General features: G+C 43.9%; 1 protein-coding gene across 6 annotated transcripts; it reads right to left on the bottom strand.

Moving 5' to 3' along the window:
* Positions 1-7441: 7441 nt before the first annotated feature.
* Positions 7442-57626, bottom strand: TMEM87B (transmembrane protein 87B). 6 transcript variants are annotated; one of them, XR_011255806.1, is made up of 20 exons: positions 57329-57616; positions 49444-49504; positions 48010-48153; positions 46454-46545; positions 44172-44306; positions 42992-43045; positions 41152-41242; positions 39797-39858; positions 39241-39424; positions 34792-34891; positions 32570-32663; positions 30907-30977; positions 25956-26065; positions 25805-25863; positions 24490-24593; positions 24134-24207; positions 16811-16884; positions 13915-14513; positions 12032-12062; positions 7442-10717 (listed from the first exon to the last, which is right to left on the bottom strand). XR_011255806.1 is itself a non-coding variant. In XM_069583997.1 (20 exons), the coding sequence occupies exons 1-20, from the start codon at positions 57485-57487 to the stop codon at positions 10658-10660; spliced, it is 1812 nt and encodes a 603-aa protein (XP_069440098.1). In that variant the 5' UTR covers positions 57488-57616; the 3' UTR covers positions 7442-10657. The 6 variants fall into 6 exon arrangements, 5 of the variants coding, with proteins under 5 accessions (XP_069440098.1, XP_069440099.1, XP_069440100.1 ...); XM_069583997.1 differs by having other exon boundaries at positions 14461-14513; positions 25956-26064; positions 30906-30977; XM_069583998.1 differs by lacking the exon at positions 30907-30977 and adding an exon at positions 28756-28827 and having other exon boundaries at positions 14461-14513; positions 25956-26064.
* Between the last annotated feature and the right edge of the window lie 996 nt (positions 57627-58622).

Raw genomic sequence — 58622 nt, 5'->3', positions numbered from 1 at the left:
ATTATTATTTCCATTTTGCAGATTGGGAAACTGAGGCTTAGCATGCTTAGTTGCCCAAGATCAAACATCAGGTTAGTAATCGGGAGAAACAGGATTTACGCTTGACTGTGTCTGGTCCCAAGGAGCACGCTTTCTGCTGCAGTTGAAACTAAACATAGGAATTTGCTCATTATTCTTGTTGGCCAGTGTTTGATATTTTCAAAGCCAAGTATATAAAAATTAGCTTTAGGGGTAATTTTTCAGGGATACATTTTCACTGCGAAGATTACACCTATACAAGTTAGGCCTATTTACAATAACCTCCAAGGAATTGTTGACATTAATCACTGGGCCTATTCGTACCTCATATTGTTCAAAACAGGACAGTTCTGCCAGATGACACTCAGTTTGCCCCTCTGGATGCATTCTGCCCTGGAGGGCAACCTGAAGGGATGGCATCAACACCCCTGCGTGCTCTCTGTCCTCCGTGTTTGGAGGCTGGGAATGCGCAGTGGGAGATCAGATGGAGTAGGGTGAGGCCCTGAGCCTGAGTCAAGCTGGCTGTGTCCCTTGACAGAAAATCACTGCTCTTTGCAAGGCAATCTCTTCTCCATCCCTCACTTCCCTTGGGATTCCCACAGCCCCTCCCCCTGTCCCGGGCCAAAGGATACCAACAGTGCCTTCATTAGTGGCCCTGGGATAGGGCAGTCCTCTGGTTGGCCTTTGTACATCCTGTCCATATCCTGTAAATAAATCGTCCACAAATTATCCTCATTTGAGCAAGCCATTTCTTGGCTTTTGGCTTATAGAGTGACCATTGTCAATAAGTTGAAAATATTTTTTCCCTCCAGATTGTAGCTCTAACAGGAAATGAGGTGAACAGACACACAATGAAGCTTGCGCACACACACACTCGGGGCGAGGCACCAAGAGGACACTCTTATCTTTCCCCTTGCTAATCAATGCTGTCTTGGTCTAGGGCTGTGATATACCCAGGTAAAAATACCCCCAACACCACCTCTTTAGACTCCCTTGGCTGTGTGACCCAGTTTTGACTAATGAGATGTAAGTAAAGCCGAGCAGATGAGGCTCCCAGGAAAGCCACTTTCTTGACAAACAGAAACAGTCTTAAAGATGTGTGTCCTTCTTCCTCTTGCTTGGAGCACGGACCCAGTGCTTGGAATTGCAGCAGCAACTCCATGACCATGGGATTACAGTCAAGTGCTTAGGATGGAGGTTTAGAAAGAGAGAAGGCATATGTTCACAGCAGCACTAGTCACAACTCGCAAGTCAGGGAAACAACCTATATGTCATTGACAGATGAATGGACCCACTCCAGTGTTCTTGCCTGGAGAATCCCAGGGACGGCAGAGCCTGGTGGGCTGCCATCTATGGGGTCGCACAGAGTTGGACACGACTGAAGCGACTTAGCAGCAGCAGCAGCAGATGAATGGAAAAAGATGTGGTGCATATATGCAATGGAATACTACTCAGTCGTGATAAAGAATGAAGCAATGCAGCAACAAGGACGGACCTAGAGATTATCACACTAAGCGAAGTCAGAAAGCAAAAGACAAATGCCATGTGATATCACTTAGATACGGAGTCTAAAATATGATGCAAATGAATTTGTCTACAAAACAGACTCACAGACACAGAGAACAGACTTGTGGTTGCCAAGGGGGGAGGGGGGCGGGGGAGGGATGGATTGAAAGTTTGGAATTAGCCGATGCAAGTGTTACATAGAGAATGGATAAATGACAATGTCCTACTGTATAGCAGAGAGCACTATATTCAATATCCTGTGATAATGGAAAAGAATACGAAAAAGAATGCATATACACATTTGTATATATGTGTGTATGTATAGGGCTTCCCTGGTGGTGCAGAGGTTAAAGCGTCTGCCTGCAATGTGGGAGAGCTGGGTTCGATCCTTGGGTCAGGAAGATCCCCTGGAGAAGGAAATGGCAACCCACTCCAGTATTCTTGCCTGGAGAATCCCATGGATGGAGGAGCTTGGTGGGCTACAGTCCATGGGTCGCAAAGAGTCGGACACGACTAAGCGACTTCACTTCAGTATGTATGTTTAACTGAGTCACATTGTTATACAGCAGAAATTAAACACAACATTATAAATCAACTATACTTCAATAATCTTTAAAAAAAAAAAGCAGAGGGAGCTTGCTTCCTTAATGATTTCTCTGAGACATGACAGTACTGGGCCTCTTATGGATGTCTTGTTATCTAAGAAACATTAAACCCCTGTTGGGTTAAGTCACTGGTACTTGGGTTTCTGTTTCATGAAGTGGAACCAAATCTATGAGTCCATGGGGATCTAAATACATAGCTGAATAAAAATAAAGGGAGGAGAAACAACTCTTCTTTATAAAAAAATTACAATCAGTAAATATAGGAAAAAAGTGTGAAAAATAGAAAAGGCACCATTCAAGCACTACAGTAATAATTGTTGCAGGCATGATCCACCAATGAATGCTGAAATCAGTAAGTAAGCAGAAACAGGAATTTTGCATAGTCTCAAAGTATCTTCCCCCAAGTATCTATATATATTAGAAAGGGAAAAATTTAAATTTACAGTAGATCAATGAGGCAATATCCTGTACTCTCTGATCTGAGGCACAAACATGTGTGGCTTCTGTGACATTCTTTTGCCAAAAATGTGTAACTTCAATCTAATCATGAGAAAAAAAATTAGATAAATCCAGATGGAGATACACACTACAATACAAAATTGGCAGAATTTCATTCTTCTTTATGGCTGAGTGATACCCCATTGTATACACGTACCACATCTCTGTCCATTCACCTGTTGGTAGACACTGAGGTTGCTTCCACATCTTGGCTATTCTAAATAATGCTGCTATGAACACTGGAGTGTATCTTTAAAAATTGTTTTCATTTTCTTCCCATATATACCCAGGAGTGGAATAGCTGGATCATATGACAAATTGAAGGCAGGAGGAGAAGGGAACGATGGAAGATGAGATGGTTGGATGGCATCACCAACTCGATGGACATGAGTTTGAGCAAGCTCCGGGAGTTGGTGGTGGACAGGGAGGCCTGGCGTGCTGCAGTCCATGAGGTCACAAGGAGTTGGACACGACCGAGTGACTGAACTGACTGACTGATGACAGGTCTATTTGTAGCTTTTTGAGGAACCTCCATACCATTTTCTGTAGTGGTTGTACCCATTTACATCCCTGCCAACAGTGTGCTAATGCTCGCCAATATTTATTTGTGGTATGCTTGATGATAACCATTCTGACAAGTGTAGGTGACATCTCATTGTGGTTTTGATTTGTATTTCTCTGATGATCATCGATCCTGAGCATCGTTCGTGTGCCTCTTGGCCATCTGTGCTTTAGCGTTAGAGCCTGTACCATACACAGAGTTCAGGGCGAGCTAGTGATTTGGGAAGTTTATGCACAGAATGTGGGCTTCCCTGGTGGCTCAGTTCGTAAAGAATCTGCCTGCAATGCAGGAGACCTGGGTTTGATCCCTGGGTTGCAAAGATCCCCTGGAGAAGGAAATGGCAACTCGTTCCAATATATTGCCTGGAGAATCCCCGTGGACAGAGGAGCCTGACAGGCTGCAGTCCCTGAGGTCGCAAAGAATCAGACCCGACTGAGTGACAGCACAGCACAACACACCCAGAATGTGGTGCTTACTTTCTTTGGTTCTCTCTTTCAGTAATCCTTTCCCTTTCTAGCTATTGTGATTCTTCTAATTCCTATCTTTGAATTCAACAAGTAAAATTCAGGTTTTATAACTGGGTTTAATCGTCACGTGAGACACACTGTGGCCTGCTCTGAGTGTAAACGCCGTAAAAACGGTAAACGCGCCCAGTGCAACTCCCTGTACCGAACAGTATTTCCAGTATGTCCCTGTTTCTCTCTCTCTAGTATCTTCAGCGCAGTTATTTTAATTGTATCTAGAGTTGTTGTCTGGGCAGTCAAAAGAAGGTACTTCCCCATTATCAGAACTTGAAATCTACACATACATTTTATAATCATAAATGCATTATTTAAAAAGCAATTTCTTAGTGAAAAGTCCAGCTTCTTCACGCTCCACTTTTCTTTTTTAAAAAAAGCAAACAAAAACTTAAGAACTGAATATTTTATCAGTATGTTCAGTAGTGTTAAAAATAAAATATCCAATTAAAAATAAATTTAAATTTAAAAAACCTAAACAAAATAAAATAGACACTGTCTTTTCTGGACTCTACTATGCCTCCACTTATCAAATTTAGAAGCAGAGAATCAGAATTATGACTGTTTATGTTGAGATAAGAATTTGGAAGCTAGAGTCAAAGGTAATACAGTAATATAAAATGAGGAAGCAAGGGATAAACAAATCATAGAAAGTATATTTTGAGTTTCGATGTGCAGTTCAACCCTCCTGTAGCATTTATCTCCCTCTGACCCTGAGGATCCAGAGGTAAGAAAAAGCAAAATCTGGCCAGAGGGACCTGGAGTCAATTGTACCTCATTTTCTCATCTGTAAAATGCTCATAGGCCCCTTCCAAGCTTTCAAGTTCTAATTCTGAAAGAGACTAGAAACGTACCAAAATGAGAAGGGGTTTTTAGTGTTTTAGGGGAAGGTTTGCTTGCTTGTTCCTTGGCTCCCTTTTTTTTGCCGCGATGGTGGTACTCAGTGTATATTTTTTAAAACTAAAATTTTGCCTCTTAGTTGGCATTTGGTAAGTAAAAGTGAATTTACAAATTTTTTAAAGGCAAGAATTAGAGACCAAAAATGTTGAGGTTAGACCTCTTCAGAGACATAGTTTGGCACCATCTGCTGGGTAGGGTTAAAAGTGTTCGTGTACAGAAGCTTGCATTGCAGTTTCTTATTTTGTTGTTTAGTTGCTGAGTCATGTCCAGCTCTTTGCAACCCCATGGACTGCAGCACGCCAGGCTTCTCTGGCAGCTTATTGCTTTCCCAAAATGATTTAAAGGAAATGTTGTCAAAATTATTTACATCTGAATTCAGTAGCATACCAGGTTATGTTAGTAGGAATTTAGCTGTCAATCCACTATCATTGAAGGAGCATGGGACGTGCCTTGGGTAATGTCATTTAACTTTTAAAGTCTTTGACTGTGCTGGGTCTCCCTTGCTGTGCCGGCTTCTCTCTGACAGCGGCAGGCGGGGGGCTACTCTCTCTCTGGCTGCAGCGCGCGGGCTTCTCACGGCCTCTCTAGTTGTGACGCGCAGGCTCTCAGTGCGCGGGCTTCAGCAGTTGCAGCTCCCGGGCTTGGTGGTTGTGGCCCGTGGGCTCTGGAGCACAGGTTCAGTAGTGGTGGCACAGGGGCTTAGCTGTTCCACAGCATGTCGGGTCTTCCTGTACGAGGGATTGAACCCAGGTCTGCCGCACTGGCAGGTGGATTCTTTACCAACGAGCCATCAGAGAAGCCCAGGGTAACTTCATTTCAACACACGTAAATAAACCTTAGCACGTGTTTGAATTTTGTATGGAGGAGTCTGTCTGAGCTCTGTAACGTGTACAACAATCACCGTTAACACTAACCTTAGCTGTCTTGGGAAGGCCTGGGCACTAGGCACTTTCTTTCCTCCCTCTCCCTTCCTTCATTTTGGGTCACAAAAGGTGGAATGTTTATTTACATTTTGATACATATATGTGATGATCCAGGGCTTCCCAGGTGGCTCAGTAAAAAAAAAATCCACCTGCCAATGGAAGAGACACAGGTTTCATTCTTGATCCGGGAAGATCCCACACGCCTCGAAGCAACTAAACCCGTGAGCCACAGCTATGAAGTCTGTGCCCTGGAGCTTGTGCCCCACGAGAGAAGCCGCCACAGTGAGAAAGCCGAGCGCTGCGGCTGGAGAGCAGCCCCCACTCACTGCAACTAGAGAAGAGGCCGCACAGCAACAGGGACCCATCACAGACAAAACATGTCAATCATTAAAAAGAAAAGATAGCAGGCAGGCATTCTGCCCATGCCACTTCCCAGTCCACCTGGCGGTTTGGTGTGGCTCTGTGACTTGAGTTTTGCTAATGAAATGTGCTAAGTGATGGGCACCACTTTCAGGTTTTGCCCTACAAAACGCCCCGTCTGGAGCAACCCTCCCCTCCTGCTGGCTGAATGCAGATGGCAGGCCCACAGTATGAAGATACACCTTGGGCCCCCGAGGGATCGTGTGGAGCAGGGTTGCCCTGCTCACCTCTGCAGCTATCCTACGAGTTAGGAGAAACAGACTTTCTGTCTTAGCCTCTTGAAATGTAATTGAATAATTATTTACAGCCTAGGAGAAGGCGATGGCACCCCATTCCAGTACTCTTGCCTGGAAAATCCCATGGGCGGAGGAGCCTGGTAGGCTGCAGTCCATGGGGTTGCGAAGACACTACTGAGCAACTTCACTTTCACTTTTCACTTTCATGCATTGGAGAAGACAATGGCAACCCACTCCAGTGTCCTTGCCTGGAGAATCCCAGGGACGGGGGAGCCTGGTGGGCTGCCGTCTATGGGGTCACACTGAAGCAACTTAGCAGCAGCAGCAGCAGCTGAACCTAAATACTCTAAGTGCCCCTGTGATTTGTTGCCACTGTCTTTACTTGGTGTTTACATGAGTTCACATGTAACTTTATATCGTATTTGTAAAATTTTGTGGCTGTGCCGGGTCTCCGTTGCAGCGCGCGGGCTTTCTCCAGCTGTGGTGAGCAAGGACCACTCTCCAGCTGTGGTGCCTGGGTTCCTCACAGCGCTGGCTTCTCTTATCGCGGCTCCCGGGCTCAGTAGTTGCAGAGCATGGGCTTAGCTGCTCCGTGGCATGTGGGGTCTTCCTGGACCAGGGGTCAAACTCATGTCCCTTGTATTGGCAGGCGGATTCTTAACCACTGCCATAAGGGAGGTGCCATCTCTTTTGTGAGTACATTTCTATGTTGTTACAGTCTTCATAATGTAATGGTTGCAGAGTAGCTGGTTAAACTATAATTCCTTAACCATTCTACTGCGATGTTTAGTTTGCTTATTTTTTCCTCTACTTTAAATAATGCTATACTAAATACTTTTATGCAGAAGCCAGGCTTCCCTGGTGGCTCAGCCCATAAAGAATCTGCCTGCAGTGCAGGAGACGGGAGACATGGGTTTGATCCCTGGGTCAGGAAGATCTTTTGGAGAAGGGGATGACTACCCATGCCAGTATTCTTGCCTGGGAAATCCCATGAACAGAGAAGCCTGGCACTATTGATGTGCTCATTTCCTTAGACACTGAAAGCAAAACAATTGTTACAAATACTTCGATTTGAGCTTTTAAAAGTTTCTCCTTTCATTTCACGTTTGTCACTACTGAGGTTGAACATTGTCCATGTTTACTGTCCTCCTCTTTCAAGAAGTTAATGTCCTACTATCTATCAGAGTCTACATTTCCTGTAGATTTTAATAATTTTAGTACTCATAGATATTACCAAGAATCAACCATCCAGAAGTCTCAAGAAAGCATTTTATTAAGTCAGAACAAATATTAAGGCACAAAAATACATCAGTTTTTTTCAAATAAAAATCTTTGAAATAGTTTTGTGCTACATTCAAAGCAACGTCTTCCAAATTATACAATAATTTAACTTCTTAAATAAAAAATATACAACTTTAGCCCCTAAATTTTCTTCCCAAATACATGTTTTCCTAGTTATAAAGAAGTTTCTTCTTGAGCTCCTGTTATAATATCCATGTCCTTAAATCTCCTTTTGTCACTTAAATACATTCTTTAGTACTTTAACCAATACATTAAACTTCTTTCTTTAAGGCGTGGTGTTTTGCATTGCTTATCGCATGTTGTTGGTCGATACCAAGACACAAGTTCCAACACAAGGGGCTTATAAAGCTAGTATAACACGTCTCATAAACCAGTTATGTATAGTTTAGTGCAACAGACTCAAACCCTTTAAAAAAGATATAAAAATCAATCACATGTACATCTTTTATATCCTTAGCCTTCACATTATAGTAGTGCAAATATACTGTGTTAGAGTGGGGAAGTCTAGAACTCTCTATAGGACATATGAAAGATTTTAAATATCTTCTTCACAAGAAAAGTACAGGAACATCTTATCTCTTGGGCTCAAAAAATCCACACATTCATCTATTTTTCCTTATGTTTGAAATGAACTTTCCTTTAAAGCAGATACTAATATTCCTCTAACTTAACACGTGAACGTTCCCTTTTAAGCCAACGTCATACATCACAGAAGCCTCACACAAATGGCACAGTAAGCACACTTCGGCATTTTGCCTAGAAACAAAGAGAACTGGACTCTTACCCTCAGATCTCTGCATTCATAAGGAGACCCATTCTGATGGCATCCTAAGAATAAATTGGTGTGGCAGCCTCAAAGACCCCGACCACCAGTTTCCGGAGTCTTTGTGCAGAAGCAATGGTGATGAGCTGTGACGGTGTTCCTGAGTGTGACTTCTCCCTGGGGGTCCTTCATAAGAACTAAGGCTACAGTTCTGGGGCTCCCCGTCCTGGGCACACGAGGGGGCCAAGAAGGCCCTCTATAGGAATAACTGATTCAGGCTGAGTCTTCAGTAGACAACACTGACCACCGAGGATGACAGACACAGTATATGTCCTTTGGAAAACATTTCTGATGAGGTTATCAGGAGAAAATACTGCTTTCTGTGATGATGAGAAAAGTCTGCATTTTGGTACGTAGCTGAGCTATGCAGGCACAGCATTATTTGTCTTGTCAGCTGCAGAAAGAAGTGTTTTCATCAACACTATCAAGGTTACATCAGAGGTGTTAACCCTTATCACTGCACACTTCCCACTGACTCCCTACTCATACTCCACTACCTCTGCGGCTGGAAGCCCAGGATTCTGCATTTCAACTGGAGCCATATGAGTTGGGGATCAATCTGCTTCAAAATCTGGGGAGTGGTACCAGATACAAATGTTAGGAACAAGAAGGAAATGGTCACCTTCAGCTCTGAAACAACTGAGGGCCAAATATACACCACAGTCAAAATGGACATAAACGCTGGGAAACACCTCAGGTGGAGTCCACTGCTTTGGCAGAAACGGAAATAAGAAAGGGAACCCACACTGTTAGGCATTCTTTTCTTGGGAAGGATGTCCCAAAGCAAAAGCATCAGGAAAGCCACGCCTTTCTCAGCACAACAGGGTCCAATAGTCACTACTGAAGATACAGCTGAAAGTATCTTTCAACAGTCATTACTACTAGAAATCTTTTTATTTTTTAACTAACCCCTATGAAATGAGCAAACGAGAAACCAATTCAAAAGGTAGCCTTTTCAAAGAAACCACTTCACTCTGTGGCTTCACTATGGAAAAGAAAAAAAAAGGAAGGTTATAATTCAAGTGTTTGTACTGGTTAAGACCCTGATACTTCTTCATCAAAAACTGAAGTCATCCTTAACTCCAAAGGTTAGAACTCCTTCAAAGAAAGACACAGAAGATTCTAACTTTAATTCCTATTCTAAACATCCATCAGCCTTATATCTTTGGTCAGGAAAGCAGCTAAAGAGCTACCGTTTCCGTCAAACTGTATCCAATGGTTTTTCAAGTTTAGCATGCTCTGCATTAAAAAAAAAAACTTTTTTAAATTTTCGAATCACACATTACATATATAACAAAATAATGTATAAAACATGGTTTAAGGTTAAAAAATTAATTAGAAGATTAATAGTGATATACTTACTATGCAGTTAAATACATGTATTATTACAAAATCAAATATGCTAGGATGATATAGAAGGTTCTAGTTTCCTCAAAGCTCACTGGTAATGAGCCTCCCAGCTTGCTAGGGAAGAAGTGCTCTCTGGTGGAACCATGTGGCCAGGTAACCCCACCTGTCCCAGGCACATTCAGCAGCAGCACGTATACACCCGGCCTAAGGGAGGGGACAAGCGCAGCAGGTTTTCAGAAGGGACCTCTCTCTCCATGAACTGTGTTCCCCTGAGCTCAGAGATCAACAATTCGATGTGCATGGTGTGAGCTGCACACAAGGCCTTTGCACAGACCTGTGCACACACACACATGCACACCCAGAGCAAGACTACCCATATATACACCCTTATGTTCCAACATTTATCGAGTTTTACTCACTGGGTTGGCCAAAAAGATCGTTCAGGTTTTCCTGTAACCTCTCACGGAACAAATGAACTTTCTGGCAACTCAGTATTACCAAATCACTTCAGCATGAAAGTCAAAGAGAGTTATTATTGCAATGTATAACTATAAACCCAACAGATGGAGACACTGCTTTAACCATATCTCAGAAGAATCATATCACTGTTTTGAAGAGCAATAGGAACGTTGATGTAAGTAAGGTATTTTAAATTGCCATATTTAAAAAAAATTGTCGTATTTTTCAGAAAGGGAAAAAAAAAGAGAGAGAACCCACATGCCCAAATCCACATGTCTGCCACCCGTCAGCTAAGCGTAGCTGGGAACCTATCTCTATTATAATACTCTCTCAGATCATTGCCAAGCAGGCAATGTAATGGACATGAAACTGGCACTCAGGGGTCAGTTTAAAAAGGGTTACAGAAACCTCCTACCATCTGAATTCTTAATTTTCACACATAGATTTCCAAGATGACGCAATAAAAACTTGTCGCGCTTTATCGAAACGAAGTTCTCTTTTAGTCTTGAGGGAGTCCTTCATCATTATTGGGTTCCATCACATTATTTTTTCAGAAGAGAACATTTTTTCTGCCATTTCAGATCTGGTCATAATTTCCTTTAAAAAAAAAAGGGGGGGGGGAGATATTCGTTAAAATGTTGATGCTTCTTCCAAGACCTAACACAATTCTCTATAGAGTGTCCATAAAGCAGCCACAATTTTGTGCCTTCCATGCCACAATATACACAGAAATATTAGATACAAAAAATAAAAACCATATAGTCCAGACTTCTACTTATGGAGTATAATCATCCAGGTATTTGTCTGACTTAACCTGTTTAAGTATTTTTTAAATTAGAAATCAATAATTTATCAAATGAATCCTATAAATGCCCCTTTAAGAGTAATTCCATGGTATACACATCCTGGAGTCCAAAGGTTTTTTGCGGCGGAGGGGCGTAATTATTGACTTTATTGGAAGATAGTTGCTTTACAATGTTGTGTTGGTTTCTGCCATACATCAACACAAATCAACCACAGGTATATACATGTCCCCTCCCTCCAACACCCCCGCTCCATCCCCCACTCTGGGGTGTCTGTTACAGGGAGCTCCCACTGGCTATCTATTTTGCATACGGTGATGTCCGTCTCCCTGCTGCTCTCTCAATCCCTCTCGCCCTCTCCTCTCCCCGCTGTGTCCACAAGTCTGTCTTCTACGTCTGCATCTTTACTGCTACTCGACCCTGCAAACAGGTCGAGGGCAATGGTTTTGTAGCAAGGTGTGTGCATACAGCAGCCTTCCTAGAGTTCCCACCCTACTATGGTCAAATCCCCAGAGACAGAGAACAGACTTATGGACACAGGGGTGGGCGGGGTGGGAGGAGGAAAAGGTGGGGTATGTGGAGAGAGTAAGGAAACGCACACACCACCACAGACAGTGCCAGTGGGAATGCGCTGTGTGACTAAGTACTGGAGTATCCAGGTGACCCACAACTAATCCCCCCGCAAAACCTCCCTAAACCCACATCGTCTGCTCCCATTTCCTACTCTGTAAATGTGAATCAGTTAGAAAGTCTGTTTACTGCAGGAAAATATCTGTAAGGGATCAATACGGACAAACTGCCATCTTGAAGTCTTCTAAACTCTTACATCTTAAGATGTTAAAAATTTAGACTCAAAACTTAATAGAATAATTCTTCCCTCCTCTTATACCAGTAAGCATTTATTATATATTAATATTATTATTACATTAGTATCTTGCTCCTGTTTTAAACGAGGATCCACTTCCTCAAAACTTTACCCATAACTCAATGCAGAGTCTTTAGATCTACTTAATTTGTAATCATATAAAAAAGTAACTTTCAGAATTTCTGAGATTCATTTCTACTTTATGAACATAATAGCTCCAAGACAGAAGCAAAAATATTTTACCTCATCTGAATCCACTAACACTGGAAGAGCTCTGAAATAAGAGAAAAAAGAGTCGACAAGTTATTAAAAGGCCAGCGAATCTACAGAAGCTGAATAAGTATATCTCACGATCTACCAATTCTCATTCCTGGAAGACACAGTTGACAGAAATGAGCACTAGTGTCACCAACAGACACACAGCACTGCTCTCCACGTGCTGCAGACTGGTGGACTGGAATACTGCACAGCCCTCCAAAAGGAGGTGTGACGGTTTGAGGGATCAAGTTTTAAAAACCAACACTAGTAATCTACAGCTACAGACATCAGTAGGGCAGCAGCTTTGGGAGAGTGGGGTCATGATTTGGGAGGAAAACAAGATGGCTTTTAGGGTGCTAGTGACCTTCCAGCTTTTGATCTGCTATCTGGGTGCTGGCTACATGAGTGTGCTTGTATTAAAAACATATTAAGCTATACACTTGGGCAACCAATTATATTATTTTTAAGGCCCTGTAATTTTTAACTTTGAATAGCTGGACAAATGTCTTGACTAGCGATGTGCTATCTAATTTGAAAACCCACGTGTCATCTGCTTTTGTAAGAATGAAAGAGGGATGAATAGGCTGGACTGTAGTCACCCTCTCACTATGGACCTGTACGTCAAATCACCATGTACACTTTAAATAAATACAATTATAATTAAAATTATACATCTTTTTAAAAGGTGGATGAGTGAACATATTACAAAAGGTGGTTATTTATAGAGTCAAGTATTTAATTCCTATGTCATTGTTATTCTTGACTGGACACAAACCTGTGAAGGGCACTGGAAACAGAAAAAATTACACAACATCATCTTTGTTCAGAAAAGAGAATAACACAGATAAAAAGAAAAGACAAATGGAGAGCCTCGGTGTGCGATGGACCAGTGAGAGGGAGAGCCCAAAGGAAAGGTCTACGTGTCAAGGTCTCAACAAGAAAGTCACATCAACGCACGATCCAAAAGATGCTACTGGCAGCGCGGCTCGTGGTGGAGACGGAGGAAGGTGAAGTGGGGGCCTCAGAGATGTGCGCGAGAAGGCGCTCAGGTGGCTCAGAATAACACTGTTAAGGAAAACCCAGGGGAGGCGACTACCTTAGGGAAATATGAACCAGAACATTGGAGGCCAAGGAGAAAGCCCACCGGGGGCTTGGCACCTCATTTAGAGATAAACACTAGCAACGGCTCCTGCTGTGAGGGAAAGGACTGTCTAAAACTCAGTGAGATGGAATCAGCGCGCTGAGACGGAAGGCGAATTGCGCTAAGCTGGCCTTTCTCATTTATCAAAGACACAGAAAAGCCGTGATAGACAGCATGTGAGTGCAGAGAACACACTAGGTCATGTGGGTTACTCACGATCTGTTTCAACTGTCCTATGACTTGCAAAACGCTTGTTCTGTTTCTACAGAAGCATATAAAAGGACCTCACATACACCTGGATGTGAAGCCCAGTTTCTAAACTTGCGATGTAAACAGCACATGCATTTTGGGTAGCACTGAGCTAAACTTAGACAGAAAAGGTCTAAATAGGAAGTAAACGGGAGCAGGGAAAGGAGCAAACAGTATGTGGGAACATCCTCTCTGGCCACCCTGCTGTCTGCTGTGGCAACAGCTACCTGGAATCCATGTGTCACACAGCAGCGGCCCCCAATCTTTTTGGTCCCAGTGACCAGTTTTGGGGAAGACAATTTTTCCATGGACTGGGGTGGGGACTGGGTGGGGTGGGGATGGTTTTGGGATGATTCAAGCATATTATATTTACGATGCCGCAGCTGATCTGATAGGAGGCGGAGCTCAGGAGGCAGTGTGAGTGATGGGGAGCAGCTGTAAACATAGATAAAGCTTCTCACAGTTGCCCATCACTCACCTCCTGCCAATACCAGTCCGTGACCCAGGGACTGCAGTCACATACAGACACGAGTCTGCGGCCCGGAGACTGCGGTTAGATATAGACACCGATAAAGAAGAACCCAAAGAGCCCCAAGTCCCCAAAGAGGCTTCCTCTGCACTCTAGTTTTCCTAAGCTCATGTTTCTCCTCCAAAAGCATTCCCACGCTACATGTTATTGTGGTTACATGTGTTTAAATAAAAAAAGTTTGAACTTTTCCATATTATAAAGTGAAAACAAAATGACTCTGGCCCTGATAAACTTATATAAAAAAAGGAGCTGGTTGACAGGGCAGGAGTATTAAGATAGCTGCTGTGCACTGAAAAGGCAGGAGAAAGACAGGCCAAGGCAGGGCTATGTTTTCTTTGCATTTCAGCATGAAATTAATCTGTCCACCACTAGTGATGGGGGCCCACAGAGACATACAGAGGAGAGAGGCTTAAAAGGCACATTAAAAAGTATGAAAATTATCCCTTTATACTACAGCCTAAATGTTAGATTCAAACTTTAACAGACTATATTTACACATCTGTGAATGAAGAAGGAATATTTTCCTCCACCCACTTCAAATCTTCACCCTGTAGAAATAAACATTTACGTATTAGCGTTTGCTTAGTAACACCTGGAAGCAGAATTCTAAAATAGAACATATATATATAATTAAGTATTTACATTTAAATGCATGACCTTCTTTTAATTTCTACATAGCCTGAGAACTTCATTCATGCCACACGGAAACTATGCCAGGATTTTCTTAAATAGTCAAACATTTGGACTTTGGATTTTTGTACTTCTCTGGCTTTAGTTAGATGCAAAGGTACTATTTTTTTGTCTTGAAAAACCACAGTGAAAATAAAGAGCACTGATTTGTAAGGTGAGCCACAGCATGGACGCTGATTTGTGTTCATTGTTTTGCTTCCAGCATTCGTCATGGCTGATGTGCTGATTTCATAACATGAGTTTATAATTTTTCAAAAGAAAAAGATGATGGTAGAGATACTCTAACTTTATAAAATCCTATTTATTCCAACTGTTTGTGTTTAATGCTCATTTTTCTACAGGAGAAAAGCAAAGCAAAGCAAGTCAGTTTGGGGGCTTCCCTGGGGGCTCAGATGGTAAAGAATCTGCCCCCAATGCTGGAGACCCAGGTTCGATCCCTGACTCTGGAAGATCCCCTGGCGAAAGGAATGGTTGCCCACTCCAGTATTCTTGCCTGGAAAATTCCACGGACAGAGGAGCCTGGTGGGCTACAGTCCATGGGGCTGCAGAGTCGGACACGACTGAGTGACGGGCACTTTCACGTAGGGCACCTACATTTTTTTTTTCTACAGAAAATGTGCTTATAGTCATTTTACTGAGACTAAGAAAAATAAAAGGTATACTGAATATTTTGGTTTACAATGTAAAATAAGACAAATTGGCTATATGGAATCCTCTGGTTTTAGCATTAAAGATATCTTGCTTACCTAGAGAGAGAGAAAATCAACTGAGCCAGTACTAATAGTAACCCAATTCTCCGAGTGAATCTCAGGGAGAAATAAGTCGATCAAGAAAAGACAAGGTTCCAAACTTCTGATCAAGAGCTGGCTACATAATTTCGAGAAATGAAAGCATTCTCCCTTGCTATACATGCAAAAATTGAGCTCTAAAATAAACTGAGACAAATCCCTAAAATAAGAGGAAATTTTCTTAGCAAGCTGAAGGTTTAATAGTTCTAAAGGCAGATAAATAAAACTGTTGTACTTTATTTTCACTTGTTTGACCATGCAGCAAGTGGGATCTTAGTTCCCTGACCAGGGACAGAACCTGTGCCCCTACAGTGGAGGCACAGAGTCAGCCACTGGATCGTCAGGGAAGTCCCAAAACTCTTGCACTTTTAAAAGCTTAGTTAAATTACCATGAAACTATTCAAACAACATACTTTAAAGAATTACTAACTACCAAAAGTAATAATTAGCGAAGTTACCAAATCCAACAAATGAAACTTGCATACACCATCCGTCTTGTCAGAATTTAGGTGTGTACATAAATTTTTACACCTTATTAACCACAACAGAGGTAAGAAAGCCAAATATGAAACTGTATGATAGGCATTTCCATTTTGTTTAATTACTTTCGTAACTACCACTTTATGCATAAAACATTTTAAAACTCATTTCTACCCTACATTTTACCATTTTATTCGAGCTTATGTGGTTTAACAGTCCTTCCCCAACAGATAAACATCATCTGAAATGGCTTCAAAGATCACTTAAAAATGCTGAAAAATTAACACAAACTTTTACTATAACAAAGCATCTCAAGATTTAATATGCATGTGACTCATCAATGGAATCCTGCTAAAAAGCAGATTTAAATTCAGTAGGTCTGGTACACGCCTGAAATTCTGGTCCAAAGACAGCACGTGAAAAGCAAGGGGCTTCCCTGGTGGCTCAGAGGTAAAGAGTCCACCTGCCAGTGCAGGAGATCCAGGAAGATCCCACATGTCATGGAGCAACTAAGCCCGTGTACCACAACTATTAAGCCTGACCTCTGGAGGCCCGGAGCCCCAACTACTGAAGCCACGTGCCTAGAGGCCATGCTCTGCAACAAGAGAAGCCTGGGCACCGCCACCAGAGAGACCGCTCACTGCAGTTAGAGAAAAGTCAGAGCAGCAACCAAGACCCAGTACAGTCAAAAACAAATAAACAGAATTACGTACAGAAAAGTGAGGGTTTACAGCAGTTAGCTGTCAGACTTAACTACTACCACTACTTGGGAACATTTACTTTCATACAAAAAACCTAGTGAAAAACGTTCCCTGGAAGGTCGATGAATGTGACATTCATACAGATTTCTAAAGTATTAAAGACTATTAAATATATACTGTACTCACAAAGTTATCAGAAGTAGCAGGTTTAGCTGTTCCATTGGAAACTGTTTTTGAGGCTCTTAATTTTATTCCTTCAGCTGTAATGAGAAACATTATAGAAATACATAAAATTATAAAATAACAACATTTTCCTTTGTAGCCTCACATTTAATAACTCTGTAAAGAGACTTCTAATTTCAAAAACCTATTATATTGGAATTAATTTGGCACTAGTAAAAGACAACAAACCGGTTCCAAATCAGGAAAAGAGTATGTATTGTCTGTATAAAGGCTGTATATTGTCACCCTGCTTATTTAACTTCTATGCAGAGTACATCATGAGAAATGCTGGGCTGGAAGAAGCAAAGCTGGAATCAAGATTACCGGGAGAAATATCAATAACCTCAGATATGCAGATGACACCACCCTTATAGCAGAAAGTGAGGAAGAACTAAAGAGCCTCTTGATGAAAGTGAAAGAGGAGAGTGAAAAAGTTGGCTTAAAGCTCAACATTCAGAAAACAAAGATCATGGCATCGGTCCCATCACTTCATGGCAAATAGATGGGGAAACAGAGGAAACAGAGACGAACTTTATTTTTCGGGCTCCAAAATCACTGCAGCCATGAAATTAAAAGATACTTGTTCCTTGGAAGAAAAGTTATGACCAACCTAGGCAGCATATTAAAAAGCAGAGACATTACTTTGCCAACAAAGGTCTGTCTAGTCAAGGCTATGGTTTTTCCAATAGTCACGTATGGATGTGAGAGTTGGACTATAAAGAAAGCTGAGCGCCGAAGAATTGATGCTTTTGAACTGTGGTGTTGGAGAAGACTCTTGAGAGTCCCTTGGACTGCAAGGAGATCCAACCAGTCCATCCTAAAGGAAATCAGTCCTGGGTGTTCATTGGAAGGACTGATGTTGAAGCTGAAACTCCAATACTTTGGCCACCTGATGCGAATAGCTGACTCATTTGCAAAGACCCTGATGCTGGGAAAGATTGAGGGCAGGAGGAGAAGGGACGACAGAGGATGAGATGGTTGGATGGCATCACCGACTCAATGGACATGGGTTTGGGTGGACTCTGGGAATTGGTGAGGACAGGGAGGCCTGGCGTGCTATAGTCCATGGGGTCACAAAGAGTTGGACATGACTGAGCTGACTGACAAATACATTCTTCAAAGTGTTATTGCATTGGTAAAATAATCTGAAGCAACAACAAAACCCACTGAGCAATATGTGTTGCTGTATTTCTGGAGTCTTCTGTTTAAGTCTTCTGACATTTAATCTCCTTATTAACCTATCTCTTGGACTCTATTTCAATACCCCGATACATCTCTGTCCTTCTGCCAATATCACACTGTCTTGATTAGTATAATTTGAAATTTTTGTCTTGAAATCAGAGTAAGTCCATTAATTTCATTTTATTTAGACGTAATTCCCATAGCATAAATGCACCATTTTGAAGGGTACACATCTGTGGATTTCAGGACAGTCATGGAATTATGCAATCATCACCACTATTAATTTCAGAAGCTTTCATCACCACCTCCCATACCCATTAGCAGTCACTCTCGATTCACTCCTTCCACCAGCCCCTGCTGCTGCTGCTGCTGAGTCGCTTCAGTTGTGTCCGACTCTGTGCGACCCCACAGACGGCAGCCCACCAGGCTCCCCTGTCCCTGGGATTCTCCAGGCAAGAATACTGGAGTGGGTTGCCATTTCCTTCTCCAATGCATGAAAGTGAAAAGTGAAAGTGAAGTTGCTCAGTCGTGTCCGATCCTCCAGGCTCCTCCGTCCATGGGATTTTCCAGGCAAGGGTACTGGAGTGGGGTGCCACTGCCTTCTCCAACCAAGCCCCTAGCAGACACTAATCTATTTTCTATCTCCATGGATTGATCTATTCTGGACTTTTCAAGTAAATAGCATCATATAACGTACAATCTTTCATAATTTGTTTCTTGCACTTAGCATAATGCTTCAAGATCTACGTTGTAACTGTGAACACGGTTAGGCTCTTCCAGATCTTTTGTATTTCCATATATATTTTAGAGGCTTCCGTGGTTGGCTCAGTGGTAAAGAATCCAGCTGCAATGCAGGATACACAGGTTCAATCCCTGGGTCGGGAAGATTCCCTGGAGAAGAAAACGGCAACCTACTCCAGTATTCTTGCCAGGGAAATTCCATGAACAGAGGAGCCTGGCAGGCTACAGACCACAGAGTTAGATACGACAACAAAAACATATTTTAAATCTGCTTAACCATTTTTTTAAAGTCAGCTAGACTTACAATCGGGATTGTACTGAATCTATTTCACGTATCAGTTAGGGAAGTGATGGGTTAATACTACTGAGCTACAATCCACAAACATGTTAAAGCTCTGCACTCACCTATTCTTTAATTTCTCTCGGCGCTGTTTTTATTCTTCAGTGCCGTTTTGCCCATTTTTTCCACTAAATTTCTTCTTAAATATTTTATTTTTGAAACTGTTGTAAATCATATTTTAAATTTCATTTAACAGTCATTTCCAGCTGGTATGTAAAAAAAAAACTGATTTCTGTGTACTGGACATAAATCTTATGATACTGTTTTATTCAGTTATTAGTTCTATTGTGTTTTTTTTCCTATAGATTTCTTAGGATTTTCTACATACATAACCCTGCTGTCTACCAATACAAACAGATTTCCTTCTTTCCAAGCTTTATGCCTTTAGTATTCTTCGGGCTGGCCTGTGGGCTTTGCCTTTCCTGACCTCCTGTTCTGAAGTTGAGTCACAGTGGTAAGCAGTTATCTCTGTACCTGGTTTCCAGTCTTGGGAGAAAATTCACCATTTCACCACTAAGTATAATTTCAGGTGTGGAGTTTTTTCACACTATTCTGTAATTTGTTTGCTAAGTGGATTGCTTTTATATAAAAATAAAATGAGTAGGTACTGAACTCTGTGATATGTCTTTCTGTACCTACTGAGATAATCATGTCATCTTCCTTATTTTTTAGTTGAATTACATTGATTGATTTCCAAATGTTAAAACAGGCTTGCAACTCTGGAGTAAAGTCCACTTGACAACAATGACCTTTCAATACTGTGCTAGACTTTATTTACTCATGTTTTTAAGGAAATATTATGTCTCTACTCATAACTGATATTGGTCTGTAACTTTTTCTGTCTTTGTTAGATTTTGGCATTTGAGTTGTGCTGGCCTTTTAGGAAGTATTCTTACCATCTCTATGTTCTGAAGAATTTGTGTAAGATTAGAATGTTTCTTCCTTAAGTATCTGAAGGTTAGTTAAGCCATTCGGGTCTGGTGCTTTATGGGAAGATTTTAAACTTCAATCCAATTTCCTTAAGAGATATAGGGCTATTTCAATTTAGTGGCACAGGATTAGATTAGGGTAGTTTCTTAAGTGTATTTTTCAAGGAATTTGTCCATTTTATCCAAATGCCCAATTTCTTCATAATATCCCTTACCTACTTTCTTACTATAATAATGTCTTATCTATTTTTCCAGTGTTGGAAATTTGTCTTGCTATATTGTTTGTCTCTATTTCTGGTTTAGATTACCTAGAGGCTAATCCATTTTTAGTAATCTTTTCTAAAAGAAACTACATTTGGCTTTGTTGATTTTCTCTCTTTCTCTCTGTTTTCTATTTCACTGAGGCAGACAGTTAACTTTATTATTTCCTTCCTTCTAACTACTCCAGTTTAATTTGCCACTGTTTTACTAGCTTCTCAAGATGGAAACGTATCATCACTGATTTTATGTCTTTTTTTTCTTGGTAATATAGACACTGAGAGCTATTAATTTTCTAAGAATTGGTTTAGTTGCATCCTATAAAATGTGATGTTTTGTTTTTATTATCATTTTATTATGAAATACTTTTAACATTCCTTCGATCCATGAGTTACTTAGAAATGTATTATTTAATTTCTAAACATTTGATTATTTTGTAGATATACTGTTATGTATCTAATTTAACCACTGTGACCATAAACATACTCTGTGATTGCAACTACTGAAATACATGGAGACATTTTTAATGGCCACTCACATGGGTTATTTTACGTAAGGGAGACTTGAACACTTATTGTTCAGTTGCTAAATGTAATGTTCAATAAATATCAATCAAATCAATAAGGTCAATGGCCTTACTCAGTTCTTGTACATTGTTACACATATGTCTTCATGTCTTATTAATCACTCAAGAGAAAGTGTTAAAATATCAACTTATTTGTATCTTTCTTTACAGCTTCAAAATTCGTGAGTCAAACTTTGACAGAATTGTCCTCAGACATATACACATTTAGGACTACTATGTCTCCTTGATAGACTCATCCTTTTATCGTTGGGAAGTGGCACTACACAGCCACACTAGCTTTCTGATGCTTAGTGTTTACACGGTTTACCTTTTTCCATACTTTCAACCTTTCTGTGACATTTTTGAGGTGTCTCTTGTAAACATCACACAGCTGAGTTTCATATATTTTTTTTAACAATCTGACAATCTCTTCCTATTGAGTATTTAGCCCACTTGCATTTATTTTAATTATCAAAATAGGTTACTGAAGTCTATTTTGCTTTACTATTCAAACTGCAATTTGCTTTACTACTTTATTAAGAACTATAATACAATATTGATTTTATTTACTTCATGTCTACATATGTTATAAATCTCATGTTATTATTTTTGCTACAAAAAGTTAGTTGACTTTTAAAAGCTTCTTTTTTTTTAATAGTGACTTTTTATATTTCTCCATGTATGTACTACTTTCAGTGCTTTTCCTTCAGTCAGTTTCATTTTTGTTTCTTGATCAATTTTGGAAATCTTCTGGCCAATATTTTTTCAAATATTCTTTATGCCTCATTCTCTCCTCTTTTAGAGCTCAATTATGTACCAGTTAGACTGCTTAATCGGAGAAGGCAATGGCAACCCACTCCAGTACTGTTGTCTGGGAAATCCTATGGACGGAGGAGCCTGGAAGGCTGTAGTCCATGGGGTCCCAAAGAGTCAGACATGACTGAGCAACTTCACTTTCCCTTTTCACTTTCATGCACTGGAGAAAGAAATGGCAACCCACTCCAGTGTTCTTGCCTGGAGGATCCCAGGGACAGGAGCCCGGTGGGCTGCCGCCTAAGGGGTCGCACAGAGTCGGACACAACTGACATGACTTAGCAGCAGCAGACTGCTTCATACTGTCTTTCTGGTCATAGAAGTTAGTTCATTTTGTTTCTAGCCTCTTGTCTCTGGTTTTCAGTTTGAAAAATTTCTCTTCCTTTGTCTACAGATGCTCACTATTACTTGATTGTATCCAATTTACTTGTCTACTGTTAATCCTATTTTATGGATTTACTTCAGATGTTCTGCTTCCCTGGTGGCTCAGAGGGTAAAGCACCTGCCTGCAATGCGGGAGACCTGGGCTCAATCCCTGGGTTGGGAAGATCCCCTGGAGAAGGAAATGGCACCCCACTCCAGTATTCTTGGCTGGAGAATCCCATGGATGGCGGAGCCTGGTGGGCTAGTCCACAGGGTCACAGAGTTGGACACGACTGAGTGACTTCACTTCCACCTTCTTTCCGATATTCTTTATTTAGTATTTTTATTTGGTTCTTCTTTTTTTTAGTTTCCATGTCTCTCCTGAAATTCCTCTTGCCTTCACCAATCTATTCCTATAGGTTCTTTGTTGTTGTTGTTCAGTCACTAGGTTGTATCCGACTCTTTGCAACCCTATGGACTGTAGCACACCAGGCTTCCCTATCCTTCACCATCTCCCAGAGTTTTCTCTAACTCCCATCTATTGAGACAGTGATGCCATCCAACCATCTAATCTTCTGTCGCCCCCTTCTCCTCTTGTCCTCAATCTTTCCCAGCATCAGGGTCTTTTCCAATGAGTCAGTTCTTTGCATCAGGTGGCCAAAGTACTGGACCTTCAGCTTCAGCATTAGTCCTTCCAATGAATAGTCAGAGTTGATTTCCTTTAGGAGGGACTGGTTTGATCTCTTTGCTATCCAAGGAACTCTCAATAGTCTTCTCCAGCATCACAGTTTGAAAGTACCATAGATTCTTTAACATATTTATAACAATTATTTTTGAAATCTTTCTTGTTAATTGTACCATCTGGGCCATTTCTAGATAACTATTGACTGATTTTTTCCTTAACTATGGGTCACAGTTTCCAGTTTCATTCCCTGACTAGTAATCTATCATTGTATATGGGACATTGAGAATGGTATCTTGTAGATTCTGGATTCCCTTATCTCTGAGAAGTGTTTTGTTCCAGAAGGCATTCAGATTATGGCTCAATCACTTTAATCTTTGGGGGACATGCTTTCAGATTTTATTAGGATTTATTTCAGTTTAGCTCTAGTACTAGGGTAAATTTCAGTGGTCCCAGACTGTGGTCTTTATTTCTAAGGAGTAGTCCTTTTGGGGTTTTAATGGAAAACCCAAGGGATTTACCCAAGCACTTTTAACTTGTTGAGATTTGAATTTCAAACTCTGCAGTGGGCATGTGCTGAAATTTCTGTTCTGCTTCTTAGCCAAACAGCTATTGTTTCCCCCCTGGCCTTTTGGAGTCTCAAAATGCCCCTTTCAGGCATCAGACAAGATTAGAGAGACTTTTTAAAGACTGTGGAATTTCTTCCTTCGTGGCTCTCTTTTCTGGATTTCTCCCCTCAATTTCCAGGCATTCTTACAGCCTCAAGCTTTACTCTCCAATTCCTTGCATCACTGAGATCACGCCTATCTGCTTGAGCTCTAGCCTGTCTCATTGACTGGGCAGACACTCTGGACTAAAGCTCTATAAACGTGGAACTTATTAAGTGCGGCTCTTTTCTTTCAACATGAAAGTTCCTCCAGTTTCTGCCTGCCTTTCATTGCTCTCCAGTGCCTTTAAACAATTAATTAAAAAAAATTCTGTCCAGAGTTTATTCTAGCTATCAGCAGGAAGATTGTCCAATACAATTCATTCCATCATTTTTGGAGCCAAAACCAACACACTGAATTTTAAGATCTCTGCTGTGAGAAATTTAGCAATCATTAAGAAGATCAGTATTATTTGGGAGCTAAGTACAATATATGCCAAATCAGTCTTGCGGAAAACAAGTGTACTGACTTCAATACTTCCACATGAAGAGCAAACAAAAGCTCCAACTACAGGAACAATCTGGAAAATTTCATTACTGACTTTCCTTCTTGTGACTGTCTACTGTAACAGAGCTTTCCTCCGATACAGTCTTAAAAATGTTTTACAGGAAAAAAAGTGTTGCTGACCTTGCATCACAAATAGAGACACAGTATTTCTTTGTTACAATTTATACAATGGTTATTTAGTAAGAAAACATATCACTCACTTAAATTTTCAGACGTTACCATGAATTCTTCAATTTCATCATCAGAATCATCTATTAAAGGCATGAAGGCATATCTAAATAAAAAACAAGGAGTAGTTTTACTAGTGTTTAAACCTATTCAATGTTCAGTTTACACCTGAACCAGTCATTCCAGGGCCCCCTCTTCCCTCTTCCAGCAGGGAGACCCCTGTCTTCCCCCTTATCTCTCTCTTTTCACTGCCTTCCTTTTGTTATGTTTGTCTCCCCACTTGACTGTATACCTCTTAACAGCAACGACTACTTCTCTGGTTTCTGTAATGCTTTTCTAACATTGTAGCAGAAGATGAACAAAATCCTTGCCCAACTATGTAAGGTACCTCTGATTATTTGCTGATGGTCTCCACAAAAACATTATTACAATAAGAATTAGTGAGAAAAGGAAGCTCCAAAATGCATCATCAACCCAGCGCTCCATCCAATCCTATAACAAGGATGATTCAAACAGGAAAAGTTAATTTTTGATAAACAGATTTCCCACTGAAATAGTATATAATGACAAGTACTAATGAAACCCTTCCAACCAGTAAGTCTCCAAAAAAAATGAGCACATTTTTTCAAGAAACATAAAAACTAAGAAATTCTATCTTAAACCCCATATTAATGCTCAGTTGAGCCTTATAATCAATCCAATGAATAAAACCCTAACAAATTAAACAGTATCATGAAAAGAATTAGAGCTGAAAGGGGCTTCAGAGGTCAATTAATTTATTTTCTAGACAAGAAGAGTTTCTTATGAAATCTTCCCTAAGGCAGCAAAAGTCCAGGGTTTTCACAGGGCTCTTTATCATTATATAGAACTAGCAAGAAGATCAAACCAGTCAATCCTAAAGGAAATCAACCCTGAATATTCATTGGAAGGACTTATGCTAAAGCTGAAGCTCCAATACTTTGGCCACCTGATTGGAAGAGCTGACTCACTGGAAAAGACCCTGAGGCTGGGAAAGAATAAGGGCAGGAGAAGGGGCGCAACAGAAGATGAGATGGTTGGACAGCATCATTGACTCAAAGGGCATGAGTCTGAGCAAACTGAAAGACGGTGAAGGACAGGGAAGCCTGGTGCGTTGCAGTCCACGGGGTCGCAGAGTCAGACTTGGCAACTGAACAACCACCAATACAGAACTAGAGGCTACTTCCAAATCAAGGAATCCCCACAAGGGCCTTTTAGATTTTCAGTCTAAGAAATGTATCTTCTAACTAGAGAATCCAAGGAGAATACCTCCTGAATGTTCATGATGAGTATACTATAAACATGTATAAAATCCTAGAAACATGTCAGACTTAAGATTTAGAATCCCACTTAGATACAAAGCAACCCAATCACACTGTGTGCTGGAAGAAAATGACTTCCTGTTACCTTAGACAATTCAGGGAGAGGATTCCTTTCCAGAATACAACAAAAGAAACTGAGAAAAGGGCATAATTGGAAACGGACATTTAGGAGGAACTTTGTTCCAGACTTGTTTAAAGCAGACAAATGTTTTTCTAATCCTGCACAAAATAATTCCAAGTCAATGGAATATCTCTATTACAATTATCTTGGTCTACAAACACAAACTAAACTCTCCAAACTTACACAAAATAAAACAGTACAATTAAAAATGAAAACTGTTTACATAGGAAGATTATACTTACTGATTGACATTTTGCAAACCTAAACGTCTTAGTTGTCCACACCATAAACACTACAGATGCTGAAACACACCAAAAAAAAAAAAGGTCAACCTCTGAAGGAACATATACAATACTAACTAACTTATTCTAAAAGAAAAATCAGATAACTTACCCAGTATGGCAAAGACCAGGGTATTTGTAAAGTGCCTGTATAAAGAAAATTTTACTGTGTTCTTTCTTAGCCTGAGAGTCTTCATAGTTTGTGCCAAACTTATAAAAATGTGAAAAAGAGTTAAGGGAAACATTTTAAATAATAATACATAGTTAAGATTACAAAACAAAATAAGAATCTGCCACATTTCCAAAACTACTGCTACACAGAGTTCCTATAATTTAAAACTAATAAAAACACAGAAAATGTCTTCTCCACTAACGTATAATCACGATAGCAATTTTATTACAGATTTTGTTGTAAACAAACTTCAAGGAAGAAGAACGTAAGGGTCAAGACCTGTGCTGTGCTCCTTCAATGCCAAGCTCTCGAAACACAGGACAGAGCAGGACCCACACTAAATGCTAGGTACAGGTGCCACCAGGGCATGGCATTCGGCGCGTGGTTTTCTGTCTCCATTTCTTTCTTATTTTTTTGTTTCTGGTCTATTCTCATTCTCCCCTCTGAATGATCATAATTAAGAAGTCATGTCATCTGTCAATTCCATGTTATAAATTTAAAAAAATTGAAATATGTCAAGTAAAACAAATCTGGACTTAGGTAAGGAGAGAATTTATTCAAGAGATTACTGCAATATGGAGAATATTCTGACTGTAAGATCTGTAGGAGTCCCAAAGGTCAGGCAGGGAAGGGCTTTGCTTTTATTACTGTTGTTGTTGCTTAGTTGGAAGTCGTGTCCGACTCTTATGCGATCCCATGGACTGTAGCCGGCCAGACTCCTCTGTGCATGGGATTTTCCAGGAAAGAATACTGGAGTGGGTTGCATTTCCTTCTCCAGAGGATCTTCCCGACCTAGGGTTCAAACCTGCATCTCTGGCATTGGCAGGCGGGTTCTTCACCACTAAGCCATCAGGGAAGCCCTTTGCTTTTGTAAGGAGGTGTAACAGGACTCGAGAGTGGCAGGTGTGGGAAGGGGGTGGCCTGATGGGTCAGTTGCTCGGGGTTATGACTTTCCTTGAGGTCTGTAGGTTCTCAGGAAGGGCTGTGAAAGAGGGCTATGGGTGGATGAAAGCTCAGGGACCTGGGGGAAGGTGAAGGCTTAGTCAATTAGGTGCAGTCTGACATTTTGTCCAGATTAGTCAGTAGGTACACAGGTTTGTGTCTAGCCTTGTTGTAAGTAAACAAGGGAACACCTGGGAAGCTCACTGAAGTCCTATGGGGAAAGGCAGCTTTTAAGCCTTTTCCCAAACACCAAAGGGTAGAGGCTGTCTTTTTTTTTTTTTTTTTTCCAAATGTAGTAAAGATTTCATCAACTCAACAGCTTCACTTAAGCATTAAATGAACATAAAATATTTTACTGACAAGTTAGAATTCACTTATGAAAGGGGAGATGACATTCACAGAGGTCTACTCTTCTAGTCTAAGGAGTAAGAGATTTATTTCAAAGTTATACAAATAAGCAACAAAGAAATGAAATTTCTTGAAAAAGAAATTGCAGCTAAAGCTCACAGCAGTGGTATCAAATTAGCAAAAACAAGATGAACAGAATGTTAAAATTTTAGACAGGAAACCTACATATAAAAAAATTCTATTTCTAAAATTGGGGAAATAAGGCTATAGGTCCTACATGACTACATAAAAAGTGACTAGACATGCAGATGTCCTAAAGGAGGACCTGCAGGAAGTGAATAGGAGACTATATTTCTTTTTGGTGAAAGTGAAAGTGAAGTCACTCAGTGGTGTCCAACTCTTTGTGACCCCATGGACTGTAGCCTATCAGGCTCCTCCATCCATGGGATTCTCCAGGCAGGAATACTGGAGTGGGTTGCCATTTCCTTCTCCATGGAGGCTGTCTTAAGGGTGGCTATTTTCCAGGAGCACAGAGCTCAGGTAAACAGCGACTTTGTCAGATACGAAGAAGTAGAGAGAGGCCTGTCCACCAGCTCCTCAGCCATGAGGCTGTGCTCAAGCCAGAGCTCTGTAAACACAAGCAGCTTTCTCTGCAGCCTGTGTAGGGATCACCCACTGAACATACATCACAGAGCTGAGCAAAGGGGAATGAATGCAAGTGGCAGATTTTAGATTTATGCCTCCTCTTCAAATTCCCAATACTTCATTAATCAAAAACTTCATTTTAGTCCTAAAACTATCAAAGCTGCTCTTCAATTTTTCTGTGTTCAGTCGCTCAGTCATGTCTAACTCTTTGTGATCCCGTGAACCCATAGCCTGCCAGGCTCCTCTGTCCATAGGATTCTCCCAACAAGCATACTGGAGTGGGCTGCCATGCCTTCCTCCAGGGGATCTTCCTAACCCTGGATTAAACCTGTGTCTCCTGCATTGCAGGCATGTTCTTTACCACTGATGCGAAGAGCTGACTCACTGGAAAAGACCCTGATGCTGGGAAAGACTGAGGGCAGGAGGAGAAGGGGAGACAGAGGATGAGATGGTTGGATGGCATCACCAACTCAATGGATGTGAGTTTGAGCAAACTCTGGGAGATGGTGAAGGACAGGGAAGTCTGGTGTGCTGCAGTCCACGGGGTCACAAAGAGTTGGACACAATTTAGCGAATGAGTAACAACAAATGACCCATTAAGTTGCAACAGAAGATCAATTTCTATCAGAACACAATTCAACCAATTAAGGTTGCTGTCAGGACTTACAGACATGGAAATACATGTTATTCAATAAACACGATCAAGACCGAATACTTTTAAAGGAGTAATGAAAGCACGCAGGCCCCACCATCCTGACGGGAGAGTCACCTTGCATGCGCTGCTGCTGTGGTTGGAAAAGGATATCCACCAGCACAAGCCAGAGTCAAGAAGAGACAGAGGGAGGCTGGCCAGAAGCACAAGGTCAGAATCATTTGCCTGCAGCAAAAGAGCAAAAAAATAAAATAAAACAAACAAGCAGGAAAAGAGAGGCAGGAGGCAACAGCTTTTCAGCATTTTCAGGCTATTTCTTCTATTACTGTAGGTAGAATCAGATTCTTACAGAAGCAGCTAGATTAGGTTCATCGAAAGCAAAGGAAGCATGGTCAAGATTCCAGCACTTGATTCTGTCAGGATGTGGTCCTGCTTCTTTGCTTGTCATTGGTAATCATTTAGGAAACCCACTACCTCTGTATACAGAGAAAGTGGACTCTTCATCTCAGTAATGAAAACTACCGAATAGCAGTCTAAGAGCAGACATCAAAAATTCAGGTTGAACTTTCTTTTCTCTCACCATAAAATGCAAACCAAGAGAATTTCAATTTCTGGGTATCTTTATGACTTTGATCTCTAACACCTTTATTAAAAATATCAATAATTGAGCAAGCTAAATCTTTCTCTTTATTTTCTGTATCTCCCCACCTGAATCTGGCTCATGACGTATTGGACCAAAGCCAAATTTGTCCATAAAGCTGGCAAGTTACCCTCATTCAAATCCAGATGGAATTAGAGCCTTTATAACCACTTTTCTCTGGAATTTGGGGCCAATTTGCATGACTGTGTGTTTTTCCCAATGAACTACCTTGTGGGTGGTTAAGAGTAAGAATTCTTTGAAACACACGTGTAAATGACCAGAAGAAAAGATAACACAGGTTTTTAAAATGCAAAGTCTGTAGCTCAAGTAGTTGATGGAGGAACACAAGCTCCCTCACATAAGCATACCCAAGCTTAGAAATAAGATAATTCCAAACCGAACAGATATCTTAAGCTCATTTTCTAAACATGCAATGACAGAAGAAAAGACATGAAGGCTGGCGATGGTAACGCTGAGCCCTTCTAGTAGCTAGCTTGCGCGTGTGCGCAGTTGCTCAGTCGTGTCCAACTCTTAATGGCCCCATGGACTCCAGCCCGCCAGTCTCCACTGTCCACGGGATCCTCCGGGCAAGAACACTGGAGTAGGTTGCCATTTCCTCCTCCGCGGGATCTTCCTGACCCAGGGATCAAACCTGAGTCTCCAGCATTGGCAGGCCACCAGGGAAGCCCAGGAGCTAGGTCACCTCCCCTGCAGTTCTGCCTGCCCAGGTTTCAGGTAAAGTCTTAATCACTGGACCACAAGTCCTCTGACACAGTTTTAGAAAGTCACCCTTGAGTTCTCTCTTGGAAGATCTGATCATGCCATTCACCTGTGCAGCTTCAGCTCCTCGATACCTTCCACCTTCGGAGAACTCTGAACTCTGAAGCCTGTCCTTCGGTCTTTCCCTTCTGGCCCACCTTCTAAGATTCCCCCACACGTGGTACTTACAGGCACGCTGGTTTGAGATATTCTACCACTGTCTCTGTATTTTCTTGCTCCCAACGATTTGGTCCCCTCATATCTTCCCAGAAGGCTTTTCCCCAGTTCTTTTCCTGTGCGTGCAAGCCAAGTTGCTTCAGTCGTGTCTGACTCTGTGAGCCTGTGGACTGTAGCCCACCAGGCTCCTCTGTCCACGGGATTCTCCAGGCAAGAACACTGGAGTGGGTTGCCATGCCCTCCTCCAGGGGATCTTCCCAACTCAGGGATCAAACCTGCATCTCTTATGTCTCCTGCACTGGCAGGCAGGTTCTTTACCACTAGTTCCCTCCGGGAAACCCTAATTCTTCCCCTAGTAAGTTTCCCTGTGTCCATGCAGTCTCAATTTAAATGTCACCATCTCCCTGAAGCCTTTCTGGACTGTCAGCCTGCAACTAATCTATCCTTCCTGTTTGCACAGCACCTCTGTAAGATGGCAATTGCTATTGCTATGTTGTTCCTAGTTAAGTATTTGTCTGCTCTACCTGATTCCTCAGTGCGTTCATTTAAGTTTGCTAAACTAATGGAAAAAATAAAGATATTTTTTAATTGATGAATTGTTACTTTTTCATCTTCAAGTAAATTCCTATAACGCATAATATATGTCTCTCTGCTATCATTACAAATTAAAAATAATATGATTTTGATGACACAACAACAGACTATTTTAGGACACAGTAAAGGATATGAACCATACAAAAACGGAGTCAATAAGGGCTAAAATAATGTCACCAAGGACAACAGCTAAATGGTTAGAACCCTGAAAGATAAAAATAGGGAAAAAATCTGAACGTAAAAATTTCATTATAATAATTTCATTATAATAATCATCTGATGAAGAAAAACAGCTCATCTCCTCTCATCATTTTATAAAAGGCTATATAAAAGACTTTACTGCCTAACAGAACTGTATTTGAGCACATGGAATTTATCTGTTTTAGTAGCCACAAATGTTAGTTTGTCATCAGCCTGCCTAGAGATAACGTAAAACTGCCATTATGCAGTGGCAAATAAAACACAGCATGTCCCACCCAACTCAGGTCAACCATTTCTCTCTCTGCCCTCTCCTCACCAAACCTGCAGCCATGGCTCCTAAAGCAATGGGCTCCTCCTCTTCCCCTCGCAAATGAAAGGATGTGAAAAAGGCAAAATAAGGAAAAGGAGCTGAAACCACAGACTGGATACATACGCTACTCAAGAGCTGACAGAGAATCACACCCAAAACTGCCACATCTGAGATGCTGACCATGTCAAAGTTTAAAGAAATACGTCATCTATCCGTGGGATGTTTATCCTTTCTATTTTCTTCCCAGCAAAGATAAGCTTTCTATGAATAATATATGTAAATAGAAAGTTCTTCACTATTATGTAGAAGTAATAATAAATGCACCTTTCAAGGAGTCAGAGATGAAGAGAGATGTCTCTAACCCAGAATGCACATATGTCAAAGACACTGGAAGAAGGGTGAGGTTTTTAACATTATTGGACAAATGCCCGGCTTTAAAACATCAGATCAAACTATGTGAAGTAAACGTATGTGGCAATTTACAGGTTATTCACTCTGTGTACAATGGTCTAATTTCACTATCTAACCCAAAAGTAAAAATTTTTTGAGTAAAAATTTTTTTTGTGAATTTTTTGAGTAAAAATTCACACAGTTCTCTGAATCAAACAAAAATATAATAAGCTCCTTAATCACTAAGTCTTCATCAAACATACTATGAAGGAAAACCAAGAGCTAGACATCTAGGGGTCTTCGCAGATACAAACACTCGCTCTGCTCTGCGGTAAACTACCACTGCCCTGGCTGCCTGAGCCATTCCTCCCTAGAACACTGCCTCTTCCTGGTTCCCCCAAGAGCAGGGCCACTGAATCCCCTCGATACTGAGCCCACCAGAGTCAGGGAAAATGGGCAAGTGCCTGACACTTAAAATAACGATGACGTGTAATGTCTGTGTGCTCAGAAGGTAAAGTTAACTTTCTGCTCACTCACACGTTTAAACACAGGGTTAAGGGAGAAACGAACGTGTTCAGACCGTATAATGATAAAGATAAACACTCTTCATAAAGAATAACCATGAACGCTTGTGAGATGGGACTATTAATAATTCCTAGGATGACACCAGGTGGTGCCTTCATAACCATATCATTTTAAAAAGTGCTCTGGTTAGCCTTTTGCTTTCAGGACATATTAAAAAAGAGAAATAGTCCACGGGGTGTGGGGCAGGGTACTCAAAATTGGGCCTTTTTCACAAATTTCCTATCTTTAAAAATTCATCTCAGGAGATAAGAAAGTAAAGTATTTCACAGCAACAACAAAAAAAAATGCAAGTGGAATGATGTAGTTTTTACCCCAATGACTCTCATCACGCCTTCAATAGCCGCAAAGATAAAATAAAGAACCCCCAATCCAATGACCCGGTGCATGACGGTTCCTAGACGAGGCCTGGAATGAGGAGAAGGAAACAGGAAAAAAGAAAAAGGTTAAGCACATCTGAGTACAGTAGCTAGCCCTGCTCCCAGCACCAAGGACGTCACTGTCCAATCACATCTGTCAGCTCCCACCATAGAGGGGCTCTGTTTAAAGCAGGGTTATTCCCTGGGAACAAGGCAGAAACAGGCTCAGGAAAAACAGGCCTCCTCCTCTAGGACTTGAAACTGTATCAATGCCTGTGAAACAACATTTAAAAAAAATTATTTATTTATGGCTGCACTGGGTCTTTGTTGCTGAGCTTGGGCTTGCCCTAGCTGCGGAGAGCAAGGGCTCCTCTCTAGTTGTGATGTACAGGCTTCCGTTGCAGAGCACAGGCTCCAGGGCTCGCGGGCTTCAGCAGGTGCGGAGTAAGGGCTCAGCAGCTGCAGCTCCTGGCTCAGTAGTTGCGGAGCACGGGCTTAGCTGTGCTGCACCACATGCGATCTTCCTGGACCAGGGATTGAACTGGCGTCCCCTGCACTGCAAGGCAGATTCTTAACCACCGGACCACCAGGGAACTCTGGAGGCAACATTTCTGAGACCAGGAGATTTTGCTGCTGAAATCCAAGCAGTATAATTAACATAACCCAAGTACTATGTCTACAGAATGGATGAGAAGATTGATGAAACCTAGTTAGTGCCAACTTCTAAGGGTCACTGGCAGAACTAATTGTTTAAGTCTTTCACGAACATACATTGTAAACCATTTTGAGATGTGTTTTGTCAGAGATAATCCACTGATTGATTCTATGACGTGTGCAGAGAAAGAGCAGGATGTCAGGAAACCAAATCCCACCGCTTTCTCTCTCAATACCTCCAAACAACAGTCCTAACAGACTTCAGCTTTCATTCTTCAAATTAAAAAGAATTAAAATAACAGTTTGGACTCTTTGAAAGTATAACTGAGTCAGGAATATGCAAAGATGATGGTTTTTAGCAACTGGCAATTTGAAAATAGAACTGAAATTTCCAGGATTCCCTGGTGTCTAGTGGTTAGGACTTAGCGCATGCAATGCCAAGGCCCAGGTTTGATCCCTGGTCAGGGAACTCGATCTCACATGCTGCAACGAAGAGTTCACATGCCACAACTAAGATCCACCACAGCCAAATAAATAAAGAAATACTAAAAGAAAAAAAGATGTAGCTGTGGTTCAGTGTGAAGGTTTGAGCTTCTGGGAATCAGAGTCTTAGGGAACAGACTCCTTCCTGTTCACAACCAGGGACTCAAAGGTAAGAGGGAGAAAAGATCTTGATAGGATCTGCAGGGGATAGCCAGGCTTCAGACAAAAATTCTGCTGACCTGGTGTTTCATCAGAGCATGCTCTCTTACAATATCTCAAACAAACATAACACCTAACTGTGCCGCCTAGGAAAAAGAAAATGAACTGAGCTTCAAGAATCATTTAAAATTTTCCATTATCCTTAAAGTTGATTATTCATCTAATTATAAAAAGTATCTTTATTTGAGGAAAGTACAAACCAGCAGGAGTTCCCAGGTGGCATTAGTGGTAAAGAATTTGCCTGCCAATGCAGGAGAGTGGAGAGATAAGAGACATGCTTTCGATCCCAGGGTTGGGAAGATCCCCTGGAGGAGGAAATGGCACCCCACTCCAGTATTCTTGCCTGGAGAATCCCATGGACAGAGGAGCCTGGCAGGCTGCAGTCCGTAGGCTCGCAAAGAGTCGCTCACAACTGAGGCCACTGAGCATGCACACACAAAACAGCCAGCGCATGGAAATCCATTAAAGGCACTGCCCTGGGGGTCCCGTGGTTAAGAATCCACTTTTCAATGCAGAGGTGGACCACGAGTTCGATCCCAGGTCGGGGAACTAAGATCCTACATGCCTCGGGACAACTAAGCCTGTGCCACAACTAGAGAGCCCGTGCGCTCTGGAGCCCTCACCTTAGAGCAGCCTAAGCTGCAACAAAGGCCCCAACTGCCACAACTGAGGCCTGACGCGCCCGAATAATTACTTGATTCAAGAATTTAAAGTCCCTTAAAAAACACATCCTGGCAGGTATTTCCCTGTCCAGTTTCACAGGGGTTATCATGGAGATGGACGTGATTACAGGGTGGAGGTGAGGTGTCTTTTCCACTTACTTTACGATGCCGTATCCCAAGCTCACGATGATCACCAGGAGGCGAGCCAGAGTCCTCTTAATCGCAGATATCAACTCCGCAAATATCAGTAACCCCCGGGCTGACGGGGAAGAAGGAAAACCATTTGCTCTGGGTCCACCTGGACACCTGTCGCCAAGACTCTACACATGTACTATGTACAACTATTTTCTGACCTCAGACGAATTAGCCATATTTAAATTTAAAGGTCATCTAATCTAATGCTGTTTGCAACCTCGGTGAAGGGGATTCTCCACCTCCTGAAGAACTCGCTCTGTATCAGATCGGCTCTATGGGGCACGGTCTCCTCAAGCTCCCCTCTGTTCTCACTCCCTGGCTTGAGGCTAAAGAACTAGAGCTCCTTAGTAGTAGCAGTCACTCACTTTTGTCTGACTCTCTGCAATCCCCTGGACTGTAGCCTGCCAGGCTTGCTCCTCTATCCATGGAATTCTCCAGGCAAGAATACTGGAGTGAGTTGCCATTCCCTTCTCCAGGGGATCTTCCTGACCTGGAGACTTCCCTGGTGGCTCAGATGGTAAAGCGTCTGCCTACAATGTGGGAGACCTAGGTTCGATCCCTGGGTCGGGAAGATCCTCTGTAGAAGGAAATGGCAACCCCACTCCAGTACTCTTGTCTGGAAAATCCCATGGATGGAAGAGCCTGGTAGGCGACAGTCGTGGGGTCGCAAAGAGTTGGACACAACTGAGCGACTTCACCCCACCTCACCTTCACCTCTCCAGGGGATCTTCCTGACCCAGGGATCGAACCCAGGCCTCCTGCATTGCAGATTCTTTACCATCTGAACCAGCAGGGAAGCCCAGAGTCCCTTCCTGTCCTGTAAATACTTGAAAACCATAATGTCCTCAAGAGCTCTCTTTTCTCCAGGTTGTCCCCGTCGTTTACTGATTTCCACTCCTACTGTGTGGTTGTCACAGGAAAAGAAACACCATGTTCCCCGCCCTTGTGAAGCCTGGACTTGGGCAGGACAGAATGCAGCAAGAGCTGGAGAAAACCGTCTGTGTCCCAGGATGGCAAGGAAAGCGACCTACACCTCATGGGGCAGGAAAAGCTTCTCAGAGGTAACATCTACACCAGGGTTTGAAGGCTGTTGTTGCTGTGGTTTAGTTGCTAAGTTGCCTCCAACTCTTTGCAACCCCATGGACTACAGCACGCCAGGCTTCCCTGTTCTTGACTATTTCCCAGAGCTTGCTCAAACTCCTATCTGCTGAGTCAGTGATGCCATCCAACCATCTCATCCTCTGTCAACCTCCTCCTCCTGCCTTCATTCTTTTGAAGCTTCAGGATCTTTCCCAATGAGTCAGCTGGCCAAAATACTGTCGCTTCAGCTTCAGCATCAGTCCTTCCAGTGTTCAGGGCTGATTTCCTTTAGGATGGGCTGGTTTGATCTCCATGCAGTCCAAGGGACTCGATGGAGGTGAAGGCTGGGTAGGAGTTACTGTTCGGAGGAGGGAAAGCGGAAAAGCAAAGGAAATGGCACACGCAGCGGCGTGAAGGAAGAGAAAAAGCAAAATATGCTGCAAAACGGGACTTCCCTGGCGGGCTAGTGGTTAAGATTCTGCGCTTCCACTGCAGAAGGTGTGGGTTCGATCCCTGGTCAGGGAAGTAAGATCCTGCATGCCTCACGGCATGGCCAAAAAAAAAAATGCTGCAAGACGTGAAAGTGTGGCAGGTCTGCAGCGAGGCATGTAATTAGAGAGGTCAAAGTAAGACTGGGACAGAAGCGTGGCCCATTCACCTGGGTTTTATGCCAGCCATGAGTCTGGTCTTTCTGCTAAAGTTGCTGGGAAGTCAATGACAATAAAAAATAAGAGTGGAACTTCGCTGGTGCTCCAGTAGCTAAAACTCCTTGCTCCCAGTACAGGTGGCCCAGGCTCAACCCCTGGTCAGGAAATCAGATCACACGTGACAGAACCAAAAGTCTGCATGCCACAGCTAAAGACCCCAACATGCTGTACAACGAAGACACAGAACAGCCAGATAAATAAATGTCAAAAAAAAAGGTGAAAAATGCACTGATGAGCTACAGCCTATAGGCCAAATCTGGCCTGACATGTGCTTTGTAAATAAAAGCTTTACTGGAGGATGTAGCTACGTCCATTTGCTGTCTGTGGCATCTTTCCGCTCCTAGGACAGTAGTTGAGAAGCTGCAACAGAGCCAACAAAGTCAACAATATCTCCTGTGTAGGTTTTGCAGGAAGAGCTTGCTGGCCCTTAGAATAAAATGGACAGCTTTATTTTATCAAAATTGCTCTACTTAATGGCTTGGAAAGGAACACAGGAGAGGAAAATGCTTAGGAGACGACTCCAGAATCCAGTCAAGAGATGATGAGAGCTCTGGTGTGATGACAGAAAGGAGGAAAAAGACACTCAAACCGGCTCTTAATTCACCTAATTATTCTTTTCAGCTCACGTTTGTCCATCCTCTCCAGAAGAAACAAGAGGCCTTGTCCAATACCTTGAAGAAGTTCAGATACATCGTGCAATAATTTTGTACATTTGCCTAACTGCCTAACCGAAGCACTAGCCAACTGACCTATCCTTAGCGCACCCTTGCTATGTCCCAACAAGCACTGTTTCTTCACTGCTTGATTTTCTAGATTCTGTCCTTCCAGGACCAATGCTAAGCAAGACAGCCTGGGTTTCAGAGTCCACACTTGGGGAAATCGGAAGTAACATCAGCCCAGGCTCCTTCTGGCACCTCTCTTTTCCACTGCTGCTGCTAAGTCGCTTCAGTTGTATCCAACGCTGTGCGACCCCATAGACGGCAGCCCACCAGGCTCCGCCATCCCTGGGATTCTCCACTGGAGTGGGTTGCCATTTCCTTCTCCAATGCATGAAAGTGAAAAGTCAAAATGAAGTCGCTCAGTCGTGTCTGACTCTTAGCGACCCCATGGACTGCAGCCCACCAGGCTCCTCCGTCCATGGGATTTTCCAGGCAAGAGTACTAGAGTGGGGTGCCATTGCCTTCTCCACTCTTTCCACAGGACTCCTCACAGACAAGGACAGCTGCCCGGGCTTTCTCTCCCCAGCCCTGGGGGAGCCGTCTCAGAGGGCTTGACGGCCCTGAGGCTGGAAAGTGGGCTCTCCTTCCCTTCACAGATCTCAGGCTTCAGCTGCCCCTCACCCAAGTCCACACCACCTTTTCCAGACAGAGACCCCTCTCACCACTGGCAGCAAAGAAGCTGATCTGCCTCCTCTGACAGTCAGGAATGCTTCAACACCCAGTCATTAGCAGCACCTTACCCTTTCTTCCTCATTTGGTTTAGGGCAGGCGCGCACACACACACACACACACGTGCTTATACATCACTAAAACTTCTCAGAGAGCAATAACACCCCCAACATGTCTCCCTAGATGCGTGTCTTTGCTTTATTCTTTTGTATATTGTCCTTTCAAACTTTTCATTTTTGAGAAACTACAATACAGTTTTCTCTCTCTCCAACAGAGAAAGCAATATAATGAACTCCCATGTACTATCACTCAGCACCAATACTTATCAACATTATGCTGTATTTGTCTCATCTACATTCCAACTCACCCTTTTTTCCCCAGAGGATTTTAAAATAAAGAACGATATAACTATACCCTTTGAAAATCTGCACCATGACCAATTGTAATCGACCATTCGAGTACATCCTGAGTGCTTTCTATCCTTTTGAGCTACCTCTCTTTCAAAGGTTCAGCAATGAAATTAACTATATTTTTACTTTTCTGGCCACCTCCCTCCCCGCTTTTTTTTACCAGCCACACTCCTAACCAGGGATCAAACCTGTGCCCCCTGTACTGGAAGCACAGAGTCTTAACCACTGGAAGTGGGAAGTCCCTCTGCATTGACAGTGCACTCTGTCTTTCAGCAGTCCGGGGCACACATCTGAAGATGCTCAACGGAATGCTCGGCCGGCGTCCCACGTCCCACTGTGTAAACTGGGACAGGGCCCCACGGTCACATGAAGTTCTTTGTAAAAGGCTGCAGGCGCCATCCATCCTACACTACTCATCCGACTCCTGTGACCAAACTTTCTTTTCTTTTTTGTTGGGGAAAGAAGAAAGAGGATGGATGAAAAAAGAAATGTGTTAAAAGGACTGGCAGCACCCAACGTCCCAGTCTAGAATTTTGTACTGCTTTAAGCCAGTCACTGGTAGCTGAACTTCAGGGAATTTTTTTCTCCCCAGGAGGGAAGTCAGGGAAAGTCAGCAAGAACACAGAAAGCAAAGACCATACACATGCTAGCCTAGTTCAGAGACCTACTTTGACACTCTCTTCTTGGCTTCTGTCCTTTTCATCTATACTATGGTTTCCCAAACCAGTGGATGAAGGTGGGTGGTGAGGGGGAGTCCCCTCTGCTCTGCTCACGAATGCTAGGAGGCTCTTGGGTTATACCATGTTCATGGACACAGTCACTACTTACTTGATAGCCCAGTGCTGTTGATGTTTTGGTATTCAGCATAAAAAACTGCTTTTTCAAGCATTCCTAGGAAGATAACAGCTGCAATCCAGAACTGGATTCTTAATATATCTTTCCAGTAACAGGCGGACCACACCAGCCACAGCACACCATATAGGATATAAACTATACACATCGCCATGTAGAACTGCGGGGAGAGAAGCAACTTTAGTCAGGCAAGCCTTCTGATCATTCGAAAACTGAGACTTCTAGCAAGTACAGAAGACAACAGCCAAGGACAAGAAAACGAAGCTCGAGACATCAGGCCCCTAACTTCAAACTGTACTACAAGGTCACAGTTAAAACCGTACAGCGCTGGCACAAAACTGAAGACTGGCATTTCTCCATTCAGGTTTGCAATCCTTTATCTTCCAGTCACCATGGAACCAGAAATAGAGGGTGTGTCAGTGTTAGCTACTAAGGAATCACTGCCACTGATCTCTTTAAATTTTTGGAATATTCTAATTAGGATACAAAACGCATTTTTTAAAAACGGAAAAAAATTATCAGAGATACTCACAATCATTAGAGGCCAATCTGATGCAGAGATATATCCATAAGGTCCCAACATAGAAAGAGAAACTGGAGAAGGCAGGATGGGGATAAAGAAATTAAGGTATTAAAATTAATAGGTTTTTCTTAAGTTTTTCAATGTAAGCTCATTCTAAGGCTCCAAGAATATAAACCAAGTGAACAAACACTAAATTTTTACCTAGCACACACAAAGTACTAGGTAATTACTAGTTGTTTGATTATGTGACCTTATCAAGCTATCTTTACTTGTTACACAGCATGGGCTAAGTTGGCTCTTCTGCTCTTATGCAGACAGCAAAGTAGTCCTGGTCAGAGACTGGCCCTGGCTGAGTCCCTGACCTCACTGAGGACTTTGTCTTTTGTAATGTAACTTGGACAAATTACTGGACTCCAGAATCTAGTTTGGGTTGTTGCCTGAGACAGCAATAACAGAGTGGCAGGTACAGCGCAAGACTGGCAGGGCTCAGCAACTGCTGCGGCACCATTCACTCTTCAGCAGAAGCTTAAAGCTGCCTCCTGGTATCAAAGAAAGGAGGCGGGGAGCAGGGTGGCAGCAGGGCCCCTGCCCCCTGTGTGGCCCAGTCTGGCCCATTACAGCACCTCCAGGAGGAAGCCCTGCTTCACATTCTCCAGAGCAGCCTCTTTACCAGCTTCAGTGGGAAGAACAGCTCTGGGTCTCCTCTGTAGCCATGCCCTCATCTCACTGCTTTCACCCTCCCCTTTGGACTGGGTGCTCCTCAGAGACAGACTGTGGCTTCACCTCTGTGTCCCAGTGGGTCAATCAGGGCAGTCTGTAAACTCCCAGGATGCTCACATGCTGTTTGGCTACTGTCAGCCCAGCAGATGCCCAGCCTAGAAAGTGAGCAACAAGGCAATCCCAGGACCTATGAGAGCATCTGCTCCCTTGAAAACTGTGTGATGCAAGCCTGGGCTCACACTAGGTACCAGGAGCCACAGCTTCCTGTGACAGAAGGTCTACCTCATTGGGCAGGCAGGGGAGCTCAGGGCAAGCCACAGAAGCCAGAGGTGCTACTTCTACTCCTAGGCTACAAACACATGTTTTTTGTTTCTTTTTTGAACTTTTTAAAGAACAAATTTTTAAACCCCCAATGATGGCCATTTTCAAGAAACAGAATTTCTAGTCTGTTAAAAAAATAAATATTAGAGTTAAGATAAGCATAAAGTTTTAAGTCCCAGAAATAAACAGATTATTCATTTTTGTGATTAAAGAAATTTCTTTTTGAATAATATATTTTAACAGAGAATGCAGATTTGAATTAATGACAAAAATACAGAATACAGTAAAAACAGACTGTAAACATGTATACTGTTTAACTATACCGTTCAAATTCCAGCTTGCATCTGTTTTTTCTGTTTTAACAGAAACAATAAAGATATGAAACCCATCTCTTTGTGTTTTGGCTACAACATCCTGAAATGGGAAAAAAAAAATCCTTTGAGTTACTTTTTAAAATTGCTTTTGTAAGATATAGCTAAACAACTGTTCACCATGTTTTAAATCAACCGTTAAGAATCGAACTGGGGGGACTTCCCTGGTGGTCCAGCAATTAAGAATCCACCTTCCAATGCAGGGGATATGGGTTTGATCCCTGGTCGGGGAACTAAGATCCCACATGCCAGGGGACAACCAGGCCTATGCGCTGCAACTACTGAGTCTCTGCACCCTAGAGCCTGTGCTCCGCAACAAGAGGAGCCTAAGTCCCACAACTGGAGAAGGGCTGCGTGCTGCAGCCGAGAACCTGGCACCGCACGGCAGACCCAATGCAGCAAACACAAACGAAGCGGGCTCCTCACACACAGAGGCGGGCTGCAGGACAGCGGGGAGCAGAAGATTTCCTCCATTTTTTTCCACCACCATCCTTCCAGACCCAAAGGATGGAGGAGGGAAAAAGCCTTTTCCACTTGCCAATATTTTCTACTTCTCATATTTCTACAGGTTTCCTCCTAAAGTTACCATTCTATATTACCTTTCAAATAGTTTTTCTAATATCATCAAGCATTTGGTTTTTAAATGTGTGTGTTTTAAAATTAAACAGGGGAAGAAAGGTGTCATATAACATGATTGAAAATGACTCAAGTACAGTATATAGGCTAAAACAGGGGTCCTCAACTCCCCCAGGCCACAGAGCAGTACCAGTCCGTGGGCTGTTAGGACTGGGCCACAGAGTAGGAGGTGAGCGGTGGGTGAGCGAGCAAAGCTTTCCGTATTTACAGCTGTTCCCCATCGCTGACATTACTGCCTGAGCTCTGATTGGCAGATCAGTGCTGGCATGTAAGTGCAATGTCCTTGGGTCATCCTGGAACCACCCCCCACCCCAGGCCCGTGGACAAACTGTCTTCCACGGTAGCAAAAAGGTCGGGGGCTGCTGGGCTACACTGTTTAGATTCCTTCAGGCACTCTGTTGCTAGAGTTCAGACCCACTGAGAAGCTGAACCCGCCTGCCTGGGAACTGCCTGGGGCCCTCCAACGCCCCCATGTGGTTGGACCAAACTTCTCACACTCCTCCTTCCTGAGCATTTCCTATTCTTCCCTGTCACTGCCTACTCCTCCACCTGTGAGAGCATGTGTACAAAGCAAAGAGCTGGCTCAGCACCACTGCAGGCTGAAAGCCTTCCCACTATCAGACTATTCTGTAAGACGGTTGAAGAAAACCATAAAAGCAGAGAGTCACAGTCTAAAAGCAAACATCAAGCTCTCCTAAATCTGCTTTCGGTCCCTACACTCAACTGTCTATAACCCTCTCAACCTCTTAGTCTTCTGACTTTTAGTAATTCCCCCCAATTCTAAATTTTCCCTCCACCTGGTGCTACATCGTAGTTTCTGTTTCTTTATTTCCCTAAAGGTGATATCGACTAGCCCACTGCTCTACTGTCTAAGGCATGTGACAGTGCAATTTTATTCTTCAAAGTAAAGGAAGACTACACAGAAGTTACCCTTAAATTATGGCTTTAAAGAGATTTTTTAAACAAAGAAATGAGTATGTACAGAATTCACACAGACATATGTAAGAAAATACACTGTTTTAAATTACACTTCTTTTTTTCTTTCCTAATTTTACTCACCCTACTTAGGATCATGAGTATCTATCCATCAGCAGATTCTGCTCAGTCTTATTCTAACTTGTATATATTTGATTTAAAGGCAAAGAAAGTGACTTACTGTTGATCCTTCCTGGTTTGAGACATTTCCGGTATTTGATATTAGTTGTTTATTCTGGAAAAAGAACAAAATAATTCCATCTTATACTTTTGCATTTCCATGAGGAAAAATAGTTCTAACAAATTGAGGGGGGGAAAAAAGCTGTTACAAAAAAAGTAAAGATTTGAAGGCAGAACACCAGAGAACAAATCTCACTGTACCCTAAACACTCGTAACAAAATCCTACACTTGAAAAATGACTTCCTTCTTCAGGGCAGTGGTTTCTGTTGGCAGTGAGGGTGTTAGGAACCCAAAAGGGATTCAAAGTGCTCAGATGGTCTATACTTGATCTGGGTCTATGGGGGTGGGTTCGGGTTGTGAAAATTCATTAAGCCCTACACTTGTGATACGCATGCTTTGTGTTTATTATACCACAACACAAATTTTTAAAAGAACCCTTTGAAAAACATTTTTTTAAGATATAAAAAAAATATTTATCTGGCTGCGCCAGGTCTTAGCTGCAGTGTTGGGATCTTCAGTCGTCACTGAGGCATGTGGGGTCTCAGCTGTGGCACGGGGGATCTAGTTCCCTGACCGGGGATTGAACTCAGGTCCCCACATCCGAGTATTAGCTTCTGGACCACCGCGGAAGTTCCCCAAATTTTTATTAAAGACATTTTCACTTCGGAATTTACAGGACAAAAAAAAATCAGTTAAAATGACCCACAGCCTCACTACCCAGGGATGATCACTATAAACATTTTAGAGCCCAGTCTTCCAGGTTTAGTAGGAGAGAGTGCATAGAGGACAGTTTTCAAGCGTGTCAACTGCTGGAGCAACAGGCGCGGGGTCTAACAACATGGAGGTCACACACCACCCTGACGAGCGCTACTCTGATGGGGTGAGGGCGGCGGAGGCCCGCCTGGGGTGGGCAGAAGAGAGGGTGCAGCGACAGCCAGTCACGGAAGGGCGATTGAAGGGTCCTCTTTCAAGGATGCTGCTGCACAGGGCACAAAGGCAGGAACCGGCGGTGCCAACGTCTCACTCACTATGTCCTGCCACACACAGAAGAGCCGAACCTAAACCTGATGAATTAAGATCTTTCTTTATCACAATACTGGTGAAACAGAGGTTAAATTGGCACTTATATTCACTGGGAAACAAATACATCTGATTTCAACACGGTGAGACAGATACTCACATTCAGTGGGGGAAACATCTGTAAATCACTGCTGCACTCTACATTTTCATTTTTTGTTGTCCAACATTCACTGTTCTTGAAATAATGGCCACAAAAGTCTTCAGTGACCTGAAGTTCATGTTTCTGTGACAGCTCCTATGCAAGGTAAAGTTCTATGTCATAATTTATTTTCACTTAATATCTAAACAATACCAAATACCAAAAATTTACTTTGTTTGGAACACTTGAAACATTCAGTAGAACAAAATACCAAAAAGAAAAAAAGCTTTGCATATAATTTTGTGTATAATACTTTGTCCTGGGATTACTTTCATTCTACTCCACGTATAAAGGATTTTAGAGAGAGAAGCAGTATTCAATTACAAGGAAAGATAAACCAAACACATAGTAACATAAAGCACAGATGGCAAAACCCAAGTGAATGCAGGGGAAATTTCATTTACACATCAACTAACAATGAGGTTCCAGGCTCCTGGGTGGATGAATAAAACCAGGCTCCCAAGCAAAGATTAAGAGGCTTTCAATGGCCAAATGGAAGGCCATGGACTTGAGTTTAAACAAACTCTGGGAGGTGGTGAAGGACAGGGAGGCCTGGTGTACTGCAGTCCATGGGGTCACAAAGAGTCGGATATGACTGAGGGACTGAACAACAACTGGCCAAATATGGGACAATTTGAGCAAAATACATAAAAACAGTAAGAGATTATAACCCACCCAACAAACTAAAAATCAGTGAGTCCATCTTGATAAGTGACTGACTGATAGATAAGATAAAGGAAAAGAGAGAGTGCATTCTCATAGCAGGGTGCTGGTGAATGTGGAAGAAAGCGTGGAACTGGAGAACCACCATTTAGCAGTCACCACGTGTGTGAGGGCTGTCGATTCAGTCATGTCTGACTGTGATTGGAGCCCACCAGACTCCTCTGTCCATGGGATTCTCCAGGCAAGAATACTGGACTGGGTTACCCTTCCCTCCTCCAGTGGATCCCCCCGACCTAGGGTTCGAAGCTGCACCTCTTACATCTGCCTGCACTGTCTAGTGGGTTCTTTACTGGTAGCACCACCTGCGAAGCCCCAGCAATCATCACTAACAGCTAACTAATCCAGCAAGAATCAAAGAACATTAAAACAAGGACCGATGAAAACACAGGATACGTACGTGTAAATACAAAGTATTTCTTCACAAATTACTGTTAACAACAGAGAGAAAAGTAGCAGCTTTATGGTGGAAAACTGACAGAAACTTCCTTAACTGACTGAGCAAATTAACATCGTCAAAAATGGGACAAAACAGTGTATTTTCTACTGCGTGCATGCTAAGTCACTTCAGCAGTGTCCGACTCTTTGTGACCCCATGGACTGTAGCCTGCCAGGCTCCTCTATCCATGAGCTTGTCCAGGCAAGAATACTGGAGTGGGTTGCCTTTTCCTTCTCCAGGGTATGGTATGTCTGACAAAAATATAACCTGAATTTATTCATGAGAAAATGTGAGAAATACTCAAATTGAGGGACATTTTATAAAAATAAATCAACTGTACATATCGGTGTCATGTCATGAATGACAGCCACCCCCTACCCCCAACCTCTGCCCCAAAAAAAACACCCTGCAGAAATACAAGGTGATCCTGGATTGGATTCTGTATCAGAAAAAAAAAGAAAAAAGAAAAGCTGCTAAAAAGGATGTTCTTGGGACACTGGCAAAATCTGAATAAGATTTATCAGCTAATAGGGTAGTATCAACATTAAATGTCTTAAATCTGATGTCCTATGCAATCTAAGTGAATATTTTTGTGATTTCCTTAGGAAGCACACACTGACCCTGCCTGGCCTCTTTCTCCTTCTCTCACACTCCCCCATCTCCCTCCTTACCTCTTGATGAGATCTACTCATACTCATGAGATCTGCTCATCCGCACCAAAGCCCTAGGTTCCCTGCTACTCATTCTCTGAGATGAATGAAATTTTTACATTTCTTCTTTAAATTAAGTTGGCTTTTATTTATGTATGATTCACAATCCCTTTATAAATGGTTCCTATAACTGATCTAAGTAATTACTAATGTTTTTCATAAGATACAAGGAAACTGACAGATTTGTATTCTCAGAAAGCATATATTTTGACATAATTAAAGCATTTATTGTTAAGTCCCCAAATAAATCTGTGGCACTTCTAAAACTACAGTCTCTATTTCTAGACTTCTCACTTAATGAGCAAATAAATCTTTATACTCCGTAATTTTTCCTTCATAGCTTTACACTTGTTTAAAATTTGCACTTTACTTACTTCCAACTCAGAATACTCGTTGTGACAGGTATGATGCTCCAAATGCCACGCTACGGTAAACTTCACAGGCCTGGGACAACTGAATGACTTAACTGTTTAGAAAAAGAAAGTCTCATTTTGTAGCAATAATATTGTAAACAATATTATATACCCCAATTTAAATTTCAGGTTTCAAGAATTCAATTTAAAATAGGCTACCTTCAGAAAACAATGAGTAAAATATTACCTAATTCCTCCAAAAAGTCGCCACAAAATGGACAGATAAGTTCATTACATTATCACAGTGAACCAAATGTTGCTGTAAGACTAGTCATTTCATCTATATGTTAAGTCCAGTGTTAAAATAAACTGAGTACCCAGATATGCTCAGTCACTGTTTATTTCACTCTGAAACGTTCTCTTCACTGACTTATCCACCCAAAAAGTACTGAGTCAGTAGCCCTTGTGTGCCAGGAAGGGACATAATGGTAAACCAGAATAATCCCTGGATGCTTGACAAGAGGAATTAGGGGAAAGGAGAGTTAACAGTTAAACAGGCACCTTCGATGGAGGAGGGGGCTGAGAAGAGGGGATTAAGCAAGCCCTGGGCAAGGTGCCTAACACAGTCAGGTGGGAGTGAAGAATGGGGCCCCAGCAGGCTCACGAGCAAAGAACAGAAGTCCGCCCAGGAAGAGGTGGGTGGACAGCAAAGGCCCAGGAGGCGTGAGGGTATGCCAGAAGTATGACCGCCTGAGGCAGTTTGCTAAGGAATATGGGGTCACCTAAAGAAAGTGAAAGTGAAGTCACTCAGTCGTGTCGGAGTCTTTGTGACCCCACGGACTGTAGCCCACCAGGCTCCGCCATCCATGGGATTCTCCAGGCCAAGAATACTGGAGTGGGTTGCCATTTCCTTCTCCAGGGGATCTTCCCAACCCAGGGATCAAACCCGGGTCTCCCACATTGCAGGCAGACGCTTTAACCTCTGAGCTACCAAGGGGAAAGCCTGATGTTGGATCCACCAAACAGCATAGACACACATCCAAGGGACCAATGCTTAACTTTGCAGGCACTAAAATTTTGCTCTGTGAGAACTCAGAGATGCTGTCTCCTCTCTCGCACTATAGCTGCACATGTATAAACCCAAATGCCCAAGTGCTCACTTAAAATAAATAGTAACTATACAGCAGACATGTAACGGTCGACTGACTTTCTTCAACAAGCCTTCCTGGATGCCCAGTGTGACGAGGAGGTTGCCTGGCGAGAAGGGAGCATGGCAGGGCAAGAGGCTCCGGTGCACCCTACCCTGCCAGCCACCTGTCAGAGCCTTGGTCACAGCTCAAGGAAGACTTCTCGCCCACCAGTGCTGAGGCACTGCCAGCTTTCACCGGACTAAACCCTCATTTAAAAAAAAAAGGCCTTTGTTCCTAACTCCCTCCTGCTGCCTCACTCTTTGTCCCTTTAGATATGTTAATACTAAACTGTGATCTACTTCAAGCCTGATCTCAGACATTCATATTGGGTTGCATGCTTGCTCAGTCATGTCAGACTCTTTGCGCCCCCCACGGACTGTAGCCCACCAGGCTCCTCTGCCCATGGGATTCTCCAGGCGAGAATACTGGAGTGGGTTGCCATTTCCTCTTCCAGGGGATCTTCCTGAACCAGGAACTGAACCGGTGTCTCCTGTGTCTCCTGCACCGCAGGCGATTCTTTACCGCTTGAGCCTAAAAACCAAATTCTGTTTCACCGGTCCATATAACCTTTTACTCCTCCACAGAGTGTTTTTTGTCTGCACCAGTGTTTTAAATCTTGTCTAGACACTGTGACATAAATTTATTAAAGCACTGAGATGCCAAAATCTTTTCCTCACCCACCTTGGGCTTTGATTTCTTCTTACCAAGTTGTTATCACCGACTGAAGATCTATGATCTCAGGGAGCTGCTTTGAATTCGCCTCTGCTTTCTAGCTAATGACTCGCCTACTTCCATCAGCGGAGACCACACAGGGCAGGACAGCCCAACAGATTATCAGAGGATGGCATGAGAGAGAAATGGGCATGGCTGTGGAGTCCATGAAGCCAAGTTGCTCTACCCTTATCCCCAGACTTTTGTCCTGGCGACCAACTGACCTAGTCAACTTACTGGGAACACTAAGAGGCGTGAGAGCACAGCAAACCCACTAAGTTTACCAAAAAAACACTGAGATCCAGTGTAAACCCACTTGTTGCTATTTAGTCGCTCAGTCGCGTCCGACCCTTTGCACCTCCATGGACTATGGCCCTCCAGGCTCCTCTGTCCATGGGATTCTCCAGGCAAGAATAGTGGAGTGGGGTGCCATTTCCACCTCCAGGGGATCTTCACGACCCAGGGATCGAAGCCGCATCTCCTGCATTGATAGGTGGGTTCTTCACTGCTGAGCCACCAGGAAAGCCTGGAAACCCACTAAACATACTGAAAACCTCTCCCTCTATGACTTGTTAGTCATGACATATCAGTATTTACACAGACAAGAGTCCCGAGCAGTATTTTCGCTTTCATAACCCCCTAAAATCCTAATTAAAATATCAGTGTCTAATAATTTTTATTTCATACTATAATCGTGTATATTTAGACAGATTTCAGAGGCACAAAGGTTTCATCACAATCATGACATTTCCTATATCCATAAAAGAATTTATTGTACTTTAAAAAGGATTCAAAGTCAAATTTCACGGAAGTGAAATATTTTTTTGCTGAAGATTCCTCTATTAGGCTTTAACTATAATTTTTAAAGAATGATTCATATTAAATTTTCTGAGACAAGATTAGAAAAATCCATTCTTGAAAATAACTACATTTTCTACTGGATCAAGAGACTTTAAAAATGTTATAATCACCCAAAAACATCTGCCTAGTTTAAAGTACATAATATCATAATGTGTCATCTTAGTTTATATTATACTAATATATTAGATTATATGTTGCTTACTTATAATTTATTGTTACTTCAGTATTATATTAGCTTATTATACTTACCAGAAAACTTGATCTCAGTAGAGTTAAACATAGTTTTCCTAAATATCAAAGGTCCTGATTTCTGTAATGAGAAACAAAGAAATATAGAAAGATCTTGTTAGGGACTTCCCTCATGGTCCAGTGGCTAGGCAGGATTCCCTGCTCCTCAAGCAGGGGGTCAGGTGTGATCCCTGGTCAGAAAACTAGATCCCACATCTAACTAGTAACTAGCTAACTAAGCACAGCTAATACCCGGTGCAGCCAAATTAAGAAATAAATATACTGGACTTCCCTGGTGGTAAGTGGATAAGAATCAGCTGCCAATGCAGGAGACCTGGGTTTGATCCCTGACCTGGGAAGACTGCATATGCCGCAGAACAACTAGGCCCAGCTACCACGAGCACCCGCTCGCCCAGAGCCCGCACTCTGCCGCGGGAGAAGCCAGCGCAATGAGCAGCCCACGCACTGCAGGTAGAGAGCAGCCCCTGCTCGCTGCACCTGGAGAAAGCCCTCACACAGCAACGAAGATTCACCGCAACCAACATATATACATACACATGTATTTTTTAGAACTAATAAAGAAAAAGCTTGTTAAAAACATTTCTCTCTACTGTCTAAAAGTACTACTGTATTTTGGAAAATAAGCACCAAAGAACTGACGTTTTTGAATTGTGGTGCTGGAGAATATTCTTGAGAGTCCCTTGGACAGCAAGACTGAACCATGAATCCTAAAGGAAATCAACTCTGAATATTCACTGGGAGGACTGATGCTAAAGCTGAAGCTCCAGTCCTCTGGCCCCCTGATGCGAAGAGCCGAATCACTGGAAAAGATCCTGATGCTGGGAAAGACTGAAGGCAAAAGAAGAAGGGGACGACAAAGGATGAGATGGTTGGATGGCATCACTGACTCAACGGACATGAATTTGAGCAAACTCTGGGAGACGGTGAAGGAAGCCTGGAGTGCTGCGGTCCATGGGGTCGCAAAGAGTCGGACACGACTTTGCAACTGAACAACAACAATCCTTTCACTCCCCACTATGACCAAATCGATTATTTTTTTTTACTTTCTTTTTTTAATATAAATTTATTTTAATTGGAGGTTAATTGCTTTACAATATTATATTGGTTTTGCCATACATCAACATGAATCCACCACAGGTATACACGTGTTCCCATCCTGAACCCCATCCCTCCTCCCTCCCCGTACCATCCCTCTGGGTCGTCCCAGTGCACCAGCCCCAAGCATCCAGTATCATGCATTGAACCTGGACTGGCAATTCGTTTCATATATGATATTATACATATTTCAATGCCATTCTCCCAAATCATCCCACCCTCTCCCTTTCCCACAGAGTCCAAAAGACTGTTCTATACATCTGTGTCTCTTTTGCTGTCTTGCATACAGGGTTATCGTTACCATCTTTCTAAATTCCACATATATGCGTTAGTATACTGTATTGGTGTTTTTCTTTCTGGCTTACTTCACTCTGTATAATCGGTTCCAGTTTCATCCACCTCATTAGAACTGATTCGAATGCATTCTTTTTAACGGCTGAGTAATACTCCATTGTGCATATGTACCACAGCTTTCTTATCCATTCATCTGCTGATGGACATCTAGGTTGCTTCCATGTCCTGGCTATTATAAACAGTGTTTCGATGAACATTGGGGTACACGTGTCTCTTTCAATTCTGGTTTCCTCTGTGTGTATGCTCAGCAGTGGGATTGCTGGGTCATAAGGCAGTTTTATTTCCAGCTTTTTAAGGAATCTCCACACTGTTCTCCATAGTGGCTGTACGAGTTTGCATTCCCACCAACAGTGAAAGAGGGCTCCCTTTTCTCCACACCCTCTCCAGCATTTATTGCTTGTAGACTTTAATGTAAATCTGGGACTTCCCTGGTGGTCCAGTGGTTAAGACAATATGCTTCCGATGCAGAGGTCACAGGCTTGATCCCTGGTGAGGGAACTAAGATCCCACATGGTGTGTGGTCAAAAAGAGAAAAAACACAGCAACCCATCAATCTAGTCCCATCACTGCCTGGCTCAGAGCCTTGTCCCGTGTAATCTACTCCCTGCAGCGGACGTGACACCCCGCAAGGCTCACAGCCCAAGGCCAGCAGCACACAGGGGCTGAGGGAGGGCTGCGTGTCTGTGCGCCTGCGCCTGCTCTCCTGGCATCAACATAAACGCATCTTTGATAGAACAGCTGACCCTCTCTCTGAGCTGTGGCTTACCACCCTCTCTGTGTGTGCGCTCAGTCATGTCTGACTCTTTGACACTTCACGGACTGTAGGCCGCCAGGCTCCTCTGTCTATGGGATTTCGCAGGCAATAAGGAAGCGGATTGCAATTTCCTTCTCCAAGGGATCTTCCTGATCCAGGGATCAAACCTGCGTCTCTTGCATCTCCTGCACTGGCAGGCAGATTCCTTACCACTGCACTATACCACAGACTGTCTCTTTACAACAGACCAAATCTCCCTGGGGCTCCCAGGGCCTGGTGTAACCAAGGCCTGGTCCTCAAAAACATAATACTCCTTCCAGCCCTTAGGACCTTAGTGGTCAACCTGAAAACTTACGTGAAAATTTACTCTTCCTCTAGTTATTTCCTTCTGACCCCTGAAAGCCCAGCTCAAAATCCCCTTCCTCAGGGCATCTTCCACCAGGGCCCATACCAGGCCAGGCCTCCCTTCCAAGGTTCGTGGGACCCATTCCTTAAATCCCTTATCACAAGCCCAATGAAGCCTTGTACCAGCTAGTTATTTCATGTCTGCCCTCAGTCAGCTCAGTCCCTCAGTCGTGTCCAGCTCTTTGCCACCCCATGGACCGCAGCGCGCCAGGCTTCCCTGTCCATCACTAACTCCTGGAATTTGCTCAAACTCATGTCCACTGAGTTGGTGATGCCATCCAGTCATCTCATCCTCCGTCGTCCCCTTCTCCTCCCGCCTTCAATCTTTCCCAGCATCAAGTTCTTCCCATCAGGTGGCCAAAGTACTGGAGTTTCAGCTTCAGTATCAGTCCTTACAATGAATATTCAGGACTAATTTCCTTTAGGATTGACTGGTTTGATCCATGTCTGCCCTCACCAAGAATAAAAATTCTGTGAGAAGAGATTAAGTTAAGCTAACAAGTGGTTAGGAATTACAGGAAAACCGTGATAGGAGAAATGGTTCTTTCTTGATAACCCTTTTCCCTCCCTGATGGTTTTTTTCAAGATTTTTTTTTTTAATGCAGATCATTCTTTTTTAAAGTCTTTATTGAATTTGCTACAATATTGCTCTGTTTTATGTTTGGGGTTTTTGTCCTTGAGGCATGTAGGATCTTAATTCCCCGACCAGGGATCAAACCTACACCCCCTGCATTAGAAGGTGCACTCTTAACCACTGGACCACCAGGGAAATCCCATCCCTCCTCAACAGTTTCAACATCAATAAAACCTTTGTCCAGATCCCTCCTCTGAGCTGCACGTCCACATACCCAATTACCCAGAGGTCATGCCCTCTGGGATGTCCAATACTGTCCACATTTGAGTGAGTGAGTGAGTGAAGTCGCTCAGTCGTGTCCAACTCTGTGACCCTGTGGACTGTAGCCCACCAGGCTCTTCCGTCCATGGGATTCTCCAGGCAAGAGTACTGGAGTGGGTTGCCATTTCCTTCTCCAGGGGATCTTCCCAATCCAGGGATCGAACCCAGGTCTCCCGCATTGCAGGCAGACGCTTTAACCTCTTTCACCTGCACTAAAGCAGACGCCTCCCCCTCTGCTCCTCACCAGCTCTCCCGGTGCTGACCAGCCTGGTTGTATGTAGGTTATGCCATCCCCAATCACCCAAGTCATGGTTTCTTCCGGTCTCTCACCTCCATCAGCACGTCTGCAAGGCACGCCTCCTTTATCTCACAGACACTTCTCAGATTTAGCCCTTTCCCTTCATTCCTGCAGGGCCTCCCTGGTGGCTCAGTGGTAAGAATCCACCTGCCAATGCAGGAGACATGGGCTCAGTCCCTGCATTGGGGAGGCCCCCCGAGGAGGAAATGGCAACCCACTCCAGCATTCTTGCCTGGGAAATCCCATGGACAGAGGAGCCTAGAAGGCTACAGTCCATGGGGCCACAGAGTCAGTCACGACTGAGTGACAAAGCAAACACCCACTCTATTCCTGCCACCACTGCCCTGATTCAGGCCTACACTCCTGCAATTAACTGGGGCCTCTGCCTCCAGACTGGCGCCTACAACTCGCCCTTGGGTAACAGCCACCGTGATTAGCAGGGATGTCTAAACTCTTCCGTGGCTCGCCCTCATCCACACTCCCACGTTGCTACTGGTGGCCAACATACAAATTCAACCTACAAAATGGGTTGTGTTGGGCCCACAAGGAGCCTTTTAAAACTTTTTCTGAATTAGTTGACACAGTAAAAATATACGGACTTCCCTGGGGGTCCAAAGGTTAAGATTCTGCTCTTTCCCTGCAGGGGGTGAGGGACTGACACCTGGCTGGGGAGCTAAGATCCCACACGCTGTGTGGTGCAGCCAGAAAAGATGAAAAGCGTGCCAACCGCCCCACAGCACCCACAGCTAGAGCTGAACGCAAGCACCCTCTTCAGCAGCGGCATGTCATCTGCAATTCACAGCATTCCCCACCAGCCCCAAACCTGACTTGCTTCACTCACTGATAGGACCTGCCTCAGCCCCCACAGGTCCTTGAGTTTGAGACCCCTGGCCACAGGCTCAAGGCCAAGCTCACGGATGGCAGGCTTATGGTGGTCCAATCCCAACTAACACTCCTGCCTTGTCAGCAGACTCACCAAGAGTTTCGACATGGCTGCCGCTATACTCGCCACCTCCTCCTTCATCTACGCATCCTTTCAGAGTCAGCCAGGCACCAACTCCAGAAAGTGGGGTTAGGTGATTTCCTCGGCGCTCAGTAATATCCCAAGAATGCCACCATGTGTGTAATTACTACCCACGAATCTGCTCTCCCTATCACTGCGTGAGCTTCCTGAGAGAGGCGGCTGTGTCTAAAACACATCCTTCCGACAGCGACGGCCAGGGTAGTGCATGGCACATGGTAGGCAGGCACTTAAACTGTTAGCCTTTACAATCGAAAGCACCATCTCTGGATGAATTTGCAGGACAAATGAAAGAAAACTACACTTTCCTTTCCAGTGCTGAATAACAAGTTGTGACAAATTAAAATAGGAGAGAGGAAAAAAAAAAAAATCAGCCTCCCCTTTGCAAAGAGCTTTATGGATTGCTACTGTCCTGAATTACACAGGACTAAAGATCACGTGGGGCTTTCCTGGTGGCTCAGTGGTAAAAAAAAAAATCCGCCTGCCAATGCAAGAGACATGGGTTTGATCCCTGGGTCAGGAAGATCCCCTGGAGAAGGAAATGATAACCCGCTCTAGTATCCTTGCCTGGGAAACCCCATGGACAGAGGAGCCTAACGGGTTACAGTCCATGGGCTCCCAGAAGAGTCGGACAAGACTCAGCGACTAAACAACAAAAATAAAGAGTATTCGGGATCCAAAGAAAAATTTTCTTTCTCATGCAAGAAACAAAGTTATTTTCTCCCCATGGCTTTAGAAATCTCCTTATCCAAAGTGTACTTGGCAAAGATCTTTACAGATATGTGTCAAGCTGGACCCCGGGGGTCATGATGGGCCGCCCCTCCTCTCCCTTCCGATGGCGGGGGAAGTCTCTAATGGAAGAAGCCTCCCAGATCCCAGGGACCAATGACAGCACACTTCACCAGCTAAAGCCACCAAACCCCAGCCACGTAGAAGGCCCTGTCAGCCCACGACGCCTCGGCCTGGCGACCTATCCAAACCCCCATCCATCTAGCCTGACCATCCCTTGCAACTTCCTCGACCTGTCTCGTTCTGTCTCGTTCGGGTCCAGGAACCCTGACCAGGAGCGCTTCACCATTAAAAAGCCTGTTAGACACTCTTTTGGTGTCCTGGTCTTTTACCTAACAATATGGTCAAGCAGTCTGTTTGCAGCCAATTTATTTCCAATTTATTCTGACTTAGTTTATGCTATTCACTACGGAAGCAGCAGGAAACCTTAAGTGTGGTTCTCTGTGAAGGAAAGTCACTTGGCTCAAAATAGCCTGGAGTTAAAACTCCCCTCCAGGTCCTCCCCACCATTCTATGCAAAACAAAGAACTCTCTCACCGGAAGAAAGAAAAATGGACGTTAAGGTTGACTATACCTAGCTGGGCCCAGCTCCCAGCCGGTCCAGCCTCTGACCAAGCTCCATAATTCTTTGCCCCAGCCGTTTAGGAGATAACTACTCTGAACAACCTTGGAGAAGAACAGGCCCCCTTAAGATAATAGCTTTCCACATATATGCAAACAAACTTACTCTTTTCTTGGGTTAGTGCAGCAGCTCACTAATCTGACTGCTGCCCCTTCTCACCTCATTGAAGGTGATCTGTTCTATAAAGTGCCAGTCTTGTTCTTTTTCTGAACCTCGCCTTCTAACTCCTTTACCTCACACTCTGAATTTTGCTTTTTACTGTTCAGAAAAATTCAATAATGGAGATACGTAGGCTCTATGACTGGTACACAAAATAGGGCACCAACCCAGGAAAATCCTGGAAGAAATGGTTGCACTGGGTCTTAAAAGATTCAGAAAGATACATACTCTAGCCTCTATGTAGCTTTTGTGCTATATTAAGAATTTGTAGTCTCCTACATTACTTTCTTTTTCTGATTGAGGAATTCAAAATGTAAGTTTTGCCTTTAGAATTCGGACATCCAGACTTCCTGGGTGGTCCAGAGGTTAACAATCTGCCTGCCAATGCAGAGGACATGGGTTGGATCCCTGGTCCAGGAAGATCCCATATGCTGCAGGCTCACCACAACTACTGAAGCTTCCGTCCTAAAGACCCTGCACTACAGCAAGAAAAGCCTCTGCAATGAGAGGCCTGAGCAGCAACTAGAAGTAGTTCCCGCTCACAGCAAACGGAGAAAACCCACAGGCAGCAAGGAAGACTCAGCGCAGCCATAAATAAAAATAAATTAATAAAAAGAATTCAGACATCGCTTCTATACATGTGGAAAATATGCATCTCAAACAGAGATGGATGAATCATCTGACTCTAGAAAAGTGGTCCTGTCCCTCTTTAGCAAATTTTTCCAAAATTCTACCCCGGCATTCCTCCCCAACATGAGACAGGAAACTTCCGGATGTCAAGTTCTCAAATGGCCTGCCCTGGAAAGGAAGAGTTTCCATGGGCTCAAACCTCCGGACTAGCCTTGCAAATGTCCCGCCCCCGCCCCCCAACCACACATACTCCCAGAACTGTGATAGGAGCCCGAGAGAAATTCAGAAACCCAGAAAGAGGGCAAGTGGCATGACTGTTGCCTGTTCCCTTCTGGAAGGAAGAAGGAAGAAAAAGGGAGGGAGGAAGAGAGAGAAAGAGAGGAATAAAGACGCACACGCTTTATAAAATGTATGCGGAAACTGAAACCCTGGAAAGTCCTTCCTGTGGCCACGCGGGTGTGGCACTGTGGCTGCACCCCGGCAAGAGGGGTCAAATCCAAAGATGCCGCTAGGAGTGCCAAGCGGTTCAGGGCTCAGGTCTGAATAAAGAAGGGCCTAATCTCGCCAGAGGCTGTCCGAGCAGAGCGAGAGGCCAGGACTACGGGAAAGATGATTTTCACTAACAGGGTTCAGAAGGGAGAGCCGCCCCCCGGCACAAAAGCCTGACACGTCTTCCCCATAGGCCAGGTCTGGCCGGAGGAGGGGGCGCTCCCCGCCCACAGCGGACAAAAGGCCCAGGAAACCTACTGGGCGCCCAGAGCAGGCTTGGCCAGATGAGCAAGCCAGGGACTGGCTCCCAGCGGGGGCCAGAGAACCCTGCGGGCCCGAGATGCGCCTCGCCTCGGTCCCGACATTCCGCTTACGTCACTGATCGTCGCGGTCCAGAGCCCGACCTCGGGGACGGCGCCCACAGCCGCCGGGCCGCAGCACAGGAGGAAAAGGGCGAAGCGCAGCAGCGGGCGCCCGGCAGGAAGGCGGCGGCGGGCCGGGGGCCAGGCCCCGTCGCGGCAGGCGGCAGCCATCTTTACGCGGAAGCCGCACCTGGCGCTCCGCCGCACCGCAAGCCCGCACCTGGTGCAGGCCCGCCCCTGGGAGGCGGGCTCGGGCCCAGGAAGTCTGGATGGGACGTGGAGACCGGGCTCAGGGCCAGCTGGGGCGGAGAGTGGGGGGCAGGGGGAGGGGCCAGAGCGTGAAGAGTAGAGGGGGCGGGGTGGGGTCCGAGCGTGGAGGTGGGGCCAGTGGGGAGGCGGGGCCTGGAGGGGAGGCGAGGGGCGTGGCTCAGGGCCGGCCGGGGCGGGAAGGAGGTGCCCAGAGCGTGGAGGTGGGGCCAGTGGGGAGGCGGGGCCTGCCTGAAGAGGAGGCGAGGGGCGGGGCCCAGGGCCGGCGGGGGCGGAGAGTGGGGGGGACCAGAGCGTGAAGAGTAGAGGGGGACGGGCGGGGCGAGGGGCGGGGCCCAGGGCCAGCGGGGGCGGAGAGTGGGGGGGACCAGAGCGTGAAGAGTAGAGGGGGACGGGCAGGGTGGGGTCCGAGCGTCGAGGTGGGGCCAGGCGGGGAGGCGGAGCCTGAGAGGAGGCGAGGGGCGGGGCTCAGGGCCGGCCGGGGCGGAGAGTTGGGGGAGGGGTGGGGTCCGAGCGCGGAGGTGGGGCCAGGCGGGGAGGCGGGGCATGGAGGGGAGGCGAGGGGCGGGGCCCTGAGGGGTTGGGCCTCAGTGTGAAGGCGGGGCGGGAGGGGAGGCGGAGCTCTGAACCAGGCTCATGTGAACGCGGGGGTCCGGAGTGGAAGCGAGGGGCGGGGCTCAGGGCCGGACGGGGCGTGGCACGAGCGTGGAAAGGAAAAGGGGCGGGGAGGAAGAGGGGTCCAAGTATGAAGGCGGGGCCAGGTAGGGAGAGGAGCCGGCAGAGGGGGCGAGGGGCGGGGCTCAGCGTTGGGCAGGAGTGTGGAAGCGGGTAGGAGGGGAGGCAGGGCTCTGAATCTACCTGAGCTGGAGGTGGCTTTAGCCAGAGGCCGAAAGCTCAGGTCCCAATCTCCACGTGGCTGTGGTCCTTTTGTTGTTGTTCAGGCGCCCAGTCGCGTCCAGACTTTCCTATCCCATGGACTGCAGCACGCCAGGCCTCCGAGTCCCTCATCATCTCCTGGAGTTTGCCCAAGTTCATGTTC

The sequence above is a fragment of the Ovis canadensis genome, chromosome 3, assembly GCF_042477335.2.
Source record: "Ovis canadensis isolate MfBH-ARS-UI-01 breed Bighorn chromosome 3, ARS-UI_OviCan_v2, whole genome shotgun sequence".
NCBI classification, from domain to species: Eukaryota; Metazoa; Chordata; class Mammalia; order Artiodactyla; family Bovidae; genus Ovis; species Ovis canadensis.
This window is presented reverse-complemented; position numbering and strand designations above follow the sequence as displayed.

Coding starts and splice junctions, on each gene's coding strand:
- TMEM87B (XM_069583997.1), bottom strand. CDS start 57,487: ATGGCTGCCGCCTGCCGCGACGGGGCCTGGCCCCCGGCCCGCCGCCGC. Junction 44,307..46,453: donor ACGAGTATTCTGAGTTGGAA/GTAAGTAAAGTG, acceptor TACCTTGCATAG/GAGCTGTCACAGAAACATGA. Junction 41,243..42,991: donor CAAACCAGGAAGGATCAACA/GTAAGTCACTTT, acceptor TTCCCATTTCAG/GATGTTGTAGCCAAAACACA.